General features: G+C 43.2%; 2 protein-coding genes across 2 annotated transcripts in view; both read right to left on the bottom strand.

Moving 5' to 3' along the window:
- LOC147458156 (uncharacterized) overlaps window positions 1-10,457 on the bottom strand; it is a 31,988-nt gene extending 21,531 nt beyond the window's left edge. The window contains exons 1-4 of the mRNA XM_086512889.1: window positions 8,323-10,457; window positions 8,055-8,202; window positions 7,880-7,956; window positions 7,756-7,795 (exon numbers count right to left, since the gene is read on the bottom strand). Of these exons, the coding sequence (XP_086369015.1) occupies window positions 7,756-7,795; window positions 7,880-7,956; window positions 8,055-8,202; window positions 8,323-9,192 (1,135 nt within the window). The 5' untranslated portion in view covers window positions 9,193-10,457. The remainder of the gene's footprint in view (window positions 1-7,755; window positions 7,796-7,879; window positions 7,957-8,054; window positions 8,203-8,322) is intronic.
- A 7,421-nt stretch (window positions 10,458-17,878) lies between these two features.
- Window positions 17,879-58,361, bottom strand: LOC147458155 (putative protein S-acyltransferase 6). The gene is made up of 5 exons (XM_086512888.1): window positions 57,854-58,361; window positions 53,067-53,246; window positions 52,629-52,928; window positions 52,326-52,556; window positions 17,879-18,820 (listed from the first exon to the last, which is right to left on the bottom strand). Exons 1-5 carry the CDS (start codon window positions 57,953-57,955, stop codon window positions 18,302-18,304), a joined length of 1,332 nt encoding a protein of 443 aa, XP_086369014.1. The 5' UTR covers window positions 57,956-58,361; the 3' UTR covers window positions 17,879-18,301.
- Window positions 58,362-72,089: the final 13,728 nt, after the last annotated feature.

The raw sequence follows: 72,089 nt of genomic DNA, 5'->3' as shown, positions 1-72,089 counted from the left end.
GTGTTGTTCCGGCATCACACCAATCTGGTGGAAAATCTGAAGTCGCTACATTTCGCAAGGTCTCCAACAGCCACTTCAGTAACTTGTCTAACTTGCTCCTTGTGGGAGGAGCTACTTCTACATCTCGCTCTACCTCTGCACTATGGTGAGAACCATTTCCATCTACATCATCTGGAATGGGTGCATTCTCCTCCGTAACCCGAGGGACAGGAATAGGAGAAGAGGGTTCATAGACCTCGAAAAGATAATCGTCTAGATGTCCAAGTATTGGCAAGTATCGGTAAATCTCGGGTTGTCGTGGAAGACTTGGGAGCGGAAGCCCCTTCAGCGGCAATGAACTCGCCAAAGACGACATCACGGCTGAGTAAAATGTGCTTCTCTACTAGGTCATAAAGTCGATACCCCCCAGAAAGTTTTTTTTTTCCTAGAAAAGAAACCTTCCATTAGTTAAGAAAAATTGTCCAATGGGCTACAAATGTGGTTGTGCCTGGAAATATCTTAGGTAGACGTACCTTTTCGCGGCGATGCATTCCATGGTGTTGCCCACTCGATAGGCTGGCATGAGGCGGGACCCCTATTCCTAGGGTTTGCCGAGGTTAGAGCCTCTAGTGTTCCACACTTGTTGTCACAAGACGGGTACCACGTGCCAATAGAAAAGAACAAACTTTTAGCACTTCAAAACACCTGAACTGAGAGAGAGAGAGAGAGAGAGAGAGATGACACGCGACACTGACTGGCGGAATTCCACCCCAGAGAGTATTGGCCCCAAACCTTGGCGCCCCTTTCGGTATTTCTTTATATTGCATCAACACAATACAAGTCGGTACTCCACATTCTGCACCTTCTCCAGGAAGCATGCCCGAGAATGAGCCTTAGCCTCATATTTGAAGGCCCTTGGCCATTAAAAGCAGTTATAGTGACAAGCTTCAAACTCAAAAGCAATTGGTCCAAAAGCAATGCCCAAAAACTGCCAATGTAAATCACGAAAATCCGTACAACTGCCACATCAACAGTCGACGCAAAACGCGGAAATCTGTACAGTCTGCACCGTAATCATTGCGGAGATCCGTACAGTTGTTGCCATGTCATCAGCTCTACGCAACGCTCTGTGTATGTGTGTGGGTCTTGCTTTATTTATATGCTTTTATGTCACTTGGGCCCCATCGGACGGGGTCCCATAAGTTGGTAGGACTTCTTCTTCTGTTGTTGCTTCCAAGCTGGCTCCGTTCTTCAGAGCCTTAACACATCAACAATTTGTGACATCCCCCCTTCTTGAAAGAGAGTAATCGTCCGTGATTACAGCATATCTGCAAAACAACTCAAGTTAGCTCAAAAATTTCCGAGGGGCATTTTGAGGGACAATCAATTCGCTCTTTTTGTTTGTTAAGGAGTTGGCTTCTCCTTTCGGCTCTTTTGATCAAGGAGTTGGCTTCTCCTTTCGACTCTTTTGATCAAGGAGTTGGCTTCTCTTGTCGTCTAGATCGGAACTCTTGATATTCCGGCGTAGTAAAATTAGCCATCACACTGATCTTCGACGAGTGTCTTGATGCACTAAAATTACATGCCCAAGTAATCTCATCCAATTAGGAATATTCAGTGGTTGGCACATCACAATGCAACACAAATGCTCACATACGCATGTTACAAGACACAACAAACAACGCTGTTGAGCACTCCCCTGAGACAAACGATCTGCGGTATGAAGCTACTCAACGACTACCTCGTCACTCCCCCTGCAAATAACCTAAAAAGGTCCGGGCCATGAGCTCAGAGGACTGTACAACCAAACGCTCCCCAGACCGCAGTCTGCATTGTTGGAGGTTCAAGCATACTACCAAACGCTCCCCAAGTATCAGCCTGCATCATTTGGAGGTTTTCTAGCATACAATGGAACGCTCCCATACATCGATCTGCGTCGTTCCGAGGTTTTCAAACATACAACGAAACAATATTTCTCACTTCTCCACCGAGGAGTAAAATCACCAATTATTGAAACCAGTATTCAAACCAGAGTCAAACAGTTCAAATCGGCACCAAAACAGGTTCAAAACAGAGACCATCCATTTCAAACAAATTTCAAACAGGATCACCAAACAAGTTCTCAAACCTCGACATTAGCCGAGCTCGAAAAGTCGACTGACTTTCTCTCCTGAAACCTGCACCAAAAAAAATTAGGGTTAGGTTCTTTCCATAGGGTCGTAGCTGACCACAACATGGTCCATCAGCTCTTGGATAGACAGTCTTCCTCTGGCGACGATGGTAGTCCCAAGACATAGCAATCACACTGGACCTCCAAGGTTTTTAGCTCGAAAAGAGACACCTACTAAGAAATGTCTAGAAATTTCCACTTATAATCTACTAGAGTTTCCATGGAAGCATTTCAAGATACCCCACTCTGCCAGAAGTTGCACTCCGAAGGAAGATGTCAGAAACATATAACTTCAGGTAAAAAAATTCTTGAAAGCTTGCCAGTCCTTGGAGTGTGGGCTTGGTAGCTATCAACATCTGCATGGCACTGCTTTTGAGAAAAACAACAGCTTGAAACAAATCTTGGATCCTTCTTTGCAAGTGATCTTTATGGCTTATGCCCTGTAAGACATGAGCGGTAAAGACAGGAGCGCGACCAATGCGCGATGAAGTAAGGGTGGGAGTGGCTAATAAGTCCGGGGTTGGGACCCCAAGGTACTTCAAGTAAAATTCCAATAGCTCTGTCAGCTCTTTTGTAGGACCGGTATGCTTTCAAAAAAGCACGTGCATGATGCTCTGAAACCATTGTAACAAGACGGACACCACGTGCCAATAGAAAAGAACAGACTAAACAGACTTTTAGCACTTCAATACAGTTGAACTGAGAGAGAGAGAGAGAGAGAGAGAGAGACAACACGCGACACGAAGTGGCGGAATTCCACCCTAGAGAGTATTAGCCCCAAACCTTGGCGTCCCTTTCGGTATTTCTTTATATTGCATCAACACAATACAAGCCAATACTCCACGCTCTGCACCTTCTCCACGAAGCATGCCCAAGAGTGAGCCCTAGCCTCATATTTAAAGGCCCTTGGCCATTAAAAGCACTTACAATGAAAAGCTTCAAACTCAAAAGCAACTGGTCCAAAAGCAATGCCCAAAAACTGCCAACGTAAATCACGGAAATCCGTACAATTGCCACATCAACAATCAACGCAAAACGCGGAAATCCGTAGTACAGTCTGCCACATCATCATGTCAACGCAAATTGCGGAGATCCGTACAGTTGCTGCCACATCATTAGCTCCATGTAATGCTCTGTGTGTGTGTGGGTCCTGCTTTATTTATATGCCTTTATGTCACTTCGGCCCCATCGGACGAGGTCCCATAAGTTGGTAGGACTTTTTCTTCTATTGTTGCTTGTTCTTCTTAGGGTTTAGGCCCCTCAGTCAAGATATGCAAGACGGCTCCGTTCTTCAAAGCCTTAACACGTCAACAATTTGTGACAATTGTGCTACTAAATGTGTGCTACAAGTCACTTGTTACACATTTATTAGAATTTATTGGTCATTTTCAAGATCGTGGGGTTTTCTGACTGGGTAGGCACTTTTATAGTTTCCCTATATATGACGATTCCCCCTTGTACTTTATGGCATGTTGTGATCAGTGAGCAAAGCTTCCAGCATTTTGGACACTCTCTCTATAGCGTTTTTTGTGTGTAGCTCTCTCTCTCTCTAGCGTTTTTCATCCACCATAGATCTCTAATCCTCTCTCTAGCGCTCTCTCTCCCCATTGCTTGGACACCCTACACGGGGTGTGTGTGCCTGCAGGTGATTGTCGTGCATGTACGGTGGGCAATACGCGCTAGGAGCTTGTATACAAGGAGATTTATCGCGACAAATCAAAGATCTATTGGCTGCCCAATCCTAAGAGGAGTTTTGCTCGCTGTTGTAGACGAGATCATCACCCAATTCACTTTTTTCCGTTGCACCTTTGACAAAACGACCCTTCCCGGAATGTGAATATTTCGGAATGGAAGGGGACAAACGGACATGATTGGCGGCATCACAAGGGATGCCGTTCCAAATGGCGTTTAGAATGGATGGCTATCTAGAATGGCACAAGGAATGACCAACGGTCTTTGTTTTGGAAAAAAAGGTAGGAATTGTCCTAGCACCCTTCTAGGGCCATTTTTACCCTCACTTTGGGGCTCTTTTAGGGCCAATTTTGGAGGCCCCATAGCCTACAAAAGGAGCCCTTGTCATTGCTCAAACATCAACCTTCATTGTTCAAGGCTTCAAGCTCCTCGTTGCTCAAGCCTCAACCTTCATTGCTCAAGGCTTCAAGCTCTATGGGACATATGTGTAGCTCAAAAAAATAAAACAAAAAAAGATTCTTATTTTTGCCGTTTCGAGCACACATCCAGTTCCCTAACTTTTGTCATCCCGACCCCAAGACCGACCCCGTTCTCCGTTCCCGTTCCCCATACCATGTTTCTATGACATGCAGAGCACTCATCTTGAGCTATCACGAGCAACACTTCCATTGCACCTAGCAAGATGGATCCAAATCTAAGCATAGCAACTCAAGAATGGCAATGAAAAATCCATCACAATTTATGGCAAGTTTTCTCAATGCTGACCTTGCATCCACACGAAATGGTGATCATGATGACATGGCAACATGGACATGGGAGATCTTTGGGTGACATTCAAAAGTATTGACTTTTAAGGATTTTGAGCGCGAATTTTCTCAAAAGCAGTTAACTTTTGGAGATTTTGGCTCTTGTAAAACCACAAGCCAAGTGCCTATAAAATAATGGCCTTGGGGGAGGGACTTTTGGAGCCTTTAGCCCTGGTAAAAGCAAAGGCCAAGTGCCTATTAAAGAATGGCCTTGGAGGAGTTATTTTCATGTTATCAGATTCCAGACGACAGCTCCTCCCGGAAATTGTATGAGAAGATCAATAATAAAGAAATACCCCAAGAAGCATCTAGTTGGGGGGCCACTGCATCTGGGAGTCGAACTCCGCCACTCTGTCTCATACAAATATATTATTTATCTGTGCATGTGTGTATGGATATGTGTATATGTACATACATGCATACGTATATATACATATACACACATACATACACGCATGTATGTATGTACATATACACATATACATATATACATACATACTTATATAAAATATATATATCCGCTTGGCTCGCTCGGCCAAACAACTTGTGAAGCCAACCACGATTGTGGCACAGATTAAACGAAATCCCATAATTTCTAACAAACTTTATGAGGTTTTTTTGTGTATGATTTCACTATTTTCAACACTAAGGAGAAGCACGTGAAGCTTCTCAAGCAATTTTTTATGAAGTGCCAAGAGTGCCAAATTTGACTATGGACATGAGGCGCAAAAACATGGAGAACGACATTACCCTTCGTCCACATAGAGTGTTTCCTTGGAAACCATTTCTATCAAAAAATTCCGTAATCGACACTTTTTTTTGCATGAGAGATCTCTCCCCCTTTAATACACAAAAGCAACCTCCTACTTTTACTTCTTTTCTTGGGACCCAAGTCAATCTCCTTGATTAGAATAGCAAAAAGGATTTCTATTTTTCTAGTAGCTACTACTCTCCACTATCGATATGTTTCACCCAATTTCAGCTTCATACAAGTGGCCCATGGATGATGTTTGATAATCCTGCTAATCTCTAATGTGTGAGGGTGAGGGATGGTGCATCCAAGGAATACTGAAAAGGGGAGCAGCCTGTCCATACTAACTCCATGAAGCTCAAACCAAGATGATATCAGTGTAAACCAACATGAACTTTGAAGTATCACCCTCATTGGCCAGCTGTCGAGATGACTCAAGCGCTAGTCGTGCATATCTGTCGTGTGGTAGTTCCCATGTGCTATAAATGAAAGACATTGACTTAGCAAGAGCCTCCACTACAATCGGTGGTGCACTTATCTCAGCTTTGATAATCTCATGTGTGGCGCTAAGGCTTTCACCCGGATGAGCCTGGAGATCATCGATACAAGTGGTCTCTCCATGGATTTCCATCCATCATATGTGCACCCTGATCTACTATGATGATCCAGGCTAGGCCCCCATATGTGCACTCCGTAAAGCATGGTAGAATGACCAAAGTGTCAAATTACGTGGCTGTTGAGACTGCACCTGTGAACATATCCTCTCTAGTCCTCCTAAAACTGTATATCCCCTCGTCAATCTCGCCTCTGCAGCACCTCTCATAGAGAAAGTAGGTCCATTGAATACAACACCAAGATATGCATAAGAGTCTACATACTCCACAATCTCCTATCCATATGTAAAATTAAGTGTTGATCTCCTGACCCACTGCGCCATAGTATTGAATCTCGAATCTCCATCAACCTTGGTTTTGTCGAGGTTAGTCCACTACAAGCATTTAACGCATCTAAATATCTCTCCATACCCTCTATAGAGTATGAAATAAGCACAATAACATCAACATAAAGCAATAGAGATATCCATGTACCTGACAACTACGCCCCTCTATTCCCTGCAGTCTCAATATAGTCAGAAATCTCATCAATATACAATCCAAACAAAGTCGAAGACAGTAGGCATCCTTGCTTCACCCCAAAAGTAGAGTGAATAGGCTTTGAAAGACCCTCTGATGTCCTTACTCTCTCTATAATTGTCTCATGTAGTCCCATGATACCCCATACAAGCTCTTGTGGGACTCCAATCATGTAGTCTTTGTATCAACCTGGCTATACAAGCTCTTGTGGGACTCGAGTTATGCAATCTCTTGTCAGGATTGTGTCAAAGACTTTGCGGAAATCCACCCACATAAAGCTACAATAAATCCTCCTCCCATGTGCTCTGCCCTCCTCAATGATCGCTCTAAGCATGAAGATATGATCAAGTGTAGAGAATCCCCTCCTAAATCCACCTTGCCCTGAAGCTCGTACACCCTCTCTCTCTCTCTGCCCATTTGCTCTTCTCAACTCATGCTCAAGTATAGATGCATATAGCTTGGCCAATGAGTGGCCAATCATGATAGTGCGATAGTTAGTTGGCGCAGTCAGATCTCCAAACTTGAGCAGTGGTACAATTGTAGACGTACTCCAAATCTAAGGAAACCGCTCACATGGCCCTATTGAACATAAAGGCCAACAAACCATCAATATGATCTCTAGCATGTATAAAATGCTCTGCCACTATACCATCATTATCATGTGCCCTCCCTGTGTGCACTCTGTCAATGGCTTGCCTCACCATCTCTGTTGTGAAAAAAGTAGAGGTGGGAGGCCATAGTCACAATGTTCCAAGAGGCAAAATGGCCCTTCTCTCAAATACCTGGTCTACCCCTTCCTAGGCCACCCCGCCCCCTCCCGAAAATGACCTATTAGTGCATCCCATGCACAATTAATCAACCTACTACCGATATAAGAGGGTCTTGTTTTTCTTTTCTTTTTTTTTCTTTTTTTTGGGGGGGGGTCACAAAAAGAAAAAAACATAAGGCTAAGGCCGCCCCCAAACCCATGCTCTAGGTGGAAAACCTACCGCCAAGGGCCTGTAGACACACCCCCTACACATGGGCAATCCAAGAGATGTAGTCATTTGGTAGCACTCAAATAGAGGTATCCAGTTTGTACTTGTTACTGCCAACTGGATACCTATATCAAGATTAAGCATCAAAAGAAATCAGATATTCAAATAGAGGTATCCAGTTTGTACTTGTTACCACAATGAAAGGAAGGCAAATATCAAGATTAAGCATCAAAAACAAAGTCTTTACCTTTGTTTTCTGATGGAACATCCTTTGTAATTCGATATTTCTGTGTAAACAATCAGATGTTTAAGACCAGACTTTTATGAAGAGAATCCACTCTCACAAGCCAAGCCACACGAAATAACCCAACCTGTAAATGACTTTTGACGTGAGATAACAGTAGCCCAGGGACATCCATCAGTTTAAGAACACACTTGGGGGTTGCCTCTGCATCCCAAGACAGTGAGCTGGGTAATGGCATGGAAACAACCATGCAAGCAAGCTTGACATTATGGAACCTCCAATAAGGATAGACAAAAACTCACTCTCAGATCCACCCAATTGATTCACTGCCTCCACAAAGCATTGATGAAGTTCGGGCGTCCATCGTAACCTTTGCTTGTGAGGAGGACTGCCTGCAATTAATGGGTTCTCGAAAGGTTGTGCAGCAATATTTGTCACCTGACTAGAGGCCTATTTTTTGAAATACAACATGATGTCAAGTCTTTGCACCTTTGAGGAGAAACTTTAAAAAGATGAAGCTTTGATGTTTAACATATTCATGTTGCGATAAAAAGAGTATATTGGACTTACAGGAGGAGTGTTCCGTGTGCTGGACATGAGCACTTCTGTCCAGGAAGCTATTGGATTGTCCTCAGAAAACTGGTCCAAACATGGCCAATCCAACTGAGAAAGGGAAGAAGTTGTGCTAGGTTTGAGCACAGGTTGCAAAGAAGAAGTTTCATGAGAGGAACTCTCAGATAAATCAAAGAGCTCCTGAAGGTCCACGGGCGATTGCCGTTGTTGATGGCGCAGATGGACAGAAACAGCTTCTTTTTGGTGATGATGCATAATCTGATGCTGGTGATGATTATGTGACCTTCCTTCCTGTTGGAGGAGGTAAGGGGATGGCAGCTGCAACTTGCAACAGGAAGTACGATCATCACAATCCTTTTGAGAATGTTCCTCCTGTCGATCCCCATCAAGAGTGAGTGCATGATCTCGATTATAGCATCGCTCTTCAAAGTGTGGACCATTATGACGGTGCTGATAGAGGAGTTGTTGTTGTTGTTGTTGTTGTGGTTGTGGTTGTGGTTGTGGTGGTTGTTGCTCTTGCTGCTGGCCATTTTGGTGAAGTTGATGTTGATATCGGTGCTGATGTTGTTGGATGTGGTTGTGGAGTTGCTGCTTGGGCTGCGGCTGCTGTGAAAGGAAACTATGAACATGTCCATGCAGCCTTTGCTGGTGTTGTAGCAGCTCAAGAGTACGCAAATGTTCATTTTGCATGTGCTGGTACCTCAGAGTTGGTTGATCAGATCCTGATGAATGCAGGCCAACAGATAAAGGGGAGATGGGAGAGACATGGGGAGAAAAAGATGGTAAAGGAGGAAATGCCAGTTTGAGCACAAAAAATGACTGCTCCTGCTCAAAATTTTCATGCAAAGGAGCTGGAACTCTACTCATTTTCCACCACTGCAACTAGGGTTGCTAGTCTATCTGCATGGTTGCAAGCCTTAACTTGGGCGACATCACAAACCCATGCCGCAAGCTGTATTCAATAAGCACGATCAAGCTTAGGATCGCAAAACTATCACTATTAGAGTGCAACCGTTCGGTCGTAAGCTCTGCTTATGGTGCACATTGAACATCACTCCACATAGGCATGCACAAACAATTTGTTCCCATTGCATATCCTTGTTCGAAATTTCACATTAGAGAGCCTAGTCTGTTTTGCAGTTGGAGCATGTCACAAGCAAAGCTCACAAAGCTGAGCATGAGTTAAATTTCTCTTCCCAAGCAACCCTGCTAAACGAAAACTTGGGTGCAGGGTGCACTGTTGTCATCACCATGATGCTTTTCTTCAAAAATGCAAAGTCTTGGGCACCGAAGAAGCTTGCTGAAAAGCATAAGCGACAATGGGATGAATCTTCAGCTATACACATGCTGCATATAGCAAGGAGTGCATGTGGCGTTATCGCCGCAGGTACATGTGGCCTTTTCACCCATATCAAATGGGCCCAAGAAAGACGAATTTGCTGTAACCAAAATCACAGCAGTTACATGCATATCCTGAGAGCAAGTGCTCATCAACCACGCAATTGTGAATGCGACAATGCAAAAGTTCACCCTTCTTCAGCAGACTCATAAAAGGGAGCTGGTCACTGCTGCAGACCGCCCACACCAAGAGAATCATAGATTGCCCAAAGGAAACGAATCAATCAGTGAAGCAGAAAATTTATAGAGACGCAGAAATGGGAACGCTTTATTCTCTTTGAATTATCCAGCCCTTGAACGATTGCGCACCCCTTTACACGATCTGAGAGAGGGGGGGGGGTCAAATCAACCAATTGCGTAGATTCCACGGAGAGGGGAAAGCGGGAGATTCCGGAGAGCAAGAATCTGAAAGTAAACGAGAGAGAGAGAGAGAGAGAGAGAGAGAGAGAGAGAGAGAGAGAGAGAGATTTATCTGTGTTAGCGGCGGGCTCTTCTCTCTGTGTCCGAGATGCCCACAAACACAAAGAAGACAGCATACGTTGCAGAACCCTATCCTGTTTATTAATTAGCTGCGGTTTCTTTCCTTGAAACTGCAGAGGAAATGGGGGAGCTGCGACCGCATGGGGGGCCAAGGGCCTACACGACGGAGTGTCCATGGCGATTTTTGGCTAATCGCTTGAGCGGTGCTTGCCCCTCTGCCTTTACAAGTTCTGAAGCAGCAACGCCGGCTTGCCCGCTCAATTTTTTTCAAACGTGAAAAGTTATACTAACGGAGCTTTCTCACGGTGCGTATTGGAAACTCAGTAATAAGGGCGTACGAAATAAGAAAAGGATTATTAAATTTTACGACAATACTCTCCTACCTCGCTCTCTTCTTATTATATTCATTTATCTCACAGATTCCCTGCTCACATCTCAAGGGAATCTTATTACCCTTACCTAGTAAAAGGAATGAGTTGGAAGGACTCGAACTCACTCAGGTTAATCTTATGACTCTATGAGCTCCGTCTAACCACTAGAGCCGTAGGCCTCAACGGCTCCACTTCATTCCATTGCATTAAAAAAAAAGGTTTATGCTCGCAGCCTCTTCGCCCACCCTTCCGCTTCGCACGCCACCTTGCCATCAACTCCAAGACTAGATGACGCCCTGGACAGGAAACTCCTCGATCTCTCTCTCTCTCCATCCGCGGGACTGCAATCAGGACCTCCTCAACCTCTGTGCGACTGCAATCAAGACCTTCTCAAAGTTTGCATTAGGAGAATCTGTCTTAGATTCTCCTGTTCTTTTCTTTATCGAAAATCGTAGCACCTACTGGTCCTCATGACTAAGTGATACGAAGCATTTAAGAAGGGGGATGAGGGGATCAATGGATGGGAAGTCCACGCGTAGCCGTCGAAATGAAATGCACCGTAGATCGCTTGTTAAAACTAAACCCGACCAAGAACTAAACCCGGACATGGGGCCTGTCCGGGTTTAGTTCTAAGCCAGCCCAGGTTTATAGTTTATAACACCATGTAAAATGGCATTCCTTTCACATGCACGCGGATGGACGACGTGGTTAGCTCAAGCCTCAAAAGGCATTGAGACAAGAGGTCATGGGTTCCAATCCTGGCTCCCAAATGGCGCCCCCATTTTTTGAATAGGCGTGTCCCCCTCGAGATGCCCGCCAAACTTCCCTCGTTGTCGATCCCCTTACCCGCCCCATGTCCCATCCTGTGTCACTTAGTGTCGTGGATGGTCTTTGACTAAATAGTTTTAAAACAACAGGTTGTTAAATTTTTGGAGGCTTCAAAGAGCGCCCTGCTTCCAGCTTGTTCGTCTTTAGGCGGAGTTGTACACTGATCACTCTAGTTTGTGTGCCTTCACTTGATTGTTGTTCAAGGGGTTCTTGTTAGCGAGGAACGATGCACGTAGTTTTTTGAGCACTAACATACTAATGTCAATACATAGGGACTCGGCCTAGTTGGGCTACAAAAACTATGCCAGCCTGTCAAGCATTACAAAATGGCCTAGCCACACTCATCAGTGAGCAAACAAACCCAATTACCGAATCAATACCAACATGCAAGCAATCATAACCTCTTCACCTACCAAGTAAATTGGGAATTTTGATGAGTGAGAGAACTTGGAATGCAACAAACAAAAGGGAAGTGTTGCACAAGCCTTATACCACCGTCTTGATGAAATGTCGATATAAGCATTCTATGGTCCTAAAAATCATCACAAAGGGCCTCTAGCAGCTTAACATTACCTCTCTAACCATTCTCCAATCAATTTTAGCAAAAAGTACTTCAAATTAATTAGCACGAAAGGCCTCTAGTAGCTTAGCATCACCTCTCTAGCCCTTCTCCGATCAAATTTAGCAAAAAATACTTCAAATTGATCACTTTAGGAGCATATTTAGTCCATGGGAAGCCCGTTGATGACCAACAAAACTTGTGCAACATAAGGAATCAATCAAAAGAGCAAGCAAATAAGATTATCAATATACAAACGGAATAAATGTGAGAAATTTGAAATTATGGAAGAAACTCTCTATTATAGCACATTGCTCAGCTCAAATAGTGACCCTTCACAATGGATTACATTTGACATTTATACCTAGGGATTGGCAAAATTAAAATTCCTAGGCTCATAGGTTTATGACAAAAGCTCTTTGTTACAACACATAACTTAGGTGACGACCCATGCAATGGATTACATTTGATTTTTATACCTAGGGATTGGCAAAATTAAAAGTCCTAGCTCATAGGCTTATGGAAGACTTAAGTTATTACAATCTTGCAGTCTAATAAACCCTTGTTAATCTAAAATTGTCATTTTATAACCACCAACGTTCTCTTTGCCTTCTCATATCATTTCCCCCCTCCTTAGTTGATGCACGCCACGAGGATCTTTATGAGATTTAATAATCTTTAGGGTCAATGAGGTATCTCATGGCATAGTGGTAGCACTTGAGCCATTTGTTGTACTCTACTTGATTGATTACCGAATACAAAGGGTTGGTTTCCATTTGTGAATGATAGTACGCATGCCATGCATGAATTTCCATAGACTATGGATTGAAAATGGTGATGTCAAATTCAAAGAATCGAGCAATAAATGCTTGCAAGTACTGCAAAGGTAAAAATTGTACTCTTGCAAGAAATCCCATCAAGAGATTGAGAGTTCCCCTAGAAAAGGCCTCCACTGCCTTCCAATAAAAATATCCATGGGTGGCATGTTTGCTATGCATCTTTGAAAGCTTCAATGGCAATCATCAGAATCTTGGAGACTTAACAAAGCATCTGACAAGCCAAATCAGGTGAATCTTTCATGAGGTTGATCATCGCTTTGTGTGGTCCAGGAGCATCTGTTATTCACTAGGGAGAATATGACGGTGGTCTGCTAGCACATGGTAATCAAGCACGTCTTCTGAAATTCCACATTTGGAAGAAATTGCAAGTCCTTCTTTGTTAAATTGAGTAGTACATGGGGTCGATCACCAAACATTGTGGAGCATTCTTGTAAATAATTTCATCTACAGAGCAACGTTGCAGCCATTCCGCTCTCCACTTAAGTTGATTTTCCAATATGATTTCTACTTCCTCAATAGTCACTACTGCACCATGTATATTGACAACCAAAGTAGGTAGCATCTCTTTTCGATGGGAAATAACTTCATGCTTGAGTAGAGAAAGTGGCGGCATAGGACTGTTGGAATCTATGATAGCTTCTTGTGAGTTGAGATACTTGAGAGCAACTGACTCAGGTAACTTGATCTCCCATTGCAAATATCTTTTCACTATCTAAATCTCTTCTTCTTCAATCCACTTCTTTAACTCCAAGATTGAAATTGCCGCTTCTGAATCTTGTTGTTGTGAATCTGATGACTTACCGTGTAGGTAGGAACCTACTCCTACTTCATCAGGTCAGTCTGGGAGAGTCATATATTCCCAATTCTAAACCAAAACTAGATGATTCCACTAAGGCTTTTGGTTCTTAAGATCTTCAATGAACATATCTTGGCCGCCATCCGGTCTTTCAAGAGTCCCACTGCCATTGTAACAGCAAGGTGTCTCAATGGTTTAGTATACCTTGTCTACTTTGGCACTTTGGAAGTGTTGCAAAATGATCCACAATGGTAGCTTCGTCTCTTTATCGACTAGATCTTTAATAGTAAAGTTTTGGCATGTTAAATTCATTAAGGCTTTGTCATTGTCTAGAGGCTAGGTCCGGCCGGCCAGAGTATATGTGCCCTTTGATATGCTTAAGGCTTCCATGATTAGCTCTTTGGTGATCGTCACATGATTGGTTCACCATCTTTTGTCGTGATTGTTTCCTAATCATGAAATTGGATGGTTTCCATCAATTCCTGTACTTTCATATAGTATGTGCTCCATGGCAATAGTGAAAAAATACATTTTCAATTGAGTCCTTCAATTAGCTCCATTACTGGTGGTTCTCGTTGGATAACCCATAGCTCATATGGAAAGATAGTATTCTTGACAATCTTGCCCATCTTATCCATGAACTTTCTAGTAAAGACGTTGACTGGCACTTTCTGTAGTTGTTCTTTATTCAAGCAGCATGCTTCATGGGATGCTAATTCCTTAGCTTCATATGGTGATGCAATCTGCTTCTTTCACCTATGTATTCTAGTATCCGTGACTTAACATTGCCAAGAGAGTCACATATAGGTTGCAAATTTGTTGCAGAGTTCTAACTTTTGCCGAAATGACCATTTTCATCTTTAACATTTAAAAAATTTAGATCAAAATCATGCAATGTTTGGCCATAAGCCTAACAAACACTTTAAGAAACCATAAAAAGAAAGACATTCAGGTTTGGCTTCCACTCATGGATTTTGATACATGCACAATAGCATCTTGCAACTTCGATTGCATAACTTGATTCCCCTAGTTTTGTAGAGGATATTCCAAAATTGTAGTCTAATTTGAATCACCTTGCTAGTTCAATTTAGTCCAAATTATTGGATTTGGCAAATTTTTCCAAGTTTGGTACTTTGGTTGACTTTTACCAGTCTACTTTGTTTAAATTTTCTTGAGAGTACATGCTTTGATTAGGATAATCACTATGTGTTGTCAAAATGTCATGTGGGGTGTGATGATGGATTGCAATTCATGCAATTCAGTCAAATCTACACATTCATTTTTATGTGTTTTTAGTGCCTCGTAAGCATCATCAGCAAAGCTTTATAAAACTTGAATCAATTTATCCCTTAGTGTTGTTTGACCATGTTCTAGTCCTCCATTTGTATCGCAACTTCATCGACATGCTCTAAAGCATCACATGGAGCTATGCTACAAGTTGGATCCCAGTTTGAGGTGGTACATGGACCGGGATCCATGGCTCGACACCTATGTAAAATCTGATCACAACTCTTTGAAGGTGCTATCTATGGAATCATCTATTATATTTGTACTTGATTCGGAGGTTTATATCCTATGTAACCAACTGTATGAACTTAATGGCACAAAGTGTCAGATTTTTCATGTGGTGCATCTTTTTTACTTGCATTTGATGTTTTCCATTGGACTTGTAACAAGCAAATAAATCTCTACTTAGTGAAAATATAAGGAGGCTCACATTTAGTCAAATTGATTGGCTAACAACGTGGTTTGCTTGCGTGAAATCAACAATTTGACCATTAGACAAAGAATCTATCATGACTATTTACCTATATCCTATTCAGCTCCCCAATCTCTCTTGATCCAAGATCTCTAATGAAGTTTTTCATTTGGCCCTTCTCCAAGAATGTTCATTAAGTACCCGCTATCACACATAATCACGTATGTGACGATGATGTCTTTCTTATTGTAAATAAAGGCATTGCAACATCATGGCCATATTGACTTTGCCTTAAAAAGGGTATAAAACTATATTTGGATCGTGGAGAGAAAGATGCATTGAAAGGGTGACTTTCAATGAAAAACATGACAACGAAACCACAAATTGAGGCAAAAAAACCATAAGAACTCGTTAAGTAACAAATCTCGCATTATGTTGATGTGCCAATAGGTCGTGCATAGAATAAAGATAAAATTGAAATAAAAAGTACCTGTTGCATTTTGCATACCAATGACAACCAATGGAACAATAAAGCAAAAATACTAAAAAATAGCTAGACGCAATGGTAGGCGTCATGAGTCATCAATCAAAACTGAAACTTGTAGCATTGAAATACACAGTTAAGCATCGTTTGCAAAAAAAAGTATTTTCTTTCTTGGCCATGTTTTTAAGGGCAAACTAGTACAACCAGGATTTCTGCCCAAATCTCTCGTATTTGTCGTGTTTTATAACTATATATAATGCTCAATTTCACCTTGGAAATCAAGGTCCAGAGGAATTGTAAGTGGGATTTTTCATTTTTCATGCAGGAAATTTACACTACTAACTGGGATATGTGAGCACTATGTGGTAGATTGGTTAGCCAATTCTTGTTAAGCTCTGAGTTCCATGCGATTGAGACTTGACAGGAAAAGATTAATTGTTTCTTTGATGCTTAAAAGTCCTTTCAAGACTGCTAGCTCTCCAGTGATAGATCAATGTTGTCTCTTATGGTTCTACTATGTTGAAGTTTTGCACTCCAAATTGTTGTTGGTCGCCGCCTCTCTCTCTCTCTCTCTCTCTCTCTCTCTCTCTCTCTCTCTCTCTCTCTCTCTCTCTCGTATTCATCGATACCACTGAGCGAGTATTGCCTTTGGTGCAAGCAAAGGGCCATATAGGTCCACTAGGAATTCAGAAGTAAGACTATGTTGTGCAGTTACAGTAGGCCGATTCACTTGCCCCCCTCTTCCCAATTTCTAAAGCATGCCTTGAGATGTGTAAAAGTCCAATGACTTGGGATACTTAATGGCCCCATGACTTGCCCCAAAAAAAGATCATCATATGCTTCAAGGAACCTCTTCAGAGATGAAAAAGACTAAAGAGTAACTTAGGAAAGAAGGCGAATAGGCAGGTAAGGCATTTTCGATTTCCTCACAATCCACTTCCATTCCATTTCATTACGTGAGTTAATTGGTGGTGCATAATTCAAAGCACGTTTACTTTTATCTATCTATTAGAGGTTAAAGGAATTTTTTAGACATGCATAAAAAGTGCAGCATATATGGAGGAATATTAATAGCAACCTTAAAACAATTGCTAATGACATTAGATGTTATCAATTGTACATCGTGTTGATGATCTTGTGCTTATAAGCTCCTAGCAGTAATGGTAGTTTATAGCCAATAATCGGAAGTGAGTCATCATGTAACAATTAGCACCTAAAGATGAAACAACCATTGATATTCTAGTGGAAGTCATCGACGACTTGGCATGAAGCCTTTGAAGCTAAAATTAGTATACTAAACTTGTGAGCAAAAGTTTATAGGACACTTGCAAATGCATGTGAAGGTGTGTACACACAAATATAAGCCTACCTTATGATCTGTCTTTACTTGGAAGTATAGAAGTATCTTACATATATTCTTTGTAAGATTATGACCTTGAAGCTAAAATCAGTATACTAAACTTGTGAGCAAAAGTTTCAAGGACACTTGCAAGTGCATGTGTAGATGATGTGTACACATGAATATAAGCCTACCTTATGATCTTATAGAAGTATCTTACACATACTCTTTGTAAGATTATGACCTTGAAGGATAAATTAGTACACTAAACTTGTGGGAAAAAGTTTCTAGGACAGTAACAAGTGCATGTGCAGGTGTGTGCACAAATATAAGCCTACCTTATGATCTTAGTCTTTACTTGGAAGTATAGAAGTATCTAACATATATTCTTTGTGAGATAATGACCTCAAAATAGTCTTTGAGTTGTACAATACGCGAAGGTTTTTAACTTCTTTGAAACTTGCAAAGTTTGCTACACCATGTCCCTTCTGAATGCTCTGAAAGGCATGTGATTGGCTCTGTGTGCTTGTTTGGGTTAGCTTTGTGCAAATGTTTTCTCCATCTTGATGTCCATTAATATTTTTCTATATTGCATTTGTTCTCCTTTCATTTATATGTTAGTTTTCAATTCATTTTGGAAATTGCAAAAGTGTTTGTTGCTTTGGCTTGCCACTACCTAGGTTTAGCATTGGGAGGTCCACAATTGAGATTACTGCAAAACAAACCTGAGTAATATATACTGATCACTGCATAAGAATGCTCGACCCCAAAAGAATAATAAATAAATGGAAGGTATTGCCACCGCGACCGCAACCAAACTAATATCAAGGACACCATCGCATGCATTGTTCATGGGAACCTTAAAGAGTCTGATTTTATATCTACATAACATCACACCATGACTCCACAAGTAATCCAATGAGCTGAGAAGTTCCACAGTTGTGGAGTGCCCTCTATTTGTGGGTCCAAGAACAAGGCTTAATCATGAAGGAAGACACATTCACAATGCTACTTCAAATCCTCAGTCCCCACCCCACCCCATCCAACCCAAAAACAAAACCATAAAAATGAAAGAACCGATGTATCCAAGTCCTGCCTGCTCTTATGCATGCCTTGATTGGCACCGTAAATTCTCAAGCTATATGTACAAAAGAAAAGACTCCATCTGCTTGCATCGTAAGTCTCACTTGTTGCCTTGATCTTGTATGCCCTGTCCTCCATTGCCTGCTGTAAATCCTAATAGTTCAGGCGAAAAATCCCAGTTTCCGCTTTGGCGACCACCCCTTGAATAAGCACTATTCTTTGCAGCCTGATGTTCATGAGAGAGAGATTTACTGAAATCTTCTGGAAAAGAATCCTCGAATCCATGCCTGCCCTCCTCAATAACTACTTCATTTTTGTAGAAGGACCCGCTGACTTCTTCCATGCCCTTCACAGGATGGGCCATCCAAGATTTCTCTCCCATCTCAACGTCACCACGAGGTTTTCCACTCTTTAAGCCCATTGCACCCATGTCATCTCTTGCTCTTTGCTGCGAGCGAAGATTTCCAAACCCAGGGACATCTGCTGAGGCTTGTGCCCGGAAATTCACCTTGGATGGTGGAATCGAGGAGCAAAGAATTTCTTGAATGTTTTTCAGCACACTTCGACTGTAAGGGTTTATTTTCTTATCATAGCGATACCGGAAGTTCTCATAGGTTGTCTGTTAACCACATAAATCCAATCTCTCTCTCTCTCTCTCTCTCTCTCTCTCTCTCTCTCTCTCTCTCTCTATATATATATATATATATATATATATATATATATATATATATATTTATAAATCTCACTCTCTAAAGTTCTCCTCAAACCGTGCCATGCGCACAGCACAGCAAGAGGAACAATCATAAATACATGGAAGGAGCAGCAAAATCCCAAAGTACACTAATGGATTTAGGAGATGTAGGTGGTATCTCTGCTGAGGAAGATGGTGTAGCAAAATCTCCAGTAACCCTAATGGATTCAAGAGATGCTGGTGATATCTCTGCCAAAGAGGATGAAGCCTGTAAAGGAGGAGCCTCTGGTGGTACCCTGCGTATATGAACCTGTAAAACTAGAAGAGCCTCTGTCTGCCTTCTTCTCCTTTTCTTTGCTTCTCTCCTCCTAGCCCACTCAGCCTCTGTCCTACTAGTAGATGAACAGATGAAGTCTGTTGTCTCTCCGATAACACAGTTTGAAGTCTCTGCTCTAGACACTCTATCCTCCTGGTACATCCAGCAGCCATGTGTCCTGCTCTGCCACCAACGATGCTGTATATCTCCTCCATGGATGGTGGGAAGAGATGTGAACCTCTCTCTCTCTCTCTCTCTCTCTCTCTCTCTCTCTCTCTCTTTTTGGGGGGAGAAAAGGGGCTATATTCTGTGTAACCTGGGGAGATGCTCAATGGCCTATCTCTCAAAGGAAGTACAAAAGAGGAGTGACAATGTGTAGGCTATGTAGAAGCCACAAAGTGATGATGTGGCATGCCCAACTAGAAAGAAATGGTCGAGAGGACAAGAAAAATTGAACCCGAAAAACAGAGGAAGTTCTAGACCCAGAAAGAATGGCCGAGGGGCTTAAAGCTAAAAAGAATGAGGGATATTTAAAATCCAAGTCCCACCCAACTTATGGAAATTTAAAATCCGAGTCCCACCCACCTAAAAAGAATGAGGGATATTTAAAATCCCAGTCCCACCCAACTTAAAAAGAATGAGGGATATTAAACACAGAGGAAGTTCTAGACCCAGAAAGAATGGCCAAGGGGCCTAAATCTAAAAAGAATGAGGGATAATTAAAATCCCAGTCCCACCCAACTTATGGAAATTTAAAATCCGAGTCCCACCCACCTAAAAAGAATGAGGGATATTTAAAATCCCAGTCCCACCCAACTTAAAAAGAATGAAGGATATTTAAAATCCCAGTCCCAGAGCCTCAAACCCTATAAGTAAAAGCTTGATCTTTTTTCGGCATGCGTATCAAAAGAGATAGAAAGCTGAAATTTCTGTTTTTATCTCAAGAAAGGTACGTTGCAAAAGTTCTTGACAGATTTAATATGGCTGATGCTAAGCCTCTTGGAGTACCTTTACCTCCATACACTAAGCTTAGCAAAGCAGATTGCCCAAACAATGAGGTGGCATTGAAAGCAATGAAGGGAATCCGTTATGCCACAGCTTGTGGTTCTCTCATGTATGCTATGGTTGCCACTCGTCCCGACATTGCTTATGCAGTGGGAGTTGTTAGTCAATACATGTCGAATCCTGGCAAAGCACATTGGGAAGCTGTCAACTGCATTCTAAGATATTTGAAAGGTACACAATCAAAGTGTATTTGTTATGGGAAAGTGACTTAAAGTTGCAAGGATATTGTGATGCAGACATTGCAGGTGACATGGATACCAGGAAATCTACTAGTGGATATGTCTTTGCCATTGCTGGTGGTGCAGTCTCTTGGTGTTCTAGGTTGCAGAAAATTGTGGCATTGAGTACTACTGAGGCTGAATATATTTAAGCCACAGAGGCTTCAAAGGAGGCCATTTGGTTAGGCAGACTTGCAAAAGAACTTGGCATGCCTACTCATACACCCGTGTTGGGTTGTGATAGCAAGAGTGTTGTCTATTTAGCCAAAAATACCATGTTTCATGCGCGTACCAAATACATAGATGTGCGGTACCACTTCATACGGTAGGTATTGGAGGATGGTTTAATCACCTTGACTAAGATCCATACACAGGATAACCCTGCAGATGTTCTCACCAAGAGTCTTGCTAAAGCTCAACATGAGCATTGCATACACCTGGTGGAAGTTGGTTAACTTAACACTAGTTTTGTAATTGGACACTTAAGCGTCCTGAGACACTAAAGTGTCCTGTTTTTCTACCAAGTTTTGGCAATTTTTTTGTCAAGCTAGAAAGAAGTTTGTTACACCTTGCTTCTACCATAAATTGGTTATGAGATAAAGAACACAATGGATTTTTCTCTGTATCAAAATACAATCTGTATGGAGAGAATTTTGGTAAGTTCTAAGACATAAATTTTAGTAAAATTTCAAGCTATTTTGCCAAAAAAATCATAAAATTCTTATATCTTTTTGTAGAGATGGCCTTTTTTATGTTTATAAAAGCCGAGTGTTAGCGCTTAGTGTTACAAAACAATGGAATGCACTTCAAAGATAAGTTTTTAAGTCACATGGAAGCTATAAACATAATTTCATACTTGAGCACGTGCTGAATAAGAGCATAATTTTGGTGTTCCAAAGGTCCCCTCATAAAATTGGTACTATTCTAGTGCAATTTGACAAATACAAATGATTTTATATGTTTAAACCAAGAAACTACGTATTTTTTGGGCTCCCTAACTCAATTAAATCTCGTTGCTTGAATTCTATCTTGAATTTTTTATCGTGCAAAAACTCTTGAAAATCTTGAGTTCTCCATAATAGCATTGAAACCAAGGTTTTAGGCACCCCAATTGTGTATGTACCACGTAATTTGATACATTTAGTTGATTTACATGGAAAGTTTGATATTATTTGAGGTTTTGAATGCTTATGTCTCAAGAATGAAAATATGAAAGTTTTCTCTTATGCAGTTTTGAATATTTAAAATGATCCAATAATTGTTGCATACCAAAGCCTTTCTACTTGCCACCTTGAGTGCTCAATGGAAAGGGAAAGCAATGTATCACTTTCTAAAACTCACAAATACATCCAAAACATATTTTTCTTTGTATACAACAATATGCTTGAAATAACTATATCAAACACATGGAACTTTTCATTATTTTATATACTCCAAAGTCAATTTTTTTGCACATGAAACTTTCAATTATCTATAACAAAATTGTGTGAGACTCACCTAAAATTTTCTACAAGGTCGCTTCATTTTTTCTTGAGCTTATAAAGGCAATCTCTTCAAAGCGTCAATTCTTCAAGAAAGAGCTTCTATATTTGGGTTATATTATTACTTGCGATGCAATTCGCGTCGACCTTGAAAAGTTGGATAAAGTACAAAATTGGTCCATTCTGAAGAATAATGCACCAAGTAAAGTCTTTTTTAGGCTTTACTCGATTGTTTCGCAAGTTTATCAAGAACTACTCCAAAGTTGGTTCTCCACTTACACAACTTCTAAAAGGAGGGGTAAAATGACCAAGGACTTCGGGTCCTCACCATAAAGATAACTGCCCTGTTGTCTGGAATGAGCGTCTCGACGAGGGCTTTCGGACACTAAAGCAGTTGGTGACTACTACGCCAATATTGCACATTGTGGATCCTAGCAAACCTTTGTGGTTGAAATGGATGATAGTGATTATGCCATTGGTGTGGCGTTATACCAAGATGGACGTCCTACTGCATTTGAAAGTGAGAAACTTTCCAACATTGAGATGTATTATCCAACGTATGAAAAGGAGCTTTACCCATAGTAACAGGGGACGGAGGGGCCAAGGACGAGAGACAGGGGAGACTGGGTTCCGGGACGAGGACGGGTGGGAACGGACGAAAAACAGCATGCCAAGTGGAAACGCAGCCAAAACGTCCCGGGGACGAACGACACTTAATGGTCAATTTTTTTTAAAATTTGAAAAACTAACTGTTTTTAATGGCCGGTTACACTCCAACAGCCATTTTTTGGAACTTTGAAGCAACCCAATGGCTATAAAAGCCACCCTTTGGGTCACTATGTTTCAAGCTCTCCACCTCAAGTTCTCAACTCTCAAGCCAACTGCTCTACGTCACTACGGTCTAGCCTCTCCTCTCTACCTTCGCCTCTACGGTCTACCCTCTCCTCGGACCTCTACCCTTGTCCTTTTTGAGCCCTTGTGGCATGTACTTTTCATTTTGTATCCATCAATGTTTTATTAACTCATTTGCGTCTATACGACTCATATTCTTTGGTGTATTTAGTGTAAATTTGTGGTCAAAGTGATGCTCTATGTGTGTGGCATGTGTGTAGGTCAAAAATTTTCAACCAATCCGACCTCCATCCCTATTCCCTATCTTTTGTTGTCTCGTCCCCGTTCCCGACCCCGACCCGCCGTTCCATGTAACTATGGCTTTACGCCGTAGCCCACGCCTCGAGGAAATGACAGTACTACTTGTATGGCTCTACTTTTGTTGCATGGATAGATCACCACTCATTGCGCTATGTCTATGATCACGGTGATCTTAGATACCGGAAGGCTAGATGACTTTGAGATCCGTTACAGAAAAGGATCTAGCAATCGAGTTACTGATGCACTCAACCGGGTTCCTGAAGGTAATGCCTTGTCTATGGCTGAAATGTCGACGTATTTCTATCTCTCTCTCCGAGGGGCATGTCGTTCCGATAGCTATTTTGGCAAGATATAGAACGAGGTTAAAGCGGGGTATGACTCGTGTACACGCTTGGGTGGTCCGGAGACCCAAGTGAGTCGTGCTGAAGAGATGAGACAACGACAATATTCCATTAGAGGTGGACTATTGTTCAGAAATGGAAAAGTCTGTGTGTCGAAAATCGATGAGGTTCGACAAATGACTTTGTTCAAATGCCACGATGTTCCTAGCGCTGAGCACCCAGGCACCCAGAGAACTTTGGCATTGATCAAGCGATATTTCTATTGCCCAAGGATGCGCTCTTACATAGAGAGCTATTGGAAGAGATGCACTCAGTGTAAAGTCAATAAGGCAGAGCGACTTAAGAAAGCTAGCCTGCTACATCCATTCAGAACTGGATAGTCCTTCGAATTGTACATGCTTCTTCTGCTTTCGTGCATTTGCAAAAGAAGATTGACGGCCCAGGTAACCGGGGTAGTCAGTCCCCTTTTTTGTGCTTCTTCGCTTATAGAAGTTGATTGATTTGTTTTTTGACGACGTCATTAAGTTCTTCGTCTAGTAAACATCCTTGGGGTAGGAGGTTGCTTGAGGGCCAGTTTTATGGGTGACTTGATGGCTTTTGGTCAATCATATGCACTTCATCCATCGGGTATCGGGTCAAAAATTTGGCATACTATGGATCCTTTGCAAATTGGAGCATCTGCTTTGCGCACTCATCAGTTGTTGACGTTGCATCTCCATAAGATAGTACTCCGTAGGCCGAGGTGGCACGTACTTGTGCTCTCCTACTCCAGTCGAATTCTCCGTATTGCCTCCCGTTCTCGAGGTGGCAAGAGGAGTCGTCTGATTCTTGCATGAATCCATGTGTGTCACGAAAAAAAAGGGATGGGATTTCTCGATAGAAGAGAAATCGATTGAGCTTTGATACCACTGTAACAAACTTGGACACCCCAAGTCTGAAAACTATCGTGACACGAGAGAGATTCACTTAAAGCACTTCACAAAATTAAATCACGGTTCAATTGAGTTGACACTGCCCAACGTAGTTCTGTGCCCAAGCCCCAGAGAGATTGGCCCCTAAGACTGGCGCCCCTTTCGGTATTTCTTTTTGTATTAACAATTGAGCAAGTACAATGAGTCTAGGGTCTTCTTTAAAGGCCCTTGACCTTGGAAAAGCAATTTACATGAAAAGCTTCAGTTCCAAAAGCATCTAGTGTCAAAAGCTGCCGCCCAAAACGACCAACGTAGTTCGCGGAATTTCGTACACCTGCCACATCAGCAACGTAATTGGCGGGCATACGTACAGCCAACCACGTCAGTAGCTGATACGCAATTTTTTAAAATTCTCGGTGTCCATTTGGCCTTGTCCGCAGTTGCCCATAAGTTGGAACAACTTATAATTTGAAAGTCTTTAATTTAGGTCATGCCACATCATCAGTTTGTGCCAAAGACAAGAATTGGCTCATGATTCGGTGGACACCCCGACTCCGATCTAGGACACTTGCAATGCCACATACATGAACAAGGCATACCTGAGGAGAAGAGAGATGACTGAGGTAGAAAGAGACACGTCATTTGAGAGAGAGAGAGAGAGAGAGAGAGAGAGAGAGAGAGAGAGAGAGAGAGAGAGAGAGAGAGAGATCTGGGAAAGGCTCTCCATGCTGACAAACAGTTCATACAAGTGACCATCGGTGGTCGGGCATAGATCTGACATGCCCAATGGATAGACCCGAGGAACACACAATTGTGACTGCTACTGACACTACCAATTGCTCATGGACATAAGACCACTGACACGGCCTCCACATGGGTTGAGCTAGCCTCATGTGAAAGCAAGGCTCTGGCAAGAGAACTGCTCGGGAGAAAGAGGGAAACATGTCTCGTGTCGAGAGCATGGAACACCTCCTCTCCGGTGCTTGCACCTATGCTATGGTGTTCTGCATCTAGGTGATCGCATCCTCTCCGTGTGGATGCTCTGAGGAGAAAATCGCAAGGAGGAATGTCCTTGCTGCCCATCAACTACCTCTGACACCGCCCTAATGCTTGGAATGGAAAACATTGGGGCTAGATGGGAAAACACAGGGCTGATTTGCAATAGAAACGTTGGTTGATCTGCAACAAAAACACTGGCTGGTCTGGACCAAAATTTGGACCCCTCCCCATCGCCCCTCCTAGGGCCTGCCCCTTAGGGGCGCCCTTCACCCAAGGGACTCTGTGCACATTGCCTTCCTCCAGTGGCCCAACCCCGCATATATACCCCCAGAGGTCTGGGACGGGCAGCTGTCGACCAGCCCCCATGACCTCATAAATGGGCAAAATAGTAGAAAATGGCATTGGAAACCCAAAAGGGCTATAGGAAAATATCGACAAGGTTGGGAACAGCCTGCAGGAGCGTAATGGCCATGGAACAAAGACAAAACCAAAGCTAAACATGGGTAACACAACCCGACATGAGAAAACAACCTCACATTGGCCGGGCCACAAAACAACCCCCACTCCCTAAAACATGTCCCTTGGAGAAACTCGGACCGACTGGACGAATCCAAAGAGATGCATGAACAACATATCCGCGGTATGCCATGGCACTTTCACATCCAGCTCGTCTCTGATTATAAAGAGAAGTCCCTCACCTTCAAATTTGAAGGCAAGAAAGTTCAAAATTTTGCTGATATTGGGGATTGGCTATTCCCTATTGTGAGCAATATCTCTATTAAGAAGGAAATGAAGAAGTGCCTTTTTGCTTACCTGATTTCACACGAGAGGGATAGGTCTAAAAAGAGTTCGCTCTTGAGTCTTGACTTAAAGCATTTTCAAACTATTGGAAGGTACAAGAATTGTTTCATTGAAACTCTTCCTAACAAGCTACCTCCATAACGTTCGAAAGATCATTGCATTGATCTCATACCACACAAATCTCCTCCTAACCAACCCCCCTACAAGGTAAAGTCTTGCTCAACAAGAGGACATTTTGAAGGGAGAAAGGTCTGGTACAGCGAAGTGCTTCTCCCTATTGTTATCCAGTTCTACTGGTGCAGAAAGAAGATGGCACGTTCCGAATGTGCACAAATTACCAATATCTAAACAAGATCACCATCACAAATCGCTTTTCAATTGCTCGGATTGATAACATTCCCGATAAGTTACGAGGTGCAAGGATCTTTGGTCAAATAGACTTAAAGAGTGGGTATCATCAGATTCGCATAGCCCTTGAGGATGTGAATAAGACTGCTTTGTGCACAACCTTTGGAATTTAGGAATTTTTGGTAATGCCTTTTGGCTAATGCTCGTGCCACATTCAACCAAATCATGGTCATGTCTTCAGCCCATATCGAGCCTTATAGGAGTTTTCTTTGATGACATACTAGTCTTCTCTTTATCAGAAAAGGAACATCGGAAGCACTTGGATATAGTGTTTCAAGAATTACGTAAGCATGAGTTGCATATCAATTCAAAGAAAAGTGAGTTCTTTCTCACGGTGATTCACTACCTAGGCCATATAGTCTCTCACAATAAGGTGAGTATGGATCCAACAAACATCCAATTCATAATACATGATGTACGTAGCTTTCTCGATTGTGTTCATATTGTCCGAGATTCATCGGAGGCTTTGCTCATGTAGCAAGCGGCCACAAACGGGAGCGCAAACGAGCAATTAATAAACATAAAATAAATAGAACTTGACAGAGAGCTAGAAGGAAGAAGATCCACACAGTGTTGGGGACTAGAAGATGGGCTCCCTCCCCCCCCTAAAGAGAATCTTTATTACGAGGAGAATCTTTTTACAAGCACAAGAACCGAAGTGATTCTAGATCTCAGACTTGATGGTCGTTTCCTTCCCGTTTAGGAACCTAAGAGTCTGGCTCTCAACTCAGATACCTTCCGGATTGTTCTTAGAGCGTAGGAGCTCCACAAACTGCCTCCAAATTTCGTTTTCGGAATCCTCGAGCATGGGCCAAAGCCTCCTTGCTCCGTTCTCAGAGATGGAGTACCTGTAAAGCACAAACATGATAGCAAACACTCGTAAATCTCATGTATAACTCATCACCTCTTGCTCCCAACACGGAAACCAACCTCCGTATGCAGACTTCTCACGAACAAACACTTGCTGAGCTATCGCAGCAAAGCTTCCTCCTCTTCTTGCACTCGCACCTTATCCCAAGATTCTAAATATGCAAGCGCTACAATCGAGGACAACTGTATACAAGCCAAAGAGATGTTGCTAAATTGACAATTTTCTTATTTTCTCTATGTTATGAAATTAGGATATTTACATTTGTGCACTTGAGAACTGTTAAGTAAGAAACTATAGATCGACAAGAACTGATAAAAAGCCATCAAAAATGGACATCTCTAATGTGTCATATGATGGATCATGGGTGACTTTAAGCATCGTGAAGGAGTTGTTCTATAAGTGCGTCACAAGATGGGTGACATGAGGTTGCACCTAGGGACACCTGGGAAGTGTTTGTGTAAGCATTGTTTTTAGCTCACAAGTTTTCACCAAGTTTTAAACAGGTTCACACCTTTTTAATAACTGACAGCTACCCCACTTATTAAAAAAGGCCCCAAAACCAAGGCGCCCCCTATCTGGCACCAAAAGCATACTTAGCAACTATGTATCAAAAACCTGAACCACCAAAAGCCACCAGCAGTGAAAACGACAAGAAACATCAGCAATGGCAAGAGCTCGAACGTCACTGTAGGGTGCAGCGAAAGTGTTTAAGGATTTAGCTTGGATCTAGTACTTTGTATAACCACAAGGGACACTTTACTTCAATTGAAAGAACTGAAATGAATGAAAGAGAGAGATACGAGAGAGAGAGAGAGAGAGAGAGAGAGAGAGAGAGAGAGAGAGAGAGAGAGAGAGAGGGCACCGAATGTCGGGTCCCAAACCCTCAACGGCCCCCTTGCTATTTTGCCAGAGGAAGTATTCTTGCTCAATGTGTCACGTGAGACATCCAACCCCATGTGTCCGTGGACAAGTTACAGCATGACCAGGGTCTAGAATAGGAAGTGATCTGGCACTTTTGTGAGTCTGTTCGCAAACCGTGCATGTCCAGATACTTAAGATTAGATGCATATCCTCCGGTTGCACACAACATGACCATCAGATTCCAGTCAGATCCCATCAGTAGTATTTTTACAGTGCATAGACCTATTTTCCCTATTTTTGACATTTTTCACTTATTATTTTTAAGTAACTTTTGTTGGAAAGTAGGTAGGGCAAATTTACTAAGTTTGTATAAATAGAAACATAGCGCTAGCACTTTTTGGCAGAAGAGGCAGCAGGAGCAAACGCTCAACAAGCAGCTTCTCAGCACAACCCCCAAGAGGCCTAGCGTTTTTGGACAAGAACCCAGATCAGCCAGTGTTTTTGCATCTGCATCATCCTGGCGACAGCAAAGGAGAATTAAGCCCTAGCGTTAGCAGTTGCATCAGCAGATCCATAGCAGATTTCTCCAGACAGCAGAATTCAGCCCTAGCCTTTTTGATTTGCAGATCAACCTCAGCGTTTTTGCAGATCTTCGCGATGGAATCAGCCCTAGACTCAGCGTTTTCAGTTTTCAGCAGTCAGTACCCGCAGTAGAACCCCCGAACCTCGCAGATCTCACCTTCCCGCAGCAGATCCTCGCCGCACGGTCAAATCCCGCGAAGTTTGCAGATTCAGCCCAGAAAACGCAGATTTCAGCATCTGCATTTTCAGCGTGTCGTCGTCGTACTGTCGTCATCGACATCATCACCGACATAGAGTCAGATTTCAGCCCTTAGCATTTTCAGATTTCAGCCCGTCTCGTCGTAGTCCTCATCGCCGTTGACATCGTTGGCAAGTCCAAGCATTGTAGAGATTTGTGCAATCATAAGTAGACCGCTCTCGCCATAGAGAGTGGGGCCTTCAAAGGAGGGTTTTACAACATCCCTGGTGTTGTATTCTCTACTCTCTCTATCTCTCAGTCTCATGCACTTCCATTCACAGTGTCCATTCACTTGTTTGTGTCCATTGCACTCTCTCACTAAAGAACCGAAGGCTCTCCCTTCCGTAAGTAAAAGCAACCTTGAGCACAGTTCGGAGCACTCATCTTGAGCAAAGTTCAACATTCACTTCCGCTGCACCTTAGACAATGTCGATACAATGACTAAATGCAAAGATGTTGATGCTAATGGATACTGATGTTGGGTACTACTAAGATACAGAAGGGTACTCCGAGAACTGGGTATTGCGGGATCTGAAGGTATTGATGGGTGCTGAGGTACTCATGGGTACTGCGGGCTTCTATGTCGACGACGACGACGGTGACGACGACGACAAGGTACCGCTGGGTTCTATGTCGACAACGATGATGACGAATGTAAGGTGCAGCGGAATGAATGATTGAACTTTGCTCAAGATGAGTGCTCCGAACTGTGTTCAAGGGTTCCTTTTACTTACGGAAGGGAGAGCCTTCCGTTCTTAATGAGAGAGTGCAATGGACACAGTGAATAAAAGTGCATGAGACTGAGAGATAGAGAAGAGAATACGACACCACAGACGTTGTAAAACCCTCCTACTTTCTATGGCGAGAACGGTCTACTATTGATTGCATAAATCTCTACAATGCTTGGACTTGCCGACGATGTCGACGACGACGAGACGGGTTGAAATCTGGAAATTCTAAGGGCTGAAATCTGCAAATCTTCTATCTGCTCAATTCTGACTCTATGTCAGTGACGATGTCGATGCGACGACGACGCGCTGAAAACGCAGATGGTGAAATCTGCGTTTTCCGGGCTGAAACTACAAACTACGCTGGATCTAACCGTGCGGCGAGATTTGCTGCGCGAAGGTGAGATCTGCGAGGTTCGGGACTTCTTCTGCGATGTCTGACTGCTGAAAACTGAAAACGCTGGTTCTAGGGCTGAATCTGTCACGAATATCTGCAAAAACGCTGAGGTTGATCAGCAAACCAAAAACGCTAGGGCCGAAAACTGACCTTGCGGGGAAATCTGCTAACGCTAGGAAATCTATTGTGTTGTTGTGGGAATCTGCTAACGCTAGGGCTGGTCTGTTGTCTATTGTCGTCGGAAATCTGCAAGTACAAAAATGCTGGCTGATCTGGTGCAAAAACGCTAGGTCTTCTGTTGAGAGAAAACGCTAGAGTTGTCGCGGGGGTTGGTCTTGCTGAGAAGTTGTCTGTTGAGCAAGGTGCTCCTGCTGCCTCTTCTGCCAGAAAGTGCTAGCGCTAGGTTTGCTTATATACAAACTTGGCAAAATTGCCCTACCTACTTTCCAACAAAAGTCACTTCAATAATAAGCGAAAACTATCAAAAATAGGAAAAATAGGTCTATGCACTGTAAAAATGCTACTGATGGGATCTGACTGGAATCTGATCGTCATGATGTGTGCAACAAGAGGATATGCATCTAATCTACGTGTCTGGACATGCACGGTCTGTGAACAGACTCACAAAAGTGCCATATCACTTCCTATTCTAGACTGACTTGACTGAACCCTTGTCATGCTGTAGCTTGTCCACAGACAAGTAGGGTTGGATGTGTCACGTGACATCCCCTCCTTTTCAAAGTGAGGTGTTGGTACCGAACTGTATGGCGTCGAGAGAGATCGCCAATAGCATCCGGAATCCTGGAGGAGACTCTTCGCCAGCCCACTCTAATGTGTGGGTCGCACGGTACTTGAACTTCATAAAGGTCTGCAACGCTTGCTTCTTTGGGCCGCGCCGAAAGCGACACTTGTGGCTCCTTCAATGCTTCAACTTCGTCTAGAGGCCTGCTTCTTCCTTCTGCAAGAATCTCCATGGCTGAAAATTCCTGAAACCACTTCCAACACAAAAACATGAACATACCTATTCCATGTAAAGTGACCGGAACAAATCTTGTATTCTAAAAGACTGCGCATGCAATGTAGATGAACAAATAGACGGAGTGCCAAACCGTTCATCACACACACGAAAACCATGAGATCGAATCTTTCTCTGCGGATCTAAAGCAATCAACTGTGGCAATTCACAACGGAAATGCCCATGCTTGGTGCTCCTACTTTCATGTGCTCTTTCTACAACTGTGTCGTGCCAAGGAAGAGACATGAAATGTGACTTCCTTCAATGCATACTTTTCAGCTTTTCATAAACAATCCACATATATTTGTGCTCATTCATGAGTGAAACGTGCTCAATGTACAATATGTCATGCCTAGGAAAAGGGATCACATATAGACGATGACTAAAATACAGGAAATGATCACGAATGAAACACTCGATCAATGCGTGCTGACGAATCATTCGAACACATAGTACTTCCTGTAAGGGTTCTTTGGACCTAAGCTTGAGAGCCAAGATCGGTTCTTCGTGTTTGATTGAATCTTTCTGTGGGGGTTCTGTGGACCTCGACTCGAGAGCCAAGATCGATTCTTCGTGATTGATTGAATCTGCAATGAGGTTAGCTTCACTAGAGAAAGTAGCAACTAACTTGTGAACAATCACATCATCTTCATGCAAATCATCATGCTTGTGAGAAATCACATCTTGGTCATGCAAATCATCATGCTTATCATTATCATTCAAAGCATCATGCGTATCCCTATCATTCAATTCATCATGCAAATCTTGTGTCATGCTTTGGAGGAGACTGAGAGAGTCTCCTTCTCCTGAATCCTTTCCTTCGCCTGCACATTAGAAATGAGAGATGGAGAATGAACAACGTTCTTGCGATCCAATTCTGTTTTTCTTTCTACGTACTTGCGATCAAATTCTTTGGCTTCCAAGCGTGCTTGCTCGCTCTCACGCGCTATGGCTGCCATTCTTTCTTGGTATTTGCGCTCTATGGCTGCTATTCTTTCTTCGCTTTCTAACTTCGTGTCCATCATCCTCTTGTTGAAAGCCTCCATAGGAGTTAGTGCAATCCTTGGCGTAAATGGGGAAGGGTCGGAAAAACCTCCTGGTGGGAAAAATTCTTCTTCGCCTCTCTCATGCTCATCACCTCCAAGCGAAATATCCAGTCCGCTTCGAGCGATGACCATCTACTGAAGTCGTGGGTTCTTGTGGTCTTGGATTCTTAAGTTCACGAGGACTTGGGTTCTTGTGGGTCTTGAGTCTTGGGGTTCTTCTTTCGCTTGCAATCTGTGTTCGAGAAAAATCTTCTCTTCACCCGAGTTCTGCTCTTTTCCGCGGGCGCACCCCTTGGCAGCCTTGCGCTCACACCAAGGTTGCTTTTTTCCACCTCACGTTGACTAGTCGGCAGCTAAGTGCACGGTCCGCTCTCAATGAGTGAAAAGAGGCACAAGGGGAGGTTGGACAAGCCCTTCTTTCTTGGGTTTCCTGTCACTCTTCAAAAACACGATTAGGAATTGACACGCCCAAGAGGACTTGACTGCAACAAGCAAAAAAAAATTCTTGTGGTTCTTCCTTGAGTGATACAGAACACTGCCAAAGCTCTGATACCAATGTAAGGTGCAACGGAATGAATGTTTGAACTTTGTTCAAGATATGTGCTCCGAACTGTGCTCAAGGGTTCCTTTTACTTACGGAAGGGAGAGCCTTCCGTTCTTAATGAGAAAGTGCAATGGACACAAACAAAGTGAATGTGCACAGTGAATGGAAGTGCATGAGACTGAGAGATAGAGAAGAGAATACGACACCAGAGACGTTGTAAAACCCTCCTTCGAAGGCTCCACTCTCTATGGCGAGAACGGTCTACTATTGATTGCACAAATCTCTACAATGCTTGGACTTTGTCGACGACGACGAGACGGGCTGAAATCTAGAAATTCTAAGGGCTGAAATCTGCGTTTTCCGGGCTGAAACTACAAACTACGCTAGATCTGACCGTGCGGTGAGGATCTATTGCGGAAAGGTGAGGTCTGTGAGGTTCGAGACTTCTTCTGCGATGCTTGACTGCTGAAAACTGAAAACGCTGGTTCTAGGGCTGAATGTGTCGCGAAGATCTGCAAAAATGCTAAGGTTGATCTGCAAACCAAAAACGCTAGGGCTGAAAACTGACCTTGTGGGGAAATCTGCTAACGCTAGGGCTGATCTGCTGTCTATTGTCGTAGGGAATCTGCAAGTGCAAAAACGCTAGGCCTTCTGTTGAGAGAAAACGCCAGAGTTGTCGCGGCGGTTGGTCTTGCTGAGAAGTTGTCTGTTGAGCAAGGTGCTCCTGCTGCCTCTTCTGCCAAAAAGTGCTAGCGCTAGGTTTGCTTATATACAAACTTAGCAAAATTGCCCTACCTACTTTCCAACAAAAGTCACTTAAAAATAATAAGTGAAAAATGTCAAAAATAGGAAAAATAGGTCTATGCACCATAAAAATGCTACTGATGGAATTTGATGGTCAAGTTGTGTGGAACCAGAGTATGCACCTAATCTAAGTGTCTGGACATGCACGGTCTGTGAACAGACTCACAAAAGTGCCAGATCACTTCCTATTCTAGACTGACTTGACTGAATTGAACCCTTGTCATGCTGTGGCTTGTCCACGAACACATAGGGTTGGATGTGTCATGTCACAAAGTAATGACGTGTCTGCCGGAGAGCATGCAGGACTGCTGCTGAAAACCCTAATTCTGCAAACCCTAACCCTAAAACTTGCAAACCCTAAAATCTGCCAAAAACCCTAACCCTAACCCTAAAACCTGTCCTAAAACCTAACCCTAACCCTAACCGTAACCCTAGGCAGCAGGACAAAATTACCGAAAATTGCGCTAGCATGCTGACGTGTCACCGTACGGAAATAAAGCACAAGCAACGCAAATTGCCAGCTTTTGGCTACGCAATTTGGCGCTTGAGAGAGAGAGAGAGAGAATTTTTGCTTTTGTTTTGGAAGCTTTTGGGGCTCTGCTTTTGGGCATCCCTTGTAAACTATAAATAAGCGGTGAGGGCTCACTCTGCAGAGTATCTGGACGCGGAGTATGAGAGTGAAACCCTAACCGCTCTCTTGTACTTTGACATTGATTTAATACATAAAGAAATATAGAAAGGGGCGCCAGTCTTTGGGGCCAATATCTCTAGGCACGGAACTCCGCCGGGCCAGTGCAAATCTATTGTAATCTGTGAATTGTTTTGAAGTGGTTATTTGGTGCTATCGTGATTGATTCTTGACTTGGGAGTGTCCAAGTCTATTACAGTGGTATCAGAGCACGGCCGATTTCTCTTCTACGGGAAATCCGATCCCAATTTTTTTTTCCGCGGCACCTATGGCTTCATGCAAGGATCAGTCGACTCCCTCTGCATCCGGAGATGCAGGCAGGAATCACAACGAAGATTCCAACAGAGAGTATGGCCCGCCTCGACCTACTCAGGCGGAGCAAAGAGAGATAAAGCGTCGTCAATTGATCGGCGATGCAACAAAGATGATGCTCAGTTTTGCGAAGGATCTGAAATTGGCAAAATATATGAGCGAGACTTCTTTCAGTAAGTGCATGCACAGTGGCAGAAAACCACTACACCACCCCCGAAACCCGCTCTCAAGAAACCTTCTAATCACAAGCAATATTCAGAGAAGGAATTAGAAGAGGTGGTTGATGCACGGATTGCTCAGCTTTTTGACGCGCAAAAGAAAGCCAAAAAGCACGGCAAAAAGCAAAAGAAAGGCACTGACTTCCCGGGTTATTTTGGTCGTCAGTCGACATTTGACAAAGCAAAGAAACAGAAGAAGCCTTTTCGATTTGAAGAAGTACTCAGTTCTTCTTCTTCTTCTTCTTTTGACAATTCTTCTAGCTCTTCAGATTCGAGCGAAGAAGACAGAGAAGGCAAAAAGTGAAGCAAGAAACAACGCTTCAGAAAGGGCAAGAAAAAGGCAAAGAAGTCTAAATCTCGCCCAGTGACTGACACTTCTACAGAGGACTCGTCCTACAGGCAGTTCAGACTCCAATGATGGAAAATTTTATGCGAACAAGAAGAAGTTTTATAAAGCCAATCAGTATGACTTTCTGGAAGATAAAAGCAAGAAAGTCCGAGAGTTTAAGGAAAGTGGACAATCGATCAAATTTGATACTTTTTCAAGATACAAAGATGCTTCGAAGGCTTTGTCTTTTATACAACAGTTTGACATCGCTTTCGTGGGAGGACGCTACTCAGGGCACTCCAAGATTTGAAGAGCTGCCTCTTATTTTAAGGGGAATGGTCAAACTTGGTGGTCCACGCTTCTTTTAAACAAGATGGCGTCAGTTAAATGGCTGAAATTTAAGAAGCTTTTTATTTCTTCTTGGTTGACGCAAGAATATGAACGCGATACATGAGCTGCTTGGAACCATCTTCGGATGACCAAGAGAGATACAGTGAATGCTTACTGTGAGAGATTCTGGAGCTCTTTTCTACCCGCCTCTTCATTCAAGAAGATCTCGTTCAGAGAACAGATTGAGCGGTTCACCTTCGATCGACCTACAGAGATTCGAGATCACTGCTTGGAACAGAAGTCAGCTTCTATTGAGGAGTTGATGAGTCATGCGAAGTGGGGCTTTGCCATTCACTCCGGCAGTCTGACCTACCCCACCGATGAGGCCATGACACAACGCGCCGAACAGGCTTCTGGGAATGAAAGTAGAAAGAGAAAGAGCAACCCAGAGAAGAAGGATGCACGACCCAAGCTTACTCCTCAGGAGCGAGCTCGCTTCATCAGGGAGGGGAAGTGCTTTGGATGCGGGGAACATGGACATATCTCCGCGAAGTGCCCTAAAAAGGCACCGAAAGAACTGGATGATAAGGACAACGACAGGCCTGAGAGTTCGAGAGCAACTGAGGAACGTGGACGTAAAGGCAGATAAAAAGCAGAACTGGTACCACATGGCGTGGGACTTGCACGGAATCAAATGAATGAAAGTACAAACTTTGCCGCTTTTAGGGCAAAGTGAAGGATCGGGAAGCTCTTTTGAAGGAGCCAAGGCCAACTTCTTTTCACTTGAAATTGGCGGCTCGATTTGGAATTACACCCGACAGACTGACGCCACAGGCGGAGGTAGTTCGATTGGCACCCGGATACGGGATGTTGCCATTACACTGAGCATTGGCAAACTTCGTTTGCAATGACGGGGGTGTTCAGGGCCGCGAGTGACATTCTACTCGAAATCCCTTGATACCACAAGAACTACGCCGTGGTTGACTACCGGGCCGAGAAAGCGACTTTGACAAATGAAGGGCTCGGAGATTGTACTTGATGAACTTCAGTTTCTTTACTTATTCTTTTGGGAGAGAATTGAACGATGGATAAACGTCGAAGATGTTTTGACCTGAACAAAAGAATGCCAAGATTTTTTCTCCACACTCATGCCGATTGCTTTTTAGAGGGCCTGAAGATCATACCATTGATGTAATACCTGGAAGCACGCCACCAAACCGGCCACCTTACCGTGTGAGGAGAGCACTGAATGAAGAGATTATGAACCAACTGAAAGACCTCTTGGAAAAGGGTCTTGTCCAGCCTAGTACTTCACAGTATTGCTCTCCAGTGTTGTTGGTTTTGAAGAAAGACGGATCTTGGAGAATGTGCATCGATTTTAGAGCTCTCAACAAAATCACCATCAAGAACAGATTTCCAATTCCTAGGATCGATGATATACTCGACAGATTACAAGGATCCTCGTACTTTAGCAGGATTGATCTGAAGAGTGGATATCATCAGATCAGAATCGCACGGGGAGACGTCTTCAAGACAACTTTCTGGACGACTTTTGGGTTATTTGAGTTTTTGGTGATGCCTTTTGGCTTAACCAATGCTCCTGCGACATTTAACCAGATGATGGACAGGATTTTTCGAGAGTATAGGCTATTTGTTGGCACTTTCTTTCATGATATCACTGTTTTCTCCAAGAATGAGGCTAAACACAGAGATAATCTGCTTCAGAGATACACTTTTTGGGACACATTGTCTCAGCAGCAGGAGTGCAAATGGATCCGGCCAAGATAGACACTATCCATGATTGGCCCGATTTGAAGAATGTCCATGAAGTTGGAAACTTCTTGGGACTGTGTTCGTACTACAGGCGGTTCATTCGAAAGTTTGCAGAGGTTGCTTCCCCTTTGCATATCTTGACACAGATAGGAGTCCCTTTCTCGTGGGGATCCACAGAGCTGACTGCCTTTCAGACATTGAAAGAGAAATTGACTACAGGACTAGTTTTGACTTTGCCGAACTTGCAGAAGTCATTTGAAGTATATTGTGATGCTTGTGGTCGTAGTATGGGTGCGGTCTTCATGCAAGAAGGCCATGTCATTGCTTCAAGAGCCGATTGTTCTCAAGGCCGGAGATGACAGCACAAATTTATGAGAAAGAGCTTTTGGCGGTTATCCATGCTCTTACTCAGTGGTGGCATTACCTACTCGGAGCGGATTTTACCGTCTTTACAGACCATCAAAGTTTGCGCTACTTCTTGTCACAGAAGCAGCTTCCGGAAAAGCAGATGAGGTGGGCGAACATCTTGTCACAGTTTCACTTCCAGATTGTCCATGTGCAGGGTCAAACAAAAGCAGCTTCCGGAAAAGCAGATGAGGTGGGCGAACATCTTGTCACAGTTTCACTTCCAGATTGTCCATGTGCAGGGACAAAAGAATGTGGTGGGAGATGCTTTGTCTCGGAAGCCGTTGGTTCTGGCTATTTCCGCAATACATCATAGGAGCTTCGAGGATATGGTCGACCAGTATGCCATAGATACAGATTTTTGTAGATATTTTCACACGAATACAGGATGGGGAGACAATAGCAGGATACTCCATTCGGGAAGGCTACTTGATGAGAAAAACCATGTTGTGCGTTACACAGCCATTGAGGGAAAAGGTTATGACTGAATGCCACTGTCCACCTTTTACGGGTCACCGCGGCATTGCTACCACCATGAAAGGGGTAGAGAGATACTTCTTTTGGCCAAGACTCAAAAAGGATGTGGAAGAGTTTGTGCGCAGTTGCTTAGTATGCCAGAAGGTCAAGTTTGACACGCATAAGGCACAGGGATTGTTACAACCTTTACCCATACCCACCCGCCCTTGGGAAAGTATTGCAATGGATTCCATTTTTGATCTTTCGAGAACACAAAGTGGTCACGATGGTATCTGGACTGTTATTGACAGATTTAGCAAACAGGCTCATTTCATTCCAGTGAAGAAAACAGTCAAGCCGGATCACTTAGCGAGACTGTTTGTGGCCCAGATCTTCAGATTACATGGCATGCCTGAGACGATTGTCTTCGAGAGAGACCCCAAATTTACAAGTTTGTTTTGGAAGGCAATTTGGGAGAACATCGGCACGCGGTTGCAGTTCTCGCCATCGTTCCACCCGCAGATTGATGGGCAATCTAAGATTGCAAATTCAGTGGTTTTAGATTTATTGAAGTCTTGTATCTCGGATCAGAAGACTCAATGGGAAAAGTACTTACCTTTGGCGGAATTTGCCTACAATAACACAATACACTCTTCGACGGGGAAGGCGCCATTTGAGATTGTTGAAGGTGCTGCGAAGGTTCCACCCTTCCTAAGCACGAAAGATAAAATTTTTGAAGCGGATGAATATACGCGAGACTTAGATATGGCTTTTGCCAAGGTTCGCGAGGCTTTGCAGAAGTCTCAAGAACGATAGAAAAAGGCAGCGGATCGCCATCGTCGCGACTTGAAATTGAAGGAGGATGATTGGGTGCTCTTAAGTTTTGAGAAGGCACGCCTAAGAAAGAAAAAGGGAAAGAAGAGGCTTTTTCCAAAGCTTAGTATGCGATACTACGGACCTTTCCAAATCACTGAAAAGATAAATGATGTCTCCTTCCGACTGAAATTGCCAGATACTTGGAGGATTCACAATGCATTTCATGTGAGTCTCTTGAAACCTTTTAAGGGTGATGTGCATGATGATGGGGAGCCTGATGAGCAACCCGAAGTAGAAGAAAACGAAAAAATCCTCGTTCCTGAACAGATTTTGGCACATAAGGATACGAAGAATAAAGGTAAAGTCCGAAGGCGGTTCTTGGTTAAGTTCAAGAACACTTCTGCATTGGATGCGAAGTGGACTGAGGAGGAGGACTTAGCAGATACTCCTCAGATTGTGAAACTTTACCTCGATGCTTTTGGTTTAGCATAGTCTACTCCATATGGAACCCACAATTCAGCTTGGCCAGAGATCTGGTGCAGTGGGATGCACAAGAGGGGAGTTACTCCGCTCCTTTGTCAACAGATGCCTCGATTTTGATACTAAAGTCACTGATGTCTCTTTGAGCTTCAGGGATATTGAGAGCTGACAGTATTCTGCTCGATGACTTTATGAAATGGAATTCCTGATTATGATACCGATTTGTTCTTGACTTCTTTTGAGTGTAGGAACTAATAGACAAAATGACTGCAGCGTTTTGGTATGATTGATCTCGAATAGACATGGTTGCAATAGGGGTTAGTCAATCGGACATCGATGAGGTCCCGATTGGATCTAGATGCGATTGCTAGCTACATTGCCGATAAATCATGGTCTAAGATCCAAATGAATGTTGAATGTCATGAGATGTCCTGTGATGTCGAGTGATGTACTGTGATGTCGTGTGATGTGACTGTCGATTTAATACATGTGCTAGATGTGTGTTCCTAGTACGTAGATACTACCAGTCATTGTCTGCTAAGACGGTTTATGGCCTCTGTCTGTTTTGCAAGAGTAATCGAGGGCGATTACAGTGCTTTCAAGAGGGGGGGTATGTCACAAAGTGATGACGTGTCTGCCCGAGAGCATGAGGAACTGCTGCTGAAAACCCTAATTCTGCAAACCCTAACCCTAACCCTAATCCTAAAACATGTCCTAAACCCTAACCCTAACTCTAGGCAACATGACAGAATTACCGAAAATTGCGCTGGCATGCTGACGTGTCACCGTATAGAAATAAAGAACAAGCGACGCAAATTGCCAGCTTTTAGCTACGCAATTTGGAGCTTGAGAGAGAGAGAGTTGATTTGCTTTACTATCTTGAGAGAGAGAGAGAGAGAGAGAGAGAGAGAGAGAGAGAGAGAGAGAGAGAGAGAGAGAGAGAGAATTTTTGCTTTTGTTTTGGAAGCTTTTGGGGCTCTGCTTTTGGGAATCCCTTGTAAACTTTAAATAAGTGGTGAGGGCTCACTCTGCAGAGCATCTGGACGCAGAGTCTGAGAGTGAAACCGTAACCGCTCTCTTGTACTTTGACATTGATTTAATACATAAAGAAATACCGAAAGGGGCGCCAGTCGTTGGAGCCAATATCTCTAGGCACGGAACTCGTCGAGCCAATGCAAATCTATTGTGATCTGTGAATTGTTTTGAAGTGGTTATTTGGTGCTGTCGTGATTGATTCTTGACTTGGAGTGTCCAAGTCTGTTACATGTCACGTGACGACGACGACAAGGTACTGTCACAAAACGGGAGCGTACACGAGCACTTAGAAAATCTGAAAATTAAAATTCTTTGAAAAACAAGAAGATCGACACAATATTGGGGACCAGAAGATGGGCTGGTCCCCCCCCCCCGTTAAGAGTATTCTTTTATTCAGGGAGATTTCTTATACAAGCACGAGAACCCGAGGAAACCCCTTCGTTCTGTAATCTTAGACCCGAAGGTCGTGCTTTCCCGTAAAGGGCTTGGGCACAAGGCCGTTCCTTCCCGTAAGGGACTTAGGCGCGAAGCCGTGCTTTCCTGTAAGGGACTTAGGCGTGAAGCCGTACTTTCCCGTAAGGGACGTAGGAGTAAAGCCGTACTTCCTGTAAGACGGGAGATTCCTGCAAAACAAACCACACAGAGCAACAATTCTCAATGCGTATCAACACCTTATACCTGTCGCTCCTTGCTCGGAGAATCAACCTCCGTACTCAGTCGTCACACGAATACTTGCAGTTTCCGTCGCCAGACTCTGCTCCAAAACCCTAGCGCTGGTGATTTTTTGCTGCTTCCGGCTCCTCCAAACTGAAATGCTCGCTACCCTTTTATAGGGTCTCCCACCCGGCAAGAATAGGGGTCCAAAAGCAGAGCTTGGCGCTCCTAGAGAGGAGAGAGAAAATCGCGTTTTCTAGAGAGAGGAGAGAGGGATCGCAAATCAGTCCCCTGCCTTGGTTTTAGCGTTGGTTTTCTTTATAAGGGCCTTGCTTGCTTTATTTTATTAATAAAAGGGCTGGTCACTTTAAGCTGGTCACTTTAAAGTGACCGGCCACTTTATAAAATAAAGTGTGAACCTGTTCAAACTTTAAAAACTCACTCAGTTAGTTAAAATAATGCTACACGGACACATTCCAGGCGTCCCCGGATGTAAGACACGACACAGATGCAATGCAGACACAAACTCCTCGCGGGAAAACATCTGTCCTCCCGCGACTGTTCCTGCTTTTCGTAAAAAGCTTCATTGAACCCATCTTTATTCTTGTGCTTGCGTTCTTACGTGTATTTTCTTACTCAGTTCGGATTTCCTCCTTAGCCTACAGGATGCCCCCTTACTAATGCACCCGTCACCCATCATGTGACGCATCAGAGGCACTCGTAACCCCGCCCTTTCCACCGAACTTACGGAAACTCCTTCGCGATGTTTACCGTCACCCATCAAATGACACATCAGAGTTGTTCGTTCTTGATGGCAGTTCCTGTAGCTACAATCTTTTAACAGTTCTTAGTGCACATAATAAAATATCCTAAAAGAGATTAATCATTAAAAATAAGAAAATAGTCCAATTAGCAACATCCCTCTGGCTTCTAAACAGTTGACCTCAACGTAGTGCTTGGACATATACCTCCAGTATCTCGGGATAAGCTGCTAATTCCTCCTGCATCATCCACTGAGCATCTAGATTCGAATAGTTCTTAAACTTAACCAAATACTTCCGTGTTATCTTTCCGGATTTTAGAGACCGCTCTTGATGACTTACTATCTGCTCCGGTTGGAGTATTTCTTCTGTTTCCTCAACCTCAAGAAATTCCTCAGCACTAGGCCGGCTTGGAGGCGGTCCCACATACGGCCGGAGTAAACTGACATGGAAAGCATTATGGATCTTCCAATTAGGCGGTAGCTCTAATCGGAAAGTGACATCATTCACTCGCTCAGTAATCTTAAACGGCCCATAATAACAGGTAGACCGTTTTACCACTTTCCCCTTATGAGACGCTTGTTTCTTAAGTCTTGCCTTCTCAAACTTGAGTAAGACTAACTCCGACTGTTAAGTCTAGATTCCTTCTGTGCTTGTCTGCAGCTTTCTTATGCTTTTCCTAAGAGCGTAGAATAGTTCTCCTAACTTGCCCGTAGGCGGTGTCCAAATCCCGGACAAATTCGTCTGCTGCAAAGATCTTATCCTTAGTTAAAAGGATCGGTGGAAGCAAAGGCTTACCATAGAGAATCTCAAAAGGTGCTTTCCCCGTCGATGAGTGTATGGTATTGTTATTCGCATACTCGACAAGGGGCAAATATTTCTCCCAGTCAGATTGCCGGTCTGACACATAAGCTTTTAACATATCCAATACTGTGGAATTGGCTATCTCACTTTGCCCGTCCGTTTGAGGATGGTAGGCAGATGAAAAATTCAGCTTCGTACCAAGATTATCCATCAAGGCACGCCAAAAATTTCCTATCATGCGAGGATCTCGATCACTCACAATAGACTTAGGCATTCCATGATGCTTATAGATCTGTGCTAGAAAGACCCTAGCCATATGATCTGCTTTGATCATTTTCTTGACTGGTATAAAGTGTGCTTGCTTGCTAAACCTATCCACAATGGTCCAGATCGCGTCATTTCCAGTCTGAGTTCTAGGGAGGTCCATGATGAAGTCCATGCCAATACTTTCCCAAGGTTCATTAGGCACAGGCAAAGGTTGTAGCAACCCAGGCGTCTTATGCCGATCATACTTCACTTTTTGGCAAACCAAGCATTCCCTGACATACTTATCAATGTCTGCTTTAAGGCTAGGCCAAAAGAAATATCTTTCCATTGCTAAGGTTGTAGGGAGAATACCCCGATGACCCGCATAAGGCGAAGCGTGTGCTTCATCCATGATCTTCTTTCTTAATGGTTCCGCCACACATATGGCCTAATGGTGGTAGAGATAACCGTCCCGAATGGAATAGGGAAACTCATTCTCTCCACAATGTAGCTTTTTCCCCAAATGGTGGAGAAATCTGGATCATTCGGATACAAATCCGGTAATGCTTCTAATTCTTGGTGATACACCGAAGTGATAGCGTTCACCCTTGGCCGCCTAGATAATGCGTCTGCGACCACATTCTTACTCCCAGCCGTGTAAATACCGCAAACTCTGGTGATCAGTCTTGATCACAAAATCCGCTCCTAGAAGATAGTGCTTCCAGTTGGATAAGGCGTGAATCACAGCCGAGAGTTCCTTTTCGTAGATTGATGCATGCAACTCTGCATCCTTAAGCCGTCTGCTTTCGTATGCCACTACATGGCCTTCTTGGTTTAACACTGCCCCGATGCAATCGCCTGAAGCATCACACTGAACCTCAAATGGTTTCCTTAAGTCGGGCACTATCAAAATAGGTCCATGGCTTAGCAAGTACTTGAGCCGATCAAAAGCTCCTTGTTGTCTCGATCCCCATCTGAAAGGAATCTTCTTCTTTGTCAAATCATGAAGTGGTCCTGCTACATGAGCAAATCCTCGGATAAACCTTCGATAATATGAACATAATCCCAGAAAGCTACGTACATCATGTACCGTAGTGGGAATATGCCAATCTTCTACCACTCGGATCTTGGCAGGATCCATACTCACTTGATTGTGAGAGACTATATGGCCGACATAGTGTATCTCAGAGAGAAAGAACTCGCTCTTCTTTGCATTCACATGCAACTCATGCTTTCGTAATTCTTGAAGCACTAAGTCCAAGTGCTTCCGATGTTCCTCTTCTGACTTAGAGAAGATGAGTATGTCGTCAAAGAATACTCCCGTAAAAGCTCGATACGGGCTGAAAATGCGGTCCATCATGCGATTGAACGTCGCAGGAGCATTGGTCAAGCCGAAAGGCATTACCAAAAATTCATATAGTCCAAAGGTTGTGCGGAAAGCAGTCTTATGGACATCCTCAGGGGCGATCCGTATCTGATGATACCCACTCTTTAAGTCTAGGCGACTAAAGACACTTGCACCCTGCAACTTATCAAGTATATCATCAATCCGAGGGATCGGAAAGCGATTCTTGATCGTGATCTTGTTTAAAGACCTGTAGTCTATGCACATTCGAAACGTGCTAGCTTTCTTCTGCACCAGTAGAACTGGAGAGCAGTAGGGTGAAGCACTTGGCCGTACTAACCCTTTCTCTAGAAGCTCATTGACTTGCTTCAAAATTTCCTCTTGCTGAGCAAGACTCACCCGATAAGGGGGTTGATTGGGAGGCGAGCTACCCGGTATGAGATCTATGCAGTGATCTTCCAGGCGTACCGGAGGGAGTTCATCAGGAAGTGTTTCCGTGAAACAATCCTTGTACTTTTCAATAAATTGAAGACGCTTAATTTCCAGACTAGAGAGAGAGTCCCTACTAGTTTTATCCTTTGCAAAAATCAAGTAAGCAGAAACACACTTCTTCATTTCTTTCTTAATGGAGATATGGCTTACAATTGGGAACTGCCAATCTCCTGCATCAGCTTGAATCTTTATTTTCTTACCCCCATGATCAAAAGTGAGGGTCTTTTCCACATAATCGGGGATAGGTGTCATGTGAAAGTGCCATGGCATACCCAAGATGATATCACATCCCTCGATGGGTGCCATCAAAAATGATTCGCGGTCCTTGTACTCGCCAATCCGAAGATTGAGCTGTCCTTGCACGGGAGTTGCATTGGTTGTCAACCCCTCGAATGCCGATCCGGATGTAACCGGTGTGCCAAGCTGAGCCGGTGTGAGGCACATTCGTTCCGCAGTATCCAGGGAGATGAAGTTATCCGTGGATCTTGGATCATAAAGAATCAGTACTCGCTGGTTGTTGTTCAAAGACCCCTAGCCCTTCAGAAGTTGACGCTTTCCTTTCTCAGATTCTGTGTTTCCTTGAACATCTGGGATTGAGTTCGAGCTTGGCCATGCGGGTTCCTTCCTTGCTTTCTCTTGCCTCGTAGAGGCTTGCTCTTGCCGTTGCTGCTTTAGCGGGTAATCCGGTTTCATATGTCCTTTCTCGCCACAGTAGAAGCATCTTCCTTCCTCTCTGAAAGTTTGAACTTGAGTAGGAGAAAGATACTTAGTTCGCTTGCCAGTGCCCTCTGGCTTCTTAGAATGATCATCGTCTCTAGATGGAGGATGTTTTCTTCCTTGGCCCCCTTGGTCATCGTAGACCCCTCTTTGTCTTGCACGGTAAGTGCTATGCTCCATCTTTCTGGGCGTCCCAGTTGAGTGCAAATCCTCAGCAATGATTGCTGACTCCATCATCCTTTGAAGAGTATCATGCGGATACACCTTCATACTCTTTCGAAGCTACGGTTGGAGACCCGCTTCGAACTTTCTTTTCTTTTCCTCGTCGGCAATCTTCATGAAGGGAGTGACCTTCAGAAGAACCGACCAATACTTGTCCACATAAGTCGTTACTCTTTAATGTTCCTTCTGGGCAAGCCAGTCCCATTCCTTCCGTATGTCCTGCTCGCAGTCAGGTGGAAGAAATTGTTCATAAAATTCAGACTTGAAGCTCTCCCAAGTTCTGGTCTGAGAACCTTCCAGAATCTTGGCTAACCACCAATTACTTGCCGTTTCCTTGAGGTGCATCCCCACATGGTGTAATTTGGATTTTTTTGTGACGTGCCCATTGGTAAAGGCGACTTCAAACTGTCTAATGAAGGACAGTGCTTTGGAGATGTCTCTCCGTCCGTTGTAGGTTTCGAACTAAATGTCCTTGTCGCCCGATTTGAAGACTCTCATGCGATGTTGAGACTTGCGACCATGCTTCTTGAATCGAGGCTTATCTTTAGGTTGATGTAGGGTAGTGGCAGTACCAGCTTCCTTCTTCTGACGAGATGATCGAGAAGTAGAAGTATAATCAGGAGAGTAAGATGGAGATGAGATAGAGATGTCCTTGCTCTCGTCTAGCAAAGAGAGCGCTTTTTCCTGGCCTTTCCTTGAAGTAGGCCGTTTATTCCGATCCGAAGATCCTTTGTGCACCTCGGCACGTTCTTCTTCTCTTACCTCCTGTGGTCTCACGCCAACAGTGTTGTCTCGATGCTTGGCTGCATCAGTTCCATTCGTTTTCTTCAGTCCGCCCAAAAGCTTTTGGACATCTGGCAACAGTAAGATTTGTTGCAACTCCGCAAGCTGAGCTTGCACTTGTTGAAGCTCCTCTTCAACGCTTCTCCCTTGGCTCGACATGGTTCTTCCCGTTCTCCCCGGAATCGTCCTTCTTTGCAGAGAAAGAGAGGAGTCCGAGCTCTGATACCACTATCACAAAACGGGAGAGTACACGAGCACTTAGAAAATCTGAAAATTATAATTCTTTGAAAAACATGAGAGAAGGGAGAAGATCGACACAGTATTGGGGACCAAAAGATGGGCTGGTCCCCCCCCGTTAAGAGTATTCTTTTATTCAGGGAGAATTCTTATACAAGCACGAGAACCCGAGGAAACCCCTCCGTTCTGTAATCTTAGACCCGAAGGTCGTGCTTTCCCGTAAAGGGCTTGGGCACAAGGCCGTTCCTTCCCATAAGGGACTTAGGCGCGAAGCCGTGCTTTCTAGTAAGGGACTTAGGCGTGAAGTCGTACTTTCCCGTAAGGGACTTAGGCGTGAAGCCGTACTTCCGGTGAAGGGCCTTCCCGTAAGACGGGAGATTCCTGCAAAACAAACCACACAGAGCAGCAATTCTCAATGCGTATCAACACCTTATACCTGTCGCTCCTTGCTCGAAGAATCGACCTCCGTACTCATTCGTCACGCGAATACTTGCAGTTTCCGTCGCAAGACTCTGCTCCAAAACCCTAGCGCTGGTGATTTTCTACTACTTCCGGCTCCTCCAAACTAAAACGCTGGCTACCCTTTTATAGGGTCTGACACCCGGCAGGAATAGGGGTCCAAAAGCAGAGCTTGGCGCTCTTAGAGAGAGAAGAGAGAAAATCGCGTTTTCTAGAGAGAGGAGAGAGAGAGAGAGAGATCGCAAATCAACCCCCTGCCTTGGTTTTAGCGCTGGTTTTCTTTATAAGGGCCTTGCTTGCTTTATTTTATTAATAAAAGGGTGACCGGCCACTTTATAAAATAAAGTGTGAACCTGTTCAAACTTTAAAAACTCACTCAGTTAGTTAAAATAATGCTACACGGACACATTCCAGGCGTCCCCGAGTGCAAGACACGACACAGATGCAATGCAGACAGACTCCTCGCGGGAAAACATCTGTCCTCCCGCGACTGTTCCTGCTTTTCGTAAAAAGCTTCATTGAACCCATCTTTATTCTTGTGCTTGCGTTCTTACGCGTATTTTCTTACTCGGTTCGGATTTCCTCCTTAGCCTACGGGATGCCCCCTTACTGATGCACACGTCACCCATCATGTGACACATCAGAGGCACTCGTAACCCGGCCCTTTCCACCGAACTTACGGAAACTCCTTCGCGATGTTTACCGTCACCCATCAAATGACACATCAGAGTTGTCCGTTCCTGATGGCAGTTCCTGTAGCTACAATCTTTTAACAGTTCTTAGTGCACATAATAAAATATCCTAAAAGAGATTAATCATTAAAAATAAGAAAATAGTCCAATTAGCAACAGGTACTGATGGGTTTTGTGTCGACGACTATGACGGTGACGACAAGGTACTGATGCATTCTGTGAGTCCTTATGTTGAGCTAGGCTCGAGCCAAGTCAGAGCACAAGGGGTGCTAGATGTTGGGGTATTGTGTCGACGTCGACGACGAGGCTATGGCTGAATCCTAAAGTCGCTAGCGATGTCCATGGCTAGAATCTGCAACCATGACGAGGTCAAGGGCTGAATTCTGAGACAATCATGGGCTGAAAACGCTGATTCATGCTAAGAAAACGCTTGATATCTGCTCGGTCGTGCAGGACCTGCTTGGTGCTACTGCGTCTCCGGTGTCTTATGTGGTGTCTAGCGCCCAAAGGGCTCTCCCTTTATGGGTGCGTAAGGCTGGGTCGAGCAGTCCCAAATCAGCCCCCCAAGACCAAGGAATAATTAGGCTGAAAATCACGTGTTAATAAATGCTAGACTAAGAGGTGGTTCACATGTGGCAAAACACCTTCATGCTAAAATGTTGTACTGTACAAGAGAGGGTAAGCAACTATGACCGGCCTAGACATGCACGTCCTACTAGAGGCTCACAAAGGTGCCAGGGTAGGTCCTAAGCTAAGATTCATGCTAGACAGTAGCAGAAGCATGTCCACGTAGCGCAAGTGAAGTGCGCGCGTGACAGTCACGCATTGCCCACCAACTAGTGTAATCTGACAGCAAGAGGCGATGGATAAACAAAAGGGAGAGACGAGGAGGATGAGGGAGAAGAGGCAACTGGCATCACCAAGAAACAAGGAGGGGTCAGGGTGCCAAAAGGTGAGCAACAAAGCACTGCACTAGGGCTGACAAGGAGGTATGAGCCAAGATAGAAACCAGTCCACTTGCTCTAAAAACAAACTTCTTACACCCACCCAAACACGCTCTAAAAATAGGCATGCTATAAAAATAGACTTCATTTACACCCACCCAAACACGCGAACGCAGACACACACTCACCCAAAAGTCAATTTATAGAGCACAAGGAAAACAAAGCTTGCAAAAACCAAACATACATCCAACACACAGAAACTCACGCCCACACATAAAGCAGAGTAAGGAAAAGCAAGCAAAAAACCACAAACAAACAAAGCAAAAACGAAAAGGTAAGAAAGAAGTTAGAACCAATCCATCAGCGTGTATCTACTATCGAGCATTCGCCACGTTGAGCAATTGTTGCACCTCCAAAAATGTTAAGACTTACACCAGTCTGCAGCTTCACAGGTCTAGGGCATCATAGTCTAGGTTGTACCTGGTCCGGTTGCCCGAGTTTGGGGCCGGCTGCCCACCTTTGTCCGGGCGCCCTCATATATTTCCATATATCATTTATTTCTTGTTGGGCCGTGGGGTATTTTCCAGGCATTTGCTCTACCTCCCCTCAGGCACCTATTTATGGGGCCAGGGGGGGACCCACTTTCATATATCACAGATCTCATATGATTGTGTATTGGGTCTTCTGCTCATGGTAGTCAGTGGAGGGCTAATCGCCCACTTTCCCCATCTCTTGCCTTTGTGTCTACTCTCTCTCTCTCTCCTCTCCTCTCTCACGCTTCCGCACACGCATGCACACACAAAAAAGACAAATAAAAGCAATTTGATGTAGGGCCCTGTGGCTGAAGCAAGCCTAGGGAGCAAGCGGTTTCTACTACATTGCACTAAAGAGTCCATCAACGCATCCTAGTACTCCAGAGAGTATGCGTACTTCGGAGAGAAGGCGTTGCGTGGCAAAAGTCACCTCTCTCTCTCTCTCTCTCTCTCTCTCTCTCTCTCTCTCTCTCTCACAATAAAAGTGAAGCTTTGACCCTTTGCGTTACATAAAATCAACCAAAGATCCATATACAAGAAATATGGGAAGATCCATGAAAAATATACAATGAGATCATGGGAAACAAACCACATGATACATCTAGGAATAAAGATACGCTAATTAGGTGGTGAAATGTAGCTATCTGGATTGTGACCAAGTCGACACAAATCCACCCAAAGCTCTACCAGCCTCAAGCGATGTAGAAAACGACAAAGTCCAATGCTATGTATTTGACTGATATAAGGCATCCACTATAAAAACTTCCTGTAGTAGCTCACAAACACGGATTGTAAAACCCCTAGGCCATGCATCCAAAATCATCCATATCCATTCTAACTATACCCAAAAAAGGATGCAGATCTATCGCACAGCCATACTGTCAGAGGACCCACTTGTTGTCCACCTCAAAAGCAAAGGGAAGGTACCAAGATGCATCTCTTTGCCTATACCTGTCTATCTGTCCGTCTCTCTCTGTGTCTTTGTGTCTGATCAACACTCTGGAGTTGTTGAGCACTCTATTGCTACACACTCTAACCCCTCTGATCTCTATCATGCCATCGCATAAGGCCCTGCCCTACTGCTGTGCAGAACTCTACTGGGTCTACTGTGGCTGTGAGGGTTGTCTCCTCTTGTGACAATCAAGGTACTAGTTCGAACTGCGACCACCCTCTACGGGAATCCCTCACCAGATGCCCCATCTCATGACAATCAAGGTACTAGTTCGAACTGCGACTAGCCACAAACCTTTGCGAGTGTAAACACCCCTTTCTACTCAAAAGTGATGGTATCTTGAAAGACTGTGAAAGGGGTGGTAGCCACCTTTATAGATGGCACATATGTCCGTATTTGTACTAAACACATGAATGGTATGCCAAAGATAGAACACATCTCCCTCAACATGCCTGGCAACCAAAACTATGCAAGCAATCTGAAAAGCTATTTTTGCAGGATACTTCAAGACCTGACATCTCTCCGTAGCTAATCTTTATCACGGGTGCAAAAAAACCAATCTGTCTCCGAAGCCGAGAGGAGTGCAGTTAGCGACCATAGAGGCAAGCACCAATGATGAGAAAATAGCAATAAAAGTACCTCTGTCGAGCAAGATGATGTCATCCACTTTGCCTTCATCGGAACCAACTGGAGTGCACACGAGCCACTCTCGAACATTGACACGAGCATAGGAACATCCAACCAAGCGGCCACCAGCCCCTCTTTGAGAGAGAACCTCAATACGGTCACCAATATTCTCTTGTAGATCCTTCGACAAGATGAACGATGGTGCCATAGTACGAGAGAGAGTTTCCTCTAGAAAACTAAGGGCACGCCATAGTACGAGAGAGAGAGAGAGAGTTTCCTCTGGAAAACTTCTTTATTTGAACCCAAGGATTGTGCCCTTCCCTGACTTCTTTATTTGAACCCAAGGATTGTGCCCTTCCCTGCGTCACCCTCTCAAACCCAAGCAAGTGGAAACTGTGTGAGAATAAGTGTGAGTGCGCATATGTGTGTTGAGTGTCTATGGTGCATCGATGTGTGCGTATGTGTGTGAGTGGGCGTGTGTGAGGCTAAGGAGGCAATGGAAGTATGAAAGAACTATGGCAAGATTGAAAGCAACGGGTGAAAAAGCAAAAGCTGCGAGTATTGAAGAGGGAAGTGGAGGTCACGACTTCAGAAATGGGAGGAAGTACTCAAATTGAGAATGAATACTTTGTTCAAGGGTTGGCCTTTCATAGCCGTGCCCCCCCCCCCACTACCCCCCCCCCTTGTTGATTTAGCTCTTTTTGAGGATACACCCACTTCTCTGTGTGGGTGTGGGTGTGTGTGTGTGATGAAATGAAATGAAATGTTATATTTACGTCTTCAAAAGGCCAAAATGACCTATGAAGCCAAAAAGTTACAGCACAGTGAATCTTATACAATGTCTTAGTACCAAAAAATAAAAGGTACTCGAAAAAAGGGGTACTATAGAATCCTAAAGTGCTAGATGCGAACTAAGCAGGATATGAGTAGGGGGATGAGAGTAGTGAATGAGGGCTAATACAACACAATGTGGGTGTATCCTCAAAAAGAGCTAAATCAACACGGGGGGGGGGGGGGGGGGGGGGGGGGGGGGGGGGGGGGGCCAACCCTTGAACAAAGTACTCATTCTCAATTTGAGACTACGCCAATTTTTGTCTATACATCCACTAAGGGGATTGGTGTCTTTGGCAATATCCTCAAATGTGTCTACCACTCACTGTTATAATGCAGATCCGTGGTCAGTGGTGTCAGGCCATTTGTGCAATCTTATCCATTCTTTAGTATGGCTTGCCCTATGGCCATCTTGTTTTGTATGTTAGCCATATTTATTTCATTTGACCCTTGCCTCTTTTGAGAGAGAGAGAGAGAGAGAGAGAGTGTGTCCCAAGAAACGAGAAATTTCTTACCTGATTTGTACTCATCAAGTAAAGGTGAAATGCAGTTAGCCCACCGACAAACCAAGTAGCTAAGAAAGCATAAGCCATAAGGAATCCAGACGCCGGAGACTTTTGCAAAGCCCTCCAAACACTAGGATCCCCATCCATCAGCGTCTTGATGCGAAGTGCACACATTGCAAAAATGTAGAAGCATAGCAAGGTGGTTGTGATGACAAACCCAAAGAAGTAGGGATAATTACGCTGCAACAACAAAGACAACTGTCAGCATGGAACTCCTTACCTACGTCAGATAAGCCAAAGTATATCACTCACTCTTCCGATGCACTGTCCCACCCATGGGCAATGGTGATCAAAACGGTCTACGCAGTTGTTGCAAATAGAGCAGTGTGAGCATCTGGGAGGCCTATACAACATGCAGGTGTCACAATACTTTATCTTTACAACCACCCCATTTACAATGACATCTTTTGTTCGGGGTAGCCTTAACTTAGGAGTCTGTCCACCACTCCAGTCAGAAGACGAGCCTGCATCCTCTTCTGGTTCAGGTGGATGAGCATTACGAGGAATTATTCCCGGGTCTCTTCCAGATGTCAGCAAAAGGAGAACTAAAACCTGACCAGACAACACTATTTGTTAAGATGCGGAAAAGAAGAAGACACCCATCAAGATTCACAAAGCAGGCCAATTCGCCTCTATGAAAAATACTTCAAACTTAAAATGTAAGGAGAAAATAAAGGAGAAGGTACTGACAATGACAGTGTGGGCAACAGCCACCACGATGATTGCAAAGCCACCATTAGAAAAGTGTTTCATAAGAGGTTGTCCCACAAATACACAGAAAACCACGACAGGAGCGACAATCAGAAACAGCGTCAAAAACAAGGATCTGACATCAGGCCCAAAAACCAGTCTTCCACCCAAGAAGAATCTCTGCAAAGTACGATATGAAAAATAGTGAGATTTAATTTATCCAAATTCAGTATCTACAAGAGAAAAGGAGGTAAAAACTGAAAAAGCAACCTAGTAAGAAATTTTCAAGTTTCGAACTTTTAATGGCAGTCTCTTCTTCTATGGCTTTCAACAAAAGTTCTAAATATGTTTCATGCTTAAATAATGCTATTGGAAGCTTGTATGCTCATGTGCTTCAACACGTTTGAAGATAATATGACTACAAGATACAGGTCATAGGACAAAACATTAGGAAACATCACACTAACAGTTTGCTGCAAAGAAAACTTCTTTTTGCTTTAGCAAGTTTTGGCCCCATCTAGGGTGCCAATTTTGAACAGAACCATTCAGGGTAACCTCAATTCAACCAGTTTTGCTTGGATTACTGTTGTGAGGTTATCATAAAAAACTGCAGACATTATCGGTTTGTAGTAATTGCCACATATGTCATTTCTTAAAGCTTCAATGCATATTTGGTTGTAGAGCTAGGTGAAGTTCAATTGAGCATCTTTCAAGAATGACAGTAGCTAAACATTAGCTCATCGGTTTCCCTTACTCTCTCTTTCAAAGAAAAACCAAGTTGTCGCTTTTGTCGACCTAGGAGACGCTATGGCTAGGAAAGAAAATGAAAGGAAACAAGCAGGACATACATGGCAGAGAAAAAGCTGCAGCTCCTCACCATACAAGCACAGCAAGCCAGAGGAGAAAGCACAGTTGAGGCAGTATGGCAGCAGACACCCAGACAAGCCACCCACCTAAAATAGACACCCCCCCGCAGAACAAACACAAAGACACAGCGAAACATCCGCCCCACACTCATAGTGCACCCAAAACACACACAACCCAACAACACACCGACACATCCTCGGATGCTACATAGGATATTGCAAACTGGTGATGTGGCAGTGGCATGGCATGTGGACCCTTGATGGTCTTTTAAGCACGCAACTGTCATTGGCTGAACATCTCCACCAGCCTATCCATGTTTTGTCGCTTGGCCGTCGTGAATAGCACCCTCTGCCCAAATTGAGAGTCAGAGAGAGGCAGATCACCAACTATGAATCCCTTCAATGGGCAGAGAAGAAAACGGCCATCTGAAACAAGCTCGGTAGTGGTGACATCTACACGCACTCGCATCAATTGCCTCGTATGTCTACCTTGATAGCACTGCCAAATCAATGTATGTTTGCCACATGAAGGTACCTTGACTGATGGAAGGCCCTAGTAGACGTGACGAGGGGCTCAATGGTGGGGCGTCTAATTTTACCTGTTGCTGATATTTGAAAATTTGAAGCCACTCTCTTGAGTCTCATCCTCCCTCTCAAGCTTGTAGAGGCGAGCGGAAACTTGCAAGCCACTCTCACTCTCACCCTCTCTCTCAAGCTTGAAGCTTCAAGGCTCATTGCTCAAGCCACTGTCACCCTCTCTCAAGCTTGAAGCCACAAGCTCTCAAGACTCACGCTCCATCCCTCTCGCAAGCTCTCAAGCTTCATCCCTCTCACAACCTCGCAAGCTCCATTCCTCCGTCACATCCCTCTCTCTAGAGTTTCAAGTCTCAAGCCTCAAGCCTCAAGCACCATCAATATGGCACAAGCTTCCGCATCACATGAAGGTCCCTCCGTTGTTAAGAGAGAAAGAAGGATGAACCTTCATGGTGGGATGAGGTGCACTCCGAAGTCTTGGGCAAAGAGGGCGGTGCAAGATCATGGACGTGCAAACTATGTGGCTTCCACCGCAAATCCGGGACAAACAAGGTTCGAGCACACCTCCTTCACGTAGTGGGGGAGCAAGTGAAGCATAGCAAGAATGTGACGGCCGAGAAGAAGGAGCTTGAGATCAAGAATGCCATCATGAGAGCCAAAGCAAATGATCGACCCAAGCGGCAATCACTTGGTTTTTCCTTCTTCTACCACTCATTCGCAAGCTTCCGTTGGAAGTATTAGTGCGGCGGCTCAAACATCATTTCAAACAATTACTCCCTCTCTTCCCACCCATCGTCAACGAACTCTAGATGCGTCATGGGATTCAAAGAAGGAGGATATGGATGCCGTCGTTGCCCGCTTTTTTTATCACGACCATATCCCTTTCATAAAGGCTCGGTAAGTTCCAAGTTCTCAATGCTCATACATATTATGACCATAACTAGTATGTTCGTTTTCCATTCAACATTGTCTTGACTTTTGACCTTTGTGACATGTACATTGTATAGGTCGGACTACTTGAAGGCAATGTGCACAAGGATTGGGGATTACGCGCCACGCTACGTGCCACCCACTTCAGAGGCCCTCCGTACTACTCTTCTTGATAGAGAGAAGGCCGTTGTGGAGATGGCAATCGTAAACATGAAGCGACAATGGGCCAAGTATGAAGTGACACTCATTGCAGATGGATGGAGCGACACCACGAGGAGATCCATTCATGGGCTTGTGGCTTATTGCAAGGGAGATGTCCTTTGCCCACTCACATGATGCCAGGGAAATCCCTCGATGTGCTTGCAGGAGAGTGGGCGGCTGCCATAGAGATCGTTGGCACAAAGGTGGTGTTGCAGCTTGTCACGGATGGGGAGGCATCAAACAAGGCACGGTGCCATTTTGGAGGGCATGTATCCCCGCATCAAAGTGTCATTTTGTATGGCACATTGCCTTATCAACCTTTTAAAGGATATAGGGCGCCTACCTTGGATTGAGTCACTCATTACAAGTGCGTCCAAGCTAGTGTCCTTCATCAACAATCACAATCTCCTTCGTGCTACATCCTTGAAGCGGTCAGGGGGCAAGGTTCTCTTGTAGTATTGTGAGACCCGCTTTGCCTACAACTACCTAACGGTTCATCGCCTATGCAAATGTCAGAGTGCAGTGCGGCAGACCCTCATCAGTACGGAATACACTTCCTCATCCTACGCAGGTTCAGTCGCAGGGATCTTATGTGTAGACAAGTCAGAGGGCCCCCAGTTTTGGGAGTCATTGAAGACTATAGACCAAATGGTGCAACCTGTACTCCACTTGCTTCAAGTAGTTGTGGCATGCAACCTTGCATTCGCAAGGTTTGAGGACATGGATCGCATGGTAGAGGCTCTCCAAATACTTGAGCCGCAGACAAATTTGAGGAGATTAGCCAGCTTTGTCAGACCAGATGGGACTCATATGCTTCCCCTCTCCATGGTGCGCTTTTGTGCTGGATCCAGAGTTTCAAGGTGCGGAACAGGAGCATGATGGGGAGGTGACCAAGCAATGAAACGAGATCTTGAGCATGTTTCATGCTAATCGAGAAGAATGCCGGAAAATCAAGGATCAGCTTGCTATGTACAGGGATATGCGAGGATCATTTGGGCTTGCCGATGCCCAAGTTGATTGCACCAAGATCTCCTCAGTTTTGCGGTGGCGGAACTATGGCTCAGATGGGCAAGAGCTTCAGCGACTCGCTATCCGCATCCTTAGCCAAGCGGTTAGCTCCTCTTGCTTCGAGCAATTGTGGAGTGTTTACAGCCACGTTGCATCCAGGATGCAGAACCGACTTGCCGTGGAAAACGCAAATGATCTTGTATTTGTGAGTGCAAACTTGCGTATGCTTTGCAAGTCGGCATCCAAAGTATTAGATCCCTTTCTACAGTGGGAGATGGAGGCAAAGGCGGAGATACTTGGGGGGGGGGGGGGGGGGATCTACAAAAGTTTTACATGAAGTGGATGATGCGGACAAGCCTGTTGGAGATGAGGATTGGGATGACATCCATGATCTCCACGCCACCAATACAAACTGGCAGGCTAGTGGCTCTTCTTGTCCTTGAGCCTTGGCCCTTGACATGTTTCCATTTTGGCATTTTGGCATCTATGTATTGAGTTCTTGAGTCCCTAGTGGCTTGGGGGGGGGGGGGGGGGGGGGAGAGAGAGAGAGAGAGAGAGAGAGAGAGAGAGAGAGAGAGAGAGATGAAACTAGATAATAAGTCTAGCCTGCCAATAGTGAGATACTTCAAGAAGGAATGAGATCTCATATAAAATGAGAGGAAGAATCACTTATCTATAAATCGGCAAAGACAGCCAAATTTACTAATATGGACAACCATGCAATACAACTGAAGTACGACCATCTGGCGATGACACAACCTCCAAGCTCCAATAAGAGGAGCCCATAGGATGTGTCAACGTCAAAAGTTCACGTGTATAGGGACATCAAAAGTCATTAATTAATTTAATTAACAACCTTTCTAGGCAACATGTCGATTGCAAATCAGGTCCAGGAGTCGAAAACCACAAAATACCATAAGATTTCTTGCAATTCACCCCTCTGCACAACACTCTCGTCAAACTGAAAAGATTGAGGGCTTTATGTGCAAGGATAAAGACTAGAACACACAAAGCTTTCTATGAGCTCAGGACTGTGCAAGGACAAGGTTCCAGACAAAGCAACCCTACAAAATGAAGTAACAAACCAATCTACTCGGGGAGAAAATCTGCCCAACATAGTACACTATGTTGACTAAACTGCAAGAAAAGCAAAACTTAAAACCAGAACTTGTAAACCTGCATTGCTTATATTGAGAGAGTAGTTTTAAATACTAAAATAAAAACGAAAAACAGAACTTGTAAACTTACATTGCTTCCTTTCCAAACTTGATAGAGTCGTTTGCTGCCAGTGGTAATGGCAGCATTAGCTCCCTCTCGAAACACATGGTTCATATGGGGGCTTGGAGTCATGCTCGTCGTTGACTACTGGACCGGGGAGTAACAAACCCCGAGTTCCAATGTGCTCTCTCTCTCTCTCTCTCTCTCTCTCTCTCTCTCTCTCTCTGTGTGTGTGTGTGTGTGTGTGTGTGTGTGTGTGTGCGCGCGTGCGCGTGCGTGCGCGCTTCCTTGAAGGAGTAAGAAACAAGTTTCTTTCAAGCCTCTCCCTTCTTGGCGGATAAGTTCGTCAGGATTGGAGGCGCATAGGATAATGAGGGAGGGCCAACTGGTTCACATGGGCATGTTAATGACGATAAGTAAGCTCTATTTTCTTCTGTAGTTTCGGGTCTCCTTGGCAGAGACGACGTCCAGGTTTACTGATTTGCCGCTAATGTCACGATCAAATGCTCTCTGCAAAGAAGACCTTGAGGGATACTATGAATAAGCCATGGTTACCTGTGCGAGCCACTCAGCTATGGATCCGAGATTCCGAATAACGAAGAGCGACTGCCTGAAGAGGGCTGCTTCGGCCGGCCGCCCTGAAGAGGCTTCGCTGGATATGTGACACTGCAGCTCGAAGTCGCGAGAACTTTGGCGGATCTGAGGTGTGCGGCTCGTGTATGTGCGAGAAGGAGGGGGGGAGGACTCTTCCAACGGCCGCCTTTCACTCACACACGGAGAGCCTTTAGGCTAGGAGCCCAGCGAAAGAAAAATACTCCCATTTTGACTTCGAATTTGATGAAGTTCTAAGAAATTGGGTCGGGACTCACGTGGTGATAGCTATCTCAATCATGCACATGGGCTTTCCTCAACACCTCCAATGTGTTCGGACAATCGCAAAAATAAACACAATTGGCCTTGAAGGAAGCGGCCAGCCTCGCAACTCAGTACCACCCCCATTCCCCAGGGGCCAGGAGGGATCAATGTGAATTTTGTGAACTTGATGTGAATTACATGTGAGCGCTGTCGAGAAATTTGCGGTTTTGTCAGGAAAGCATCGGGCTTATGGCTGTGAGAGTTTGTGAGAGAACTCAACAAAAACTATATGAAGGAGTTAAACCATAGATGCCATGAAGACTACGGTTTGGAAAGAAGTGCAATCAAAGAAGACTCACTCTTTCTCTCTTGAACTCACACACACAAAGAAAGAACGCAAAAGAGAATGTCAAAACAATACGAAGATGAAAACATCAAGGCTATGGTCATATCGTATCATGGGTAATATGAAAGGGTTAATGGATGAGTTAATGGCATTCAATCTTGGCTGACCAAATAAGCTACGAATTGTTCTTTGGAATTGTAGTTTTGTGCTTACCATAATATATATATTTTGTCTAGTGATTGGAATTAATTGTGTGTACAAATCCTCTTGGTTCATAGCAAGATAACTACGCTTACATCAAAAGAAAAATTATAGTCTATGAGAGGTAGTATGATGGGATCTGATGATAGAAGTATTTCATTGAGCCTTTCAGAGCCGAAGAGAAACACTATACGTTGTTGAAAGTGTATTTTACGGCTAATCCATCCGTTAATTCTAATCGATCGTACAGAGTGAAAGCGATAGAAATGATCATCATGTGGATTATTCATCTAAGATAGTATGTGAGAAATGTAAATATGAGAGAAGTGAAGAGATGAGAAGTTTTCTTCCCAAGCCCTATTCTTGCCCGTAGGCAATAAGGATACTGCAGGGAGAGATGTACCTGTAGCAAGAGAACCTAGAGAGGGTGAATTACTAAGAATGAGAGGGATAGGTTTGGTTAAGGAGATGAGATTAGATACATATATATATATATATATATATATATGTTTGATTAGAGATGAAAATGAAAACAACAAGAAATCAAGAAAACATCAATGTAGAACACATCTTACTTGAAACCCTTCGGCACCATTATTGATGGGAGAGAGAAGAAGAGTGGATAATTCCACTTTGATTGATACACCAAGTGCAACACCTTCTTTGATTAGAGTTGATCTTCCAAGGATAGCGCACAAGAATGGCTAGTCTTCCTCTAGGAGAAAGTGTAGTCTTGGGCTTATGTTAATGGAGCTAAGTACAATTATGCATTACTACTCACTCCCTCAAGAATTCCTCTCCTCAATGGCTTGAATGCTTGAGTTCTTTCCAAGGAAGAAGAGGTCCCCTTTTATAGGTGAAGGGAACCCACAAGGGTTTACACAAGAAGAGAGGAGCCAGTGTGAACAGGAATTGGAAAAGTTGGAAATGAGTTGTCCCTGCATGATGTGGGCAGACTGGGGTCCAGTATTTTGATCATATCTCCTCAACCGTGGCTCCAAATAAAAAAGTAAAAATATGGACAAAAACTTCAGCTCATTAGCTACGATTTTCATTTTTAAATCGTTTTCCAATTCGGATTGGAACCTTATGTAAAAAATTCATCAAAATAGGATCCATTTATGGCAGCAAAAGTCTTCATGTGGTCTCCTTAGCCTAAACTTTCATTTAATTCCAAAGGACACCTCATGCCATATGAAAGCATGACATTGCTCCTTGACAAAGTTTTGTAATCATGCTTGCAATAATGCATTAAAATAAGTGTATCTTTGAAATCATGCCACCTAGTGTCCCACTAGGATTTGATTCTCTTCTAGTAGCTATTTAAAAAGAAATATAAGAAAAGTATAAAAAATACATAGAATATATATATATTGGAGTTTACCCTAGATATAGGATCTAGCTAGGGTGTGAGATGATAATGAAATAGTAGAAATAAAGAATCAATGTTTTTTGCCCCAAGTTAAAGAGGCGGAGCTATTGATGCTTTTCCCATAGTATTTTCTGATGGTAAAGTAAGGATAGGTTACCCTTGAGAAAAATAATAGGATGAGATAGAAGGTTTATTATTATATTTAAATATGCATATGTACACTATAGGAAATATAATTATGTATCTAAAAAAATACAAAATAGATCTTGTAGCATGCGTTCCCACTATGTACGTGTCACAACACGACATCCACTCCCTCTAAACCTGCACATCCTCCGGTATGTGCCACATTGTCTCTTTGTAAGATTAGACCTCTTGTACATCTTCTTTGTCTTCTTCCTCACTGGATGATTCCAGAGCTTCATGTTCACTTTGATCTTCACCTGTGTTTTTCTCTTCTTCCTCATCCATATCTTCTAGATCATTGTCTCCTCTTCTCTTAAACATTTTAATCCTTTTTCCTGCAATGGGAATCTTTACTCCTGTACCATTTAGTTCAAACAAGCTGTAAGTAGCATTTTCATGCACATGCTTTACAACATACGGTCCAAATCATCTTTTTGAGAACTTACGCATGACTGTGTGCTGGTTATCAAGGCTACTATCATACACTAAAACCCAGTCACCTTTGTCAATTTCTTTGCTCCTGAGTCGATGTCGCTTATCAAAATAGTCCTTGTTTTTCAACCTTGCATTTTTGAGTCGTTCTTTTGCAGCTTCAATGTCTCCAGGTCTTCTCTCTAGCTGCCTTATACGCAGTGCAAGGAGATCTTCCCTACTAAGCCCCTCTTGCCAAGGTAGTACATTCCATGTGGGAATTGTATCCTCAATCGGCATCATTGGCTTTTGACCATGCATTAGCTCAGCAGGCATGTAGCCAGTTACTGAGCTATGTGTTGTACGATCAGCCCATAAAGCTTATGGTAACAATTTTGGCCACTCACCAACTCTTCCTTCGCAAGCCTTGGCCAAAGCTTTGATGATAGGAGGATGCCCTCTTTCACTCTTTCCATTGCCTTCAGGGTTGTAAGCTGTAGTAAGAGAAAGCTTGATCCCTAATCTAGAAAAGAACTCCCTTGCTTCTTCGGCATCCAGTTCACCTCGATCTGTAGTGATTTTTCCCACACAACCATAACGGCAAATCACCTCATCAAGAAGGAATTTGCACACAGCTTTTGTGGTCTTAGCTCTTAATGCTCTTCCTTCAACCTGGTTAGTTAGGTCCTCTCGTGCAAGAACCAAGTATCTCATCTGCCAGAGTCCTAAAGGCATCGTGACTAGATCCACAACCCATTTATAGTGCATGGCTAGTGGATATGTAGGGTGCAATCCATCACGATGTCGAACATTTGAATACATTTGAGAAGTTACACATGACTCTACAAACTGAGATACATCTTTATACATACCCTTCCACCAGTATTTTTCTTTCAACTTGGAGAAGGTTGCCCACACACCCCTGTGTCCAGCCCATAGACTCTCATGAAACTCTTGCATGAGCTTTACTTGAGTCTCTTTTTTACATATAACCCGTTGTGGTGTAGCACCCTTTTTCTTAGGATGCTTCCACAAGTAACCATCCCTTAAAAAGTACCCATATGCTTTCCTGCGTATCCTCTTGAATTCTTGTTCAGACCAATCATCCTGTTTTGTTAGAGTACTCAAGTACCTTCCAATAGAAAGCCAATCACCTTCATAAAGATCTTTCAAGAACAATTCAAGTGAATTAGTCATGCAGACATTGTTACCTTTGACATGAGAGATAGAATAGAATTTTGTGCCTACATCATCTCCCTCATCAATCATTTGTGACTCATCTTCATACCTTGCCCTTGATAGCATATCTGCCACTGTATTGTCTTTACCTGCAATGTGCTTAAACTCGGGATTTAAGGACTTAATGTAGGCAATCCACCGCAACATAGCAATGTCTGGTGTTGAGCAGCTTGTAATCATCCCAAGAAGTGGTAGACAATCTGTTTCTACAACCACACATGCACCAATTAGGTACTCTTTCCCACTTTTCAAGGCTGTAACCATACCCCATAACTCTCTCTTTATCTGTGGATAGTTTCTTTGGCGAGCACTTAGTACCTTTGCTCCAAATCTTACCACATACCTGTGTCCTTCTTTGTCATCTTGCCCTATTGCCCATCCAATCCCTGTAGAACTGGTATCTACTGTCACAATCACTGGACTTTGACACTCATAGTCTACCTTTCTCAAAGTCGTTGATGACTGGAGTAACTCCTTTAGCTTTTTCATGGATTTTACATGTGCTTCTGTCCATTTAAACTTTTGATTCTTTCTAAGCAGCTGATAAAGAGGATCAGCTACATGTGCATAATGTGGAATCCAAATAATATAGAAGACACATGCTCCCAGAAACCTTCTAACCTCAGTGATGCTAGTGCATGTTTCCTTCATTCTTTGGATGGCATCTACCTTTGATGGACAAGGTTTCCTACCATATGGCCCGCACATGTGCCCCACAATGAGCACTTCTTTGACACCAAACATAGACTTTTTCCCTGACAATGTAAGATTCACTTCTTTTAACCTAAACAAAATTTTATCACAATCATTTATGTGATTTACCACAAACTTGTGACATCCCTTGAGATCCAAAGCTTCATCTTTGTCACTTTCTTCACATCCTTTGATAGGCAAATCATCAATGAAAGGCATTGTGATTTGAGGAATAAAGTCACGTAAGACCTTATTCATCCCATTCATCATATGTGCAACCGAGTTGGTTGCTCCCTATGGCAAGGTACACATCCTTACCAAACCCAAAGGTGTGCTCATGGTTGTCAAGTCTCTGCTTTCGATTGCAAGCTGAAATTGATCATACCCTGAGTAGAGATCCCCCATTGAGTAGATTGCCCTCCCTGCAAATGCCTCTGCAAATTCATCCACAATTGGACCTGTACCTACATTTCTAATTGTCACCTTGTTCACTGGTTGCATATCTTGGATGAAGCGTAGAGAACCATTCTTCTTTGGAACTGTGAACCACCTGTTTGAGTATGGAGCACAAGAAGGCTCCAAGATTCCCATTTTGATTTTCTCATTCAGTAGCTCTACTAAATTTGGCAAATGAGCCTTTGGAACCGGAATAGGCCGCAGATTCCAAGGCACATGAGGTATTGTGAAAATTACCATAGGAGCTACAATATAAGGGTCAACACATCCTATCTCATGTGGCTCAAATGCAAAAGCCTTACCATGCTTTGAAAGCATTTCTTTGAAGCACTTTGTCTTCTCCTGTGTTAGAAACTCCTCGCAACCAATCTGCAACTCTTGAAAGGACTCCTTTGTGAGGTATGCCCGATCTTTTTAGGATTCCGCAAACTTGGTTGTAAAGAAGCCTGTTCAATCTTTTCCTTGTTGTTGGGTGGTAAGGGTGAAGCTACTGGTTTCACCTTCTTTGCTACACTCTTGTATTTAGTTTCAACATGGACTTCTGGGCCAACTGTTTGGCTTTTTTTAAAGGCTTCTATTACTTGATACATTTCCATAGAGCAAACTTCCACAACTTCATTTTCAAGATGCAAACTAGACCTCATTATAGCATCAAGCTCACCCATAGTATCTACAAAAGAAACTTGTTCACACAAACCCAAAACATTTTCAGTAGGCTTTAGCAACCCACTCTTTTTCATGCCTATTTGTACATTATTCACATATTGCCTCTCATATCTCTTCAAATCTTCAAGTTTTGTAAAACATACTGATCCATTCCTTGTTACCAAGGAGCTCATCGAGAAAGTTTCACCTATTTTTGGATCAAGCGAGACCCTTTTTCTTTCTGTACCACTGCAATCCCGCTTTACAATGGTACTTGGCCAAAACCCATCATTTTTCTATGATCATGAAACTCTTTGCTTACCTTTGGTAGAGGATGTTCTCTGAAGTTGTCACGATTTCTTTCATGGTTTACACAGACTGTGAGAAATTGGACAGCTCGTTTACCATCTTTGCTACGTATTCTAGCATATGTTGAACCATCGTCCATTACCTTTGTTTCCATTTGAACTCCCACAATGTAGGGTTGTCCAAGGATGAGATGATATGAAGATGTATCCTGTATAAAGAAGTTTTGGTCAATCTTTACATCACCTATTGTTACCTTCACACCTGGACATGCTGCATACAATTCACCGGATGAATTGTTTGCCACTTTTACCATCCAGCCATGATCTGTGTCCATCGGCCATTTGCACTTGTTGTAGAGACTCTTTGACATTATGTTTATTTCTGAACCATGGTCAATCAAGGCAACAAATGGCTCTTCAAGATCACCTACCTTGACCAAAGTTTCTGTAGTAGCCCTTGCCCAATGACTTCGTGAATAGTAACTCTTAGGAATATCTTCAACTTCTTCATCATCATTTGAGAAATACACTTGCTTCACTCTCCCACTAGATTGGTAGCATCCTACCACAGCTCCATCATTCTCCTTATTTTGCAGTTGCATCCCTTGTGTCTTTGAGGTTTCCCCTTCAACCTGTGGACGAGAAACTTCAGCAAGGGTTTGCCTCTTTCTCTTGATGATGTCAATGATCTCCTCATGGAATTCACGCTTTGCAATGCCAAGAACTTCTCCCAGAGTAAACTCAATCTTGTTATTCAAGATCCTTTCCTCCAAGACTTTCTTTAAATCTATAGCAACCTCAATATCAGATTGTAGTTTATAAGTTGGGCCTTTTGTCTTACCTTTCGTTGGCTCTTTCTTCTTTCCTGTTGTAGACTCCTCCATAAGTACTTCAGGTGGAGATGCTCCTTGTGTTGAGGGTGTTTGAGAAGGCATTGAGTCGCTTCTTCCCCCACTTCTAGAAGCTCTTTTTCATGGTCCTTCATCAGCATTCTCACGTCTGCACTTCTCTTCTACAATTGCTTCATTTTGTTGGCATTTTGTAATGTAGGCATGCACTGACAATGAGTCCACTGGATCATTTCATCTTGTTTCTAGACGTATGCAATCACCTGCTTCATGTAGAATCTCTTTTGTAAGCTTTCCCTTTTTAGCTAATTGCATGACATTTGACCAAATTTGACCATGATGGTCACTCACCTCTTCATCACAAAAATGTTCAATTTTTACTCCATAAGTAGCTGCCTCAACTGAAGAGGTGGCATGCTTGGTTGCCATATCTTCAACTAAGGTTTGCATTCCCCCCTTCCCAAAGTTAGTTCTCAAGGGTAAACCTGTCTCTCTTAAGTGGATTTTACCATCCTTAAAAAAGACAACATCTTTTGACAAAGCATCACTAAAATCATCACAATCCCTTCTTACATGGTCTGTACTATCACACCAAATATATCTATTAACAAACCCTTCTTTGGGCTGTTGTCTTTGCCTAGGAAGTGGCCCTGATGGTTGGCCTTTTTCTTCAAGCTTTGCAAACTTCACCTTCAAGTCACGCATTCCCTTCACAAGCTCATCTAGCATGGACTCATCAAACTTAGGAGCGATAAAAGTAGGCTTTACCATTTTGTCAGAAGTTGAGGTGAAAGGACTTGTAGTGTTTACTACCATCTTGTCCCTTCTTCTTTGTCGTTTGGCAAGCAGTGAGACAGCACCTTCAACCTCATTCCAGTCGGTCTTTAGTCCTTGCTCAGCATCTTTATCTTCAAGAAGAAGCTCCAAATTTTCTTGAAACTCTTTACCTGCAGCTTGTAAGAAAAGATCTGTCTTCTCTGCATCTAGTGTGGCCCTTTCTGTCCTAGTGAGTTGTGCATAGCGCCGCTCAAATTCCCTAAGTAGCTCTGTTATTGATAGTCCTTGCTTTGGCTTGACTACCCATTCTAAAAATGTCCTTTTGGTCACTCTCTCCGAGTCCTCCATGAAATATTCCTCCTTTAAAGCTACTTTGAGTTCTTCCCAATTTCTCCCATGCCCATCTTTAATTGCCCTAACATGCTCCCTAATTTCTGGAGCAACAACTAGCTCAAAGCTTTGAATCATCTCACCTTCTAACACGCGATGTAGCTCCATCTCCTTCACATACTCGCGTAAGTACTTGGTTACATCTTTGCCATTGAACTGATCCATTCTGTTGACGATCGCTTGTATGGCCTTCGTTGCTGAAATCTCCCTTCTTTTAGTAGCATGTTGTTGTTGCATGAACATTGCAAATACTTGAAACATTTGCATTGTTGTTGGGTCAAAATGCATACCTTATTGCTCAACATGATCACCCATGGTTACCCACAAACTCTCACCCTAGCAGATTCGCGTCGGGTTCACCAAAAATATGTCGAGAAATTTGCGGTCTTGCCAAGAAAGCACCGGGCTTATGGCTGTGAGAGTTTGTGAGAGAACTCAAAAAAAACTATATGAAGGAGTTAAACCATAGATGCCATGAAGACTAGGGTTTGGAAAGAAGTGCAATCAAAGAAGACTCACTCTTTCTCTCTTGCACTCACACACACAAAGAAAGAACGCAAAAGAGAATGTCAAAACAATACGAAGATGAAAACATCAAGGCTATGGTCATATCGTATCATGGGTAATATGAAAGGGTTAATGGATGAGTTAATGGCATTCAATCTTGGCTGACCAAATAGGCTACGAATTGTTCTTTGGAATTGTAGTTTTGTGCTTACCATAATACATATATTTTGTCTAGTGATTGGGATTAATTGTGTGTACAAATCCTCTTGGTTCATAGCAAGATAACTACGCTTACATCAAAAGAAAAATTATAGTCTATGAGAGGTAGTATGATGGGATCCGGTGATAGAAGTATTTCATTGAGCCTTTCAGGGCCGAAGAGAAACACTATACGTTGTTGAAAGTGTATTTTACGGCTAATCCATACGTTAATTCTAATAGATCGTACAGAGTGAAAGCGATAGAAATGATTATCATGTGGGTTATTCATTTAGGATAGTATGTGAGAAATGTAGATATGAGAGAAGTGAAGAGATGAGAAGTTTCCCTCCCAAGCCCTATTCTTGCCCGTAGGCAATAAGGATACTGCAGGGAGAGATGTACCTGTAGCAAGAGAACCTAGAGAGGGTGAATTACTAAGAATGAGAGAGATAGGTTTGGTTAAGGAGATGAGATTAGATACATATATATATATATATATATATATATATATATATATGTTGGATTAGAGATGAAAATGAAAACAACAAGAAATCAAGAAAACATCAATGTAGAACACATCTTACTTGAAACCCTTCGGCACCATTATTGATGGGAGAGAGAAGAAGAGTGGATAATTCCACTTTGATTGATACACCAAGTGCAACACCTTCTTTGATTAGAGTTGATCTTCCAAGGATAGCGCACAAGAATGGCTAGTCTTCCTCTAGGAGAAAGTGTAGTCTTGGGCTTATGTTAATGGGGCTAAGTACAATTAGGCATTACTACTCACTCCCTCAAGAATTCCTCTCCTCAATGGCTTGAATGCTTGAGTTCTTTCCAAGGAAGAAGAGGTCCCCTTTTATAGGTGAAGGGAACCCACAAGGGTTTACACAAGAAGAGAGGAGCCAGTGTGAACAGGAATTGGAAAAGTTGGAAATGAGTTGTCCCTGCATGATGTGGGCAGACTGGGGTCCAGTATTTTGATCATATCTCCTCAACCGTGGCTCCAAATAAAAAAGTAAAAATATGGACAAAAACTTCAGCTCATTAGCTACGATTTTCATTTTTAAATCGTTTTCCAATTCGGATTGGAACCTTGTGTAAAACATTCATCAAAATAGGGTCCATTTATGGCAGCAAAAGTCTTCACGTGGTCTCCTTAGCCTAAACTTTCATTTAATTCCAAAGGACACCTCATGCCATATGAAAGCATGACATTGCTCCTTGACAAAGTTTTGTAATCATGCTTGCAATAATGCATTAAAATAAGTGTATCTTTGAAATCATGCCACTTAGTGTCCCACTAGGATTTGATTCTCTCCTAGAAGCTATTTAAAAAGAAATATAAGAAAAGTATAAAAAATACATAGAATATATATATATTGGAGTTTACCCTAGATATAGGATCTAGCTAGGGTGTGAGATGATAATGAAATAGTAGAAATAAAGAATCAATGCTTTTTGCCCCAAGTTAAAGAGGCGGAGCTATTGATGCTTTTCCCATAGTATTTTCTGATGGTAAAGTAAGGATAGGTTACCCTTGAGAAAAATAATAGGATGAGATAGAAGGTTTATTATTATATTTAAATATGCATATGTACACTATAGAAAATATAATTATGTATCTAAAAAAATACAAGATAGATCTTGTAGCATGCGTTCCCACTAAGTACGTGTCACAGCACGACAACGCGCTCTTCTATGAAATATGTGTAAGCTCCCATGAATTTTTTGAACTCGATGTGACCTAGACGTGAACACACTCTTCTATGAATTATGTGTAAGCTCTGTGTGAACTATGTAGGATTTGTGAACTATGGGTGACCTCAATGTGAACTGAAGTCACACCATGCATATGTGTGAATTAATAAAATTCATCTACTACATTAAATATATGTGCGGTAGCGCTATGGTAGAGTGTTGGCATCCTATTGTAGAGGGGGTGGGTTCAAGCCTTGCACGGCCCCAAACCCTTCCCCGTGGGAAATCGACAGTCGAGACTCGTTGATCATCTCAAGCAGTTCCTCGAATGAGAGTGTCATTTAGTAATGAGGGGCAACCACTCTAAAGGTAGACAAACCTAAATAAAAATGCATTACCTTTTTCTATTGAGTAGCGAAAGTCATGTGTGATGAGGAGAAATCATTACAAAGGTAGACAAACCTAAATGAAAATGCATTGAGTAGCAGAAGTCATGAGGAACCATCTTTTTGAATTGTTCAATGTAAATGCATTATATGTATAAGTATGAGTATAAACTCACTATGCTCATGTCATCTCAACCAAGTTATCGTGATGTATTCTCCCCTTCTTTTCTAATTTATACTCGCCGTCTGGTGACCAAAAAAGGGGAAAAAACTCAATGGGCCTCGCAAAGACGATAACACCTCCAATATCCTCGCAAACACGATAAAACCTCCAACATCCTTGCAAAGACGCTAACACCCTAGATTTTAGACAATTGCCTCTAAGCTCTGTACATAACAAGCGTAACTATAAGAGATTGTCATCCTCTCTCTCTCTCTCTCTCTCTCTCTCTCTCTCTCTCTCTCTCTCTCTCTCGTTTCTTGGGCAAGTATCTCATGTCGAGCGCTTCTTGAAAATCCAGCAAGCAAATTTTTAAAAGATTCCTTAAAGGAGGCCCCCTCCCTCTTTCACCCCATGCAATGAACTCTCTCTCAATTTATGGTGCACAAATTGACATAGCTACAAGAATTGCACAAAACTACAGTGAAAAAAAGAACTCATGCATGTCAAATTTTATATACATACTTGCTATTCTTCTTGGAGGGTGTGCAAGTTATGATTGGCTTATGTTGCTATCTCTATTGTTGTTTGTTTTAGTGATGCTAGGTTGCCAACAGAGGGGAGAGATTGTTGTTGTGTGCATCTCAATAGACAGCTTATGTTGTTGATTATCATTAGGATATGGATGATGCCTTATGATTCAGGGACGGTATTGGCTCATTGTATGAATCATTGATGCTATGTGTTGGATATGAAATTTGTACCATGTGGATCCAGAGATTTCATGAAGCATGTTCAATATGGCTACATGGTTAGATGCACTCTATGGTTATGTGTTGTTTGGAGTATTTTGGATACACTTACTTTATGGTTATTTGATGTCGTACATGTCGCAAGGGTTTTATATTGCTAAAGATTTTGGGTAGTTGATCTCTATGCCGTTTGACACAAGTGGGTAATGTGATGCTTATAGGTTATGATAGTTTATCAATATGCTTTATGAAGCAGGGGATTTATTGGATATTGGGTGCTTATGCTATGTTGATGATAAGTTTTTGAGTTATCCCTATGATCTTGGAGGGTTTTTGTCTTCATAAAGACAGATTGGGTGTTTACAGATAGCATGTACATGATGTGGAGATGACTAAGTGTTTATAGATTTATATACACAAATTTCAATGTGGTTGGCACATGCCAAAGGATGTGCAAGTTCAAAAGGGATGAACGTCGTGTTGTTTTGTGGGAATAACGTGAAAATAAAAAATCGAATGGCATTTTCTGTATTTTGCCAAGTTAGTATGATTGCAAGCTTGATGTGTGTATAAGACACGGCTAGGACGGATGATTCAAAGATTTTTATGCAAAGATAAAGTGTTAAGCTTCTGCTTGGGATTTCTTAAAGGGGTTTGTGTATGTCTGGGATGAGGTTTTTTCTCAGATCATTGCTTTGACATAGGGTTTTTGGCCTTTTGACATTGGCATCGAGCTCTAGGGATTGATGTGGGCACTTGGTTTATGTTTATGGCCACTAATTGGGCAGCTTTATGGAATTGATGAGATTTTGACCACTTCATACGGGTGGTATATATAGTGAATTCATGCTCAAATGATCCTTCCAACATTAATCATGGGGTTCTCCTCCCTCGTTGGCCATGGCATAAAAAACAGGGTGAATTACTAGATTGTGAAGAGCTCATGGGTTAATCTTGGGAAGAAAAATGGAACATTAGTGCTGTCATCACTAGCTTTGCTTGGGACTTCCAACTTAATGTGGTCACCTAACCTAGGCTATGGGTAATTAATTGGGCTTTAGGACCACTTGTTGGCAGCCCAACATGAGGTCCTTTGGCAACATGGAAAATCTTTTAGCCTCTGGATCAAATGGCCGCCCATAACTAAAAAGGAGGGAAGGCAATCGAAAGAGGGGAAGGGGAAAAGCAAGAAAAAGGAGCGCAGGTAGCGAATGGGCCTTGGATGGAGTTTTTATAGGAATGAGAAATGCCCAGCATGCTGAGATGCAACTTTTTGGCTCCATAACTATAGATTTCTGTGCACTCTCAAAGCAAGCATGCCACATTATCAGTGGAGTTTCCCAAGTCATTTTGATGGAGGCGTGACAAGGGAAGTGAGTTTTTTTTAAAGCAAGATAAATATAGGCAAAATGTGAGGATTTCTGGAGCTATTCTTGGAATAAAGAAGGGGATAAGGTCTTACGAGGGAGACTTCTTTTGGAGAGGAAGGTGTTGGGGTAAAGGCGCTATGCCTTTGCCCGAGATCGGACGTCCAGTGTCCGATAACCACTAACTTACTCACTTATTCGATATACATAGAAGAATAAGGAGTGAGTGTTGCTTCTTGCCTCTCTACTCCACCCCACACATTGTGCTCTCTCTCTCTCTCTCTCTCTCTCTCTCTCTCTCTCTCTCTCTCTCCACACACACGCACCGCATACGCGCACTTCAACTGGGATCAAAGCAGTTTCTCTAGTGGGCATAGGTTGAGAGAGTCTCTAAACCATTTTGTAACATTTAATGGCCTAGTAACTTGTTGTAGCGGAAAATAGCATAAACATAGTGAGCATTTC

The sequence above is a fragment of the Adiantum capillus-veneris genome, chromosome 5 (genome assembly GCF_014529385.1).
Source record: "Adiantum capillus-veneris isolate H3 chromosome 5, ASM1452938v2, whole genome shotgun sequence".
Taxonomy (NCBI): Eukaryota; Viridiplantae; Streptophyta; class Polypodiopsida; order Polypodiales; family Pteridaceae; genus Adiantum; species Adiantum capillus-veneris.
This window is presented reverse-complemented; position numbering and strand designations above follow the sequence as displayed.

Coding starts and splice junctions, on each gene's coding strand:
- LOC147458155 (XM_086512888.1), bottom strand. CDS start 57,955: ATGACTCCAAGCCCCCATATGAACCATGTGTTTCGAGAGGGAGCTAAT. Junction 52,557..52,628: donor TGGGACAGTGCATCGGAAGA/GTGAGTGATATA, acceptor TTGTTGTTGCAG/CGTAATTATCCCTACTTCTT. Junction 18,821..52,325: donor ACTTGATGAGTACAAATCAG/GTAAGAAATTTC, acceptor TGTGGTTAACAG/ACAACCTATGAGAACTTCCG.